This window comes from Nicotiana tomentosiformis, chromosome 2 (genome assembly GCF_000390325.3).
Source record: "Nicotiana tomentosiformis chromosome 2, ASM39032v3, whole genome shotgun sequence".
Classification (NCBI taxonomy): Eukaryota; Viridiplantae; Streptophyta; class Magnoliopsida; order Solanales; family Solanaceae; genus Nicotiana; species Nicotiana tomentosiformis.
This window is the reverse complement of record NC_090813.1, coordinates 95,865,091-95,937,179: the sequence shown is the minus strand read 5'-3', so window position 1 is coordinate 95,937,179 and position 72,089 is coordinate 95,865,091. Positions and strand designations below refer to the sequence as shown.

At 36.9% G+C, this 72,089-nt stretch overlaps 4 protein-coding genes across 4 annotated transcripts in view; 3 read left to right on the top strand and 1 right to left on the bottom strand.

Annotated features, from left to right (window-relative positions):
• Positions 1 to 134, top strand: part of LOC138906618 (KNR4/SMI1 homolog) — a 3,757-nt gene extending 3,623 nt beyond the window's left edge. The window contains exon 5 of the mRNA XM_070195797.1: positions 1 to 134. This exon is cut by the window's left edge and continues 546 nt beyond it. Within this exon, the coding sequence (XP_070051898.1) occupies positions 1 to 66 (66 nt within the window). The 3' untranslated portion in view covers positions 67 to 134.
• A 12,984-nt stretch (positions 135 to 13,118) lies between these two features.
• Positions 13,119 to 25,324, bottom strand: LOC104107755 (polyribonucleotide nucleotidyltransferase 2, mitochondrial). Its single transcript, XM_009616637.4, has 16 exons — positions 24,853 to 25,324; positions 23,742 to 23,897; positions 23,476 to 23,646; positions 21,383 to 21,508; positions 21,146 to 21,307; positions 20,890 to 21,009; positions 20,079 to 20,216; positions 19,800 to 19,962; positions 18,142 to 18,267; positions 17,822 to 17,952; positions 16,674 to 16,893; positions 16,482 to 16,565; positions 15,930 to 16,009; positions 15,509 to 15,652; positions 14,057 to 14,737; positions 13,119 to 13,755 (listed from the first exon to the last, which is right to left on the bottom strand). Exons 1-16 carry the CDS (start codon positions 25,189 to 25,191, stop codon positions 13,651 to 13,653), a joined length of 2,946 nt encoding a protein of 981 aa, XP_009614932.1. The 5' UTR covers positions 25,192 to 25,324; the 3' UTR covers positions 13,119 to 13,650.
• A 31,212-nt stretch (positions 25,325 to 56,536) lies between these two features.
• Positions 56,537 to 61,908, top strand: LOC104116313 (isocitrate dehydrogenase [NADP]). Its single transcript, XM_009627137.4, has 15 exons — positions 56,537 to 56,958; positions 57,041 to 57,084; positions 57,279 to 57,388; positions 57,717 to 57,754; positions 58,030 to 58,107; positions 58,688 to 58,741; positions 58,821 to 58,922; positions 59,036 to 59,124; positions 59,233 to 59,336; positions 59,493 to 59,561; positions 59,652 to 59,767; positions 59,909 to 59,943; positions 60,030 to 60,172; positions 61,044 to 61,166; positions 61,610 to 61,908. The coding sequence occupies exons 1-15, from the start codon at positions 56,709 to 56,711 to the stop codon at positions 61,701 to 61,703; spliced, it is 1,449 nt and encodes a 482-aa protein (XP_009625432.1). The 5' UTR covers positions 56,537 to 56,708; the 3' UTR covers positions 61,704 to 61,908.
• Positions 61,909 to 63,652: 1,744 nt separating this feature from the next.
• LOC104116312 (glutaredoxin) lies at positions 63,653 to 65,607 on the top strand. The gene is made up of 4 exons (XM_009627136.4): positions 63,653 to 63,820; positions 63,918 to 64,006; positions 65,136 to 65,234; positions 65,382 to 65,607. Exons 1-4 carry the CDS (start codon positions 63,765 to 63,767, stop codon positions 65,462 to 65,464), a joined length of 327 nt encoding a protein of 108 aa, XP_009625431.1. The 5' UTR covers positions 63,653 to 63,764; the 3' UTR covers positions 65,465 to 65,607.
• The last annotated feature ends 6,482 nt before the right edge of the window (positions 65,608 to 72,089 follow it).

Here is a 72,089-nt window from a genome sequence, read left to right as displayed (position 1 = left end):
GAAGATAGGGGGATCCCGGTGGAGAAGAGACAGCTCTCGATGATAACCCAGAAGCTTAGCCCTTAGCTTCTTCTATGTTGCATTCATTTATGTAAACCACCCTTGTATATCTATACAAATATCTTTTTCTTTTACTGCCTTGCTTCGTGACGATTTCATTTATGCCTTGCGGATGTTTTTATGAGGATTTAGGTGATTTCATCGAATTCGGCCTTTGTAGCCTTTAATTTGACTGAGTGATTGTTTTGAACTCGAACTCAGAATATCTTATCCCGTGGGCCTTTTATGACCGAGTGAGTGATTGCTCAAACTCGAAGTAAGATAGCCCTTAGGCTTTAATTTGAGTGAGTGATTGTTTCGAACTCGAACTCAGAATATCTTAGCCCATAGGCTTTTAATAATTGAGCGAGTGATTGTTTCGAACTCGAAGTAAGATAGCCCTTAGGCTTTTAATAATTGAGCGAGTGATTGTTTCGAACTCGAACTCAGAATATCTTAGCCCGTAGGCTTTTTATGACCGAGTGAGTGATTGCTCGAATTCGAAGTAAGATAGCCCTTAGGCTTTAATTTGAGTGAGTGATTGTTTCGAACTCGAACTCAGAATATCTTAGCCCGTAGGCCTTTTATGACCGAGTGAGTGATTGCTCGAACTCGAAGTAAGATAGCCCTTAGACTTTGATTTGAGTGAGTGATTGTTTTGAACTCAAACTCAGAATATCTTAGCCCGTAGGCTTATAATAATTGAGCGAGTGATTGTTTTGAACTCGAACTCAGAATATCTTAGCTCGTAGGCTTTTTATGACCGAGTGAGTGATTGCTCGAACTCGAAGTAAGATAGCCCTTAGGCTTTAATTTGAATGAGTGATTGTTTCAAACTCGAACTCAGAATATCTTAGCCCGTAGGCTTTTTATGACCAAGTGAGTGATTGCTCGAACTCGAAGTAAGATAGCCCTTAGGTTTTAATTTGAGTGAGTGATTGATTCAAACTAAAACTCAGAATATCTTAGCCCGTAGGCCTTTTATGACCGAGTGAGTGATTGCTCGAGCTCGAAGTAAGATAGCCCTTAGGCTTTGATTTGAGTGAGTGATTATTTCAAACTCGAACTCAGAATATCTTAGCCCGTAGGCTTTTAATAATTGAGCGAGTGATTGTTTTGAACTCGAACTCAGAATATCTTAGCCTGTAGGCTTTTTATGACCGCTATCAAAAATCCCTTTGATGGTGGTTGGCTTTTAAGCCCGTTTGAATCATAAAGCAGGAAAATCTTTTCAAAGTGTGAGATATCTGAAAAAGAAGTTCTCCTTTATAAGTCATTACACATGTGTTTGTATCTTGTGCCAAAGTCCGAGCGAAACTACGCGGGCATGGTTCGTTTTGACCATTTGGCCCTTACACTTTTCTCTATCGAGACCATGTTTGTCATGAATTTGATATGGAATAACTTTCTTGTGTCGAACTTGATTTATTCGCTTAGTAGCCCCCCAGTATTCAAGGTTGATTATGAAGGAGCCTCGGATACTATTGATTTGTCCCCTGGTAGCACATAGTTGTTGTCTCGTTAATAACCTTGTCGGAAAAACCCATTTGGGATAAAACCCGAACTTGAGGGAAAAAGAGTACAACGCGTGCTTTGAAAGCAGAGGTCTTGATGTTTTTCGTCGAATTCCTGCAATGAGTTAGTTTCGAATGTACGTATATAGACGATAGAGGAGAAAATCATACCTTAACAGTAATATCGTTTGAGAAGCGATATGTTCCAATTGTTTGGTAACCGTTTTCCATCCGTTGCTCCAAGTTTATAAGACCCTTTCCCGACTATATCGAGGACTTGATAGGGTCCTTCCCAATTTGGGTCGAGCTTTCCTTCATTAGGATCTCGAGTGTTAACGGTGACCTTCCTTAGGACCAAGTCCCCGGCCTTGAAATGGCGGAGTTTGGTTCTTATGTTGTAGTACCTTTCGATTTGTTGTTTTTGTTCAGCCATTCGAACCAATGTTGCCTCTCATTTTTCATCTAATAATTCGAGGCTAGTATTCATTGCCTCGTAGTTCGATTCTTTCGATGTATGTCGTAACCTTGCGCTTGGTTCCCCGACTTCGACCGAAATTAGGGCTTCGAATCCATACACTAGGGAAAATGGGGTTGCTCCCGTACTGGATTTAGATGTTGTCTGATATGCCCAAAGGACTTCGCAAAAATTCTCTCCACTTTCCTTTAGCTTCATTCAATATTTTCTTTATGTTTTGGGTGATAATCTTGTTCGTTGATTCGGCCTGTCCGTTCCCGCTATGATGATATGGTGTAGACAGTATTCTTTTTATTTTATGGTCTTCGAAGAATTTCGTCACTCTGCCGCCGATAAATTGTCTACCATTGTCGCATGTAATTTCTGCTGGTATCCTAAATCGACACACGATGTAGTCCCAGATGAAATCTATAACCTCTTTTTCTCTCACCTTTTTCGAACGCCTGTGCTTCAAACCATTTAGAGAAATAGTCAGTCATAAATAGAATGAATTTAGCTTTACTTGGGGCCGATGGTAGAGGGCCGACGATATCCATTCCCCATTTCATGAATGTCCATGGAGAAATGACCGAATGAAGCTGCTCTCCGGGTTGGTGGATCATCGGTGCAAATGACATTTATCACATTTTCGGATGAACTCCTTAGTGTCCTTCTCCATGCTATCCAAGTAGTACCCTGCTCTGATGATTTTTGCGAATTAATGGTTCGGCGCCGTAGTGGTTTCCACAAGTGCCTTTATGAACCTCTCGTAAAACATAATCGGTGTCTCCTGGTCCCAAACATACCGCCAGTGGTCCGTCGAACATCATTCTGTATAATGTTCCATCTTCAACCAGCGTGAATCGAGCAGCCTTGGTTCGTAGAACCCTCGATTCTTTAGGGTTCGATAGGAGTTTTCCGTTCTTTAAATATTCAATATACTTATTCCTCCAATCCCAAGTTAAGCTCGTGGAATTTATTTCGGCATTTCCATCCTCGATTACAGATCTTGAGATTTGAACGACCGTCCCCGAGTCGATCTTATCTTCCTCGATCGATGACCCCAAATTTACGAGTGCGTCGGCCTCACAGTTTTGTTCTCGAGGCACATGTTGTAGGGTTCATTCTTTGAAACGGTGTAGAGTTACCTGTAATTTGTCCAAATACCTTTGCATCCTATCTTCTCGAACCTCGAAAGTTTTGTTTACTTGGTTCACCACTAGTAAAGAGTCACATTTGGCTTCAATGACTTCTACTCCCAGGCTTGTAGCAAGCTCGAGACCTGCAATCATGGCCTCGTACTCGGCCTCATTGTTAGTTAATCTAGTGGTTTTGATGGATTGTCTAATAATGCCACCTGTGGGAGGTTTCAGTACGATGCCAAGCCCGGACCTCTTCAAATTTAAAGCACCATCAGTGTAGAGGGTCCAAACCCCCGACGACGTACCCGATTTTAACAAGAGTTCTTTTTCAACTTCGGGTACGAGGGTTGGCGTGAAATCGTCCACGAAGTTCGCTAAAATTTGGGACTTGATGGTCGTACGAGGTTGATATTCGATATCGTACCCACTGAGTTCGACGGCCCATTTGGACAATCGACCCGATAGTTCGGGCTTGTACAAAATATTGCTAAGTGGGTAAGTGGTCAAAACGCATATGGGGTGACATTGAAAGTATGGTATTAACTTTCTAGAGGCGCTTATTAGTGCAAGTGTTAATTTCTCTAAGTGAGGGTATCTAGCCTCTGCTTCCCCTAAGGTCCGACTTACATAATCAACAGGAAATTGTGTACCTTGCTCTTCTCGAATTAGGACCCCACTTAGCGCGATTTCCGATACCGCCAAGTATAAGTACAGCTTCTCATCTGTCCTCGGAGTGTGAAGTAGTGGTGGGTTCGATAGGTACCGCTTCAATTGTTCTAGTGCTTGTGGGCATTCCGGGGTCCAGGCGAAATCGTTCTTCCTTTTGAGTACGGAGAAGAATTTGTGGCTTCGATCTGATGACCTCGAAATGAATCGGCCTAAGGCAGCTATCTGCCCGGTCAGCCTTTGCACTGCTTTCATGCTATCCACGATGGTGATGTATTCGATGGCCTTAATTTTGTCGGGGTTGATCTCGATTCCTTGATTCGATACCATGAAACCAAGAAACTTGCCCGACCTAACCCCGAAAGCACATTTCTCGGGGTTGAGCTTCATGTTGTATTTCCTTAAGATCTTGAACGTTTCCTGCAAATGAGTCAAATGGTCCTCTGCGCGTAGGGACTTAACTAGCATGTCATCAATGTAAACTTCCATCGACTTACCTATTTGTTCTTCGAACATTTTATTCACTAGGCGTTGGTAAGTAGCTCCTGCGGTTTTTAGCCCGAATGGCATTACATTATAGCAATAGGTTCCGTACTTGTTGATAAATGAAGTCTTTTCCTGGTCCTCCAGGTTCATTCAAATTTGATTGTACCCGGGTCTCGGAGTAGGCATTGAGAAAAGTAAGGATCTTGTGGCCGGTTGTGGCATCGATCATGCAGTCAATGCTATGCAGTGGAAAAGAATATTTAGGGCATACTTTGTTTAGATCTTTATAATCTATGCACATTCTAAGTTTGTTCCCCTTTTTAGGGACTACAACTACGTTGGCTAACCACTCGGGATATTTTACCTCCCGAATTGATCCTATTTTGAGAAGTTTAGTTACCTCATCCTTTACAAATACGTGTTTTACCTCGGACTGAGGCCTTCTTTTTTGCTTCACCGGTTTGAACCTAAGGTCCAAGCTCAGCTGGTGCGTTGTTATCGACGGTGGGATCCCAGCCATGTCTAAATGGGACCAAGAAAAACAGTCTATGTTATCAATAAAAATTAAATGAATTTTTCCCTGATTTCGGGGGTCAATCTCGTTCCCAGGTATACCTTTTTCTCGGGAAGATATTCGATTAATATAACCTGCTCCAGTTCTTCGATCGTCGATTTGGTGGCGTCGGAGTCGTCGGGGATGATGAAAGCTCGAGGTGTCATCCTCGTCATCCTCTATTTCCTGTTCTATCGGTTCGGTCGAGACTGGTGGTTGTGATTGCTATTTGGTTTCTCGTCTATTTTTAGTGCTCGATCTTTCCGAGACTGATAGCATTGGCATCGGTGTTACCTTATCGACCGCAAACATTTCCTTCGCAGCATGTTTCTCCCCGTATATTGTTTTCACGTCATCCGACGTAGGCACTGCCTTCATATTGTGGATCCAAGGTCTTCCGAGTAGGGCATTGTACCTCATATCCCCTTCGATTATGTGGAATTTTGTATTTTGGATGGTTCCAGCTACATTCACTGGTAGAGTAATCTCCCCTTTAGTCATTTCACTGGCCATAATGAAACCGTTCAAGACCCGAGCTGCGGGCACGACTTGATTTTGCAAACCGAGCTGCTTCACTACCCAAGATCGGATGATATTCGCAGAGCTACCTGCATTCACTAAAACACGCTTAACTTGAGCTTTATTTAATAGGATATAAATTACCAGAGCGTCGTTGTGAGGTTGAGAGATGCCCCCGGCTTCTTCAATTCCGAATGATAAAGTGCCCTCGGGTACATAACTTAGAGTTCATTTTTCCCCTATGGCCGGTATCTTTCCGTACTTGAGCACGTGTCCCTGCGGAGTATCGACCCCACCGACGATCATATGAATGATATGCAGAGGTTCCTCTTATTTATCCTTTTTGCTGGCGTCCCTTTCCCTGAAGTGATTCCTGGCTCAGTCATTGAGGAACTCTCGAAGGTGGCCCTCATCGAATAGGCGGGCTACCTCTTCTCTTAATTGTCTGCAATCCTCGGTCATGTGGCCATGCGTGTCATGATACTTGCACATCGAATTCGGGTTTCTTTGGGAAGGGTCGGTTTGCATGGGTCTGGGACACCTAGTATCTTTAATTCTTCCGATCGCCGATACAATGCCCGATGTGTCGACGCTGAAATTGTATTCCGGCAGCCGAGGTGCCTCTATAGGATCGCCATATTTATCGAAGCCACTCTTGCTCATAAGCCCCCGAGAATTTTGTCCTCGATCACTCCTTCGATTGTTCCGAGCTGAATTGCACGTTGAGCCATTGTTCATTCGATCTGCAACGTACGATTGATATCGGTCTCTGTTCGACCTTCGTTCTCTGTCGATATCCCTCCAGTTTTTAATAGCTGCCTTGTTCTGGTGCATGGATCCGGAAGGGGCTCCCAACTGGTCGTCTTCGACCCTGATTTTTGACTGATATCGGTTGTGTACATCCGCCCAAGTCATTGATGGATACTCGATCAAATTATGCTTCAGCCGACGTGATGCTATTGAACTTTGCTCGTTCAACCCTTGGGTGAAAGCTTGGACGGCCCAGTCGTCTGTGACCGGTGGCAATTCCATGTGTTCCATTTGAAATCGGGACACGAATTCCCTCAGTATTTCATTACCGCTTTGCTTTACTTTGAAGAGGTCTGATTTCCTTGTTGCAACCTTTATGGCACCAGCATGTGCCTTTACGAACGAATTCGCTAACATGAAAAAAGAATCGATGGAATTTGGGGGTAAATTATGATACCAAATCATCACTCCCTTCGAGAGGGTCTCTCCAAATTTCTTCAATAACACGGATTCGATCTCGTCGTCTTCCAAATCGTTACCCTTGATGGCACACGTGTAAGAGGTGATGTATTCGTTGGGATCGGTCGTACCATTATATTTGAGAATTCCGGGCATACAAAATTTTTTGGGGATTGGTTTTAGGGGTGCACTCGAGGGAAAAGGCTTTTGGATGAATTTCTTTGAATCCAGCCCTTTTATCATTGGTGGAGCTCTCGAGATCTGATCAACCCTGGAATTATATGTTTCTACTTTTTTATTGTTGGCTTCGACTCGTTTTGTGAGTTCCTCGAGCAATTTGGTAATTTCGGGAGTAGTCCCCGATTCTTGCTCGTTTGACTTCACTATGGCTGGCTCCGTTCTGTGGGTGATTTCCCGAAGCGGGTCGGGCTCCGGCCTACTTTGTACCTGAGTTTGGCTCTGCAACTGAGCTATCACTATTTGCTGGGCTTGTAACATCTCAAAGATCATCTGTAAGCTGACTCTGATCTCCTCCACGTTATGGGCGTCTCGAGCTACGGATCGAGTACCGCCCTGAATGCTTTTTTCTGGTTCGGAACGTTATTTCGCCTCAAGAGCCACTTGTGAATTGACATCTAGTGGTACTTCGACTCGAGCTTCAGTGACATCGTTAAGTGGCCTTCCGGCCCTGGGTATCAAGTTGTTGGTTTCATCCTGAAGGCCGGCTTCATGGTCGATAGGTAAAGCCATGAGTTGGGGGTTTGCCATTGCTGATTCAGAGTTGTAAACTGGTGCGTATTGCGGATTTGTATCAAACAACCACTGTTATCCTTAGCCTCACGGTGACCTCCAAACTGTTTACCCAAAAAATCGGATATAGTTGAATTTATAAGTAGTTCTAAGGATATGTGATATAGCCTGATATAAATGGTATGTAGAAGTGAAAATATTTGGATTCTTGGCTATAGAAATGAGATATAATTTATTGAACTAGAAGAATGAGTATGTTGAGTAAAAAATAAGTTTAAGAGATTTATTCTTCAATAAACATAAGTAGTCTTTTCTTACAATGTGTCCACCTGCTTGTGCTTACAAGGATTCCCCCTTTATAGTAGATGGATCTTACATTATTTATAATAAAAAAATAATATAGTGGAGAACCTATGATGAATTGTCTATTCCTCGATTCCTGCCAAGATTTTCTCCCCTAGTGCGGTTGCAACGGCTCCTGTCTGCGAACTCGATACTGGCTCGAGCTCGGTATTGGATCGAGCCCTCGGCCTTGAGTTCGAGTTCGACATTCGGGGTGAGTATCAATTGGTATGTGCATCTCCGACAACTTTCTTTTTACCTTGCGGTTCGATTTGGTCATGGGCTTGATAATGATATCGAGCTGCTTCCTCGATCGGTCTTCGAGGCTTGTATGTACTTTCCTCGGAACTCGTTTCGAGCTCTCACTTCTATGGCTTACCATTCGAACTCGATCAAACATATGGAGGTCAAAATCTATTTCGACCGTATACGAGGTTACTTTAACCTTTCTCGTACAAAACGTATCAATTAGACTAACACAAACAGATAAGTTCAAGGACGTAAATTACCAAATAAAACACTCAAAAAAACTGAAGAATTACAAAATATAGCTTAGCAGCTAATCTTCGGAATAACTCCATCTCTAAATCCTATATAAATCTGCAGTCTAAGCTCCTGAATTTAACAGTAGAAAACATAAGCTAAATATATATGCCAGAATTTCACCGTTGTTGTTGGGCTAAAACAACTCAAAGATACTCTTAACATAGTGTGATATTGTTCGTTTTGGGCCAAACCCGCACGGTTTTCCCCAAAAGGCCTCAAACCATTAAAAGTATCAAACTCCTTATAAATAGCTCACTTTTCTTTTCTACTTTCACGTGGGACTTTGTTCACATACAACCAACAATCTCTCCCTGAGCTAAGACTCATCATCGTTTATTGGCTAATTTGGAGATTATCTGTGTGGCACCCACATGATTCGAGTATTTACTGTCATTGAAGCCCAAGGAGAGATTGTGTATGCGTCTTTGAAGCTATTTTCGACAAATGTAATAAAGCGGTATATTTGTTTTCACATAAACATTATATCACTTATTCATGGCTAATTAGTATTACTACAATAAATTGATCTAATTTGGTATAAACAAAAGTGCAAATAAACCATTTCGCATGTTTAGGTATGTCGAATTTGCTTTTGCTTCTTTTTTTTTTTTAAATAAATAAAAACAATCCAGATAATACTTTAATTTAGTGGTGCTTGGAAATGGTTTTTCTTTTCACATAATTAATGAGGAAGTACAGAAGAATCAACTGGACAGTGATTGCAAAGCAATGACTTCTTAAATTTTAACTCATTGCTACTTGCTATGGTGATTAAAAAGTCGTCTCGAATAGGACCGGGAGCAGATGAAATGGACTTTTTGCTCACAAAAGAACGCTAGAGAAGAAAAAGGTACTTATATATTTTATATGTCACATGTAACATTAACAATGATATAAGTGAATTAGATGTATGAAATCTCCGCTCTTTAAGTGAAAATATTTGAGTTCTGAGTTAAAAATAAAAAAATATTGATAAGAAGTGCTTTACACGAGACGTGAATTCAAATTAGTCGGATCATTAAGTTTCAGATAACAATACATCGAGCGTAAAAGAACGAAACATATGACAAACATTGCACGGTATATAAAGATTTGATCGACATGTTTATTTTGAATTTTTCGAAGCAAAGTCAAAATAAGAATATTTTTGCAGTCACTTTCAGATAAATGGCACGCACACAACGAGTCTTTGACATGACGAGTAAACGCCAATCCCCAATATTGAAAAATGAAAATAAATCATTTTTTTGTGACTGCTTTTGAGTTCGTTGAAATCAATTTTTTTGACACGGTTTGCAACTTGGGATAAATAGTGGGATGCTTGAAAATATGGCAAATTTAAGAAAATATAGAAACCAAGTCTTGGATTGAGTTTTCTTCTTCTTTTTGGTGGGTTGGTAAAGATTCTGATTTATCAAAACACAACTAGTGGAATGACTTCAAAATTCAAAAACTTCGGCTGTTAGATTGGAATTAGTACTCCTACTTTTCGTCCTCTCTTTGTTTTTTTTTCTGCTTACGTTTCGATCGGTTTATGCGCACCTCGATTATTTTCAGTAATAAATATAAATAATAAAATACAAATTCAACCTCCCCCAATATTTATATATAGAGAGAGAAAGTGTACGTAAATAATAAAATACAAATTCAACCTCCCCCAACATTTTTATATATATATATATATATATATATATATATATATATATATATATAAAATTACTAAAATTTAAATAAATATTATATTTTGAATACACATTTTAGAGTTACAACGGGTCAAAGGTAAGAACATAATATTGAATCCATCAGATTTAAATTTCATTAGGTATTTGTTACCTACCATTCGTCCATACAGGCAGTGGCGGACTCACATGTGAAAAGCGGGTTCAACTGAACCCGTTTTATCAAAAAATAATACTGTGTATATGTATAAATTACGATTAAAGCTGCATAAATTTTGTATAAATATTTTATTTGAACCCACTTTACAACTACTATTTTACGACTAAAGTTATGTACTTTTACGATTGAATCCGCCTGTACAAAATACTGGATCCGTCACTGAGTACAAGTACTGAACAAGTTTTACATACCAGACTTAGATAGGTGAGAGGAAATTACCTAGTATTTTTGTAGCTAAAATTTGAACGATGTTCCATAGTTTTTATCTTAATTGACCACTAGGTCATGTTAAATTTAAAAAAAAAAAAAATAGAAGAAGTTTCTACATCTAATGAGCGACTTGCATAGAAATTATGATTTGGTCCAGAAAGACCGCAAAGACTCTTACTGTGTAACATTCTTAGTTTCTAAACTCTGAATTATGATTACTGACCAAGAATAAGAAGCTGCTCTGAAGACCCGCTTTGGAAAAAGAGAATGGAGAGTTTAGCCAAAATAAAATAAATATTAAAAAAAACACGATGCAAGAATATTTTGTCAGTCTGAGTTTTGGAGTACAGTAAACTAAATCTAGAATTTCGAATAGACGAGGAATAGTAGTAGACTATGGAAAAGGAAGAGAATTGATACTGTTCAAATATATATTAGTAGGATATTTCTCTTACATTAATTTGTTTACAATACTAAATATGTTTAGTCTTTATGTTTTAAGTTTTCATTATCCTAAAATAAATATAACTCACCTTCCAAAATGCAAAACTATTTGTCTACACTTATTAATACTTCTTCATTGTTCTATTGCAACAAAAATGACATCCACTTTTAATATTCACTTTCTTCTGAAAGTTACATTTATCTCCACTTTTGCCAAGTTTATATGAATGTTACAAAACTCTCGCTGTTATTTTAATAGTGAGCTTTAAACAAAACGGGTACACCCAAACAATAATGAGGTCGTTGCATCTCATGACTAATGACACCTAAATTGTGATTTGTGTCTTAATAAAAAATAAAAATAAAAAAGAGAAAAAATCTTTCCTTTTCAACATACATAATTTTCATTTCAAAACTTTGGTATGCAAATATTTTTTATTTTTTTTTTTAGTGATGGGAGTTATTTTTTTTCATTATTAACATTACTTTTTAACGGTGAAAAAAAATACAAAAGTAACAACATAAACCATGTTGACACAAGACAGGTGGCATAACCAATTTAAGTAAATCCAACACTAATAGCCAGGTGAGGAAAATTGATGTGAAAACTGAAAAGGTTAGAGTAATAATCATACTAAACTAATCAAACTTCCTTTTCCTCCCCCTAATTTCAACATACTTGAGCAAAACATGAACACGTTTCTCGTTTTTAAATCTCCAAAATTAGTGGGATTTGATTAGCAACATTTGTCAATATCAAAGGTTATTATTATGCCGTCAATATAAACGCAGCTGCCTTCCATAACTTTTCTTATTCAATTTCATACCATCCATAATTTGGAAAACTTTAAAAGAACCTATATTAAATCATTACTACTTTAGTTGAAGAGCCCATTTGGATTAGCTGATTTGAAATAGCTGATAAGCATTAGGTGCTGAAAAATATTTTTAAGTGCTGAAATTGATTTAATAAATAAGCAGTTACGTGTTTGGATACAAGTGCTGAAATTGATAATAAGCTGCTACAGTATTTGATAAAAAAAGTACTGATAAGCTCTTTTTTTGTTAAAATAATTTAAATAACCTTATAATTATTTACACTTATAAGGGCGTAATTTTTTTAAAATTTTCGATTCCAGATCGATTCAAATACAAAATATTCTATTTGTCATTTTATTTTAAATACAAATGTGCTGAGATAAGATAATTTTTATGATAAATATAATTTATTTTATGATAAACATATAATTATAAGTTATACGTAATAATTAATAAATTGACAAAGTTTCTCAGTAAAAAATAAACCTAAATAGGACAAAATATTTGAAGAGAAACAAACATTGTCTTCATCACCACCAGAGGCGGATGTAGAGTATACTAGACGGGTTCAATTGAACCCATAACTTTGGATACAGAGTAAAAATTTATATATAAAAATTTATTAAAATTACAAAAATAATAGATATGAACCCATAACTTTAAAAATATAATGGGTTCAATGCTAAAAAATTTAAAAGTTGAACCCATAGAGTTTAAGTTCTGGATCCGCCTCTGATCACCACTACACTTAGAAAACAATACACCAAAAATTTTGATATGTCCTCATTTATTACCTACGATTCAAAGATACACAACCACATAGTTACAAATATGCAAAGGAATTGAGAATTTGATTATCTTAAATAGTCAATGAGAATTCAAGACTTGAAGAGACGGGGTGTTTAGGTTGAAACAATACTTGAGGCAGTGAATATTGATGTAAGAGTTTTTTTTCTAAAAAAGAATATTTTAAGGATAAAATAGTAAAAAATTTGGTCAAATTTAAAGTTCTTATAAGCTAAAAATTCATAGGTTGGGGGTGACCAGCTTATGGCTTTTGGCTTATAAGCCGAAAAATGCTTATAAGCTAGTTTGACGAGCTTACAAGCTTAGTCAAACACCCTCGAAGAAGAGTGAGAATAACTCCATTTGAGAAGTGAAACAAATCTTTACTATGGCTGTTTAATTATTTATACCAACATATCAATTTACCATGATTAAGTGAATTAATAAGGTGCAAATGCATATTAATGAATCATGGTTAAACAAAATAAATTAAATTTGCAACTACATGTTCTGCATTTATTAATTTGGTGTAAACATCGAGAAACTAAAAAAGTTATCGCCACGCACACTTACACTTGAAAAATAAACGGAGATAGCTATGAGAGATCAAACCTTATATAGTAAACCTGACATTTACCTGATTAGTCATTTTCATTTTTGTTGATCAAAAAATTAATAAAATAAAGACTAAGAAGGAGAAGAAAGAATACTCATCAACTTCCCAATGCAAATTGACATACTTAGGCAGACGAAAACATACCATCTTTAGAAAATGAGACGAAGAACAGACGATCGAAGATCCCCAGTCTAAATTATTATATTGATACAAAAGCGTATCAGCAGCAGGAGGGGAAAAAAAACACATACAATAATGAGACCTAGCTATTACTAAACATTCCCCCACCCCCATTTGTTTGCATAGACAAACTTAATATAGAAAGAGCTATGAAAGAATGATTTACATTGACGTTCAATTCGCACCAACTAAACAATTTGAAACTATTTGTGACACAAAGTCACACGACTAAAGCCGATCAGAGGTGAAGGGATTGGAACAACCCTGTTCGGGAAACTACCGCGTTTTAGGAGGCTTTCTGTTTTGCTTATTCTTATGATCCAATCCGTCGCAACGACCTGCAACGTGCTCCGAGAAATGCAGGCTCTTGAAACAGAGTTCACAAACATCAATGTCTTGTGATTTCCTGTCTGTATGTTGTTAGTTGAGATTTTTACAGCCTGCAGTTTTATGCTTTACTTTGGAATAGCCTTAAATTACTCTTCTTTCACCAAAGACAATACTGGAACCCCTTTGGTTGAAAAACTTGAACACTTCACCCGCAGCTCATCACCCACCTCAAAGTCCCTCTTCGCACCAGGCTGCACCGCATATTCAGCAGTTAAAACAAGAAATATCTCATTGAACATCTAAAAGTGGTGGAATGCAAAATAAAACCTACTGGGACCATCCAAATATTTGCTACGGCTTTTGTGAATATCAGATGGCTAAACAAGGAAAAGAGGGGAAGGCAAGCAATGCTCACCAATAGAAACATAAAATTAAGAAAATATAGCAAATATTTTGACCCCAACTTGCAAATAAGGCATTTCACATAAAGCAGAGTTGCTGTAGAAAGTTCAAAACAATAGAGAAACTTTAAGACAGTAAGGTCAAACATACCTCAAAACGATACATTCCCCGAATTCCACCACCCAAATCAAGCACCAAACCGAGGGTACGAATTTGATGCACCTTTGCTGTTACTTTCATACCAAGCTTTAGTTTATTTGCAGTCATAGGGGTCTCAGTCGTCGCATCATTCTTATCTGACCCAGTTTTAGAATGCAGGCCTACTTCAGAAGTATGTTTCTGCTCACTTTCATCATCACTTAGTAGGTCAAGAATGGCATCCTTGCCTCTTTTGGACTTGGCATTTCTTGAAGAAAAACCAGATTCTGAAAATGACGACGACATCCTTGTTTTCTGATCAGATTTAGACGCACTTTTAAATCCATTATAACCTTTTGAATTTAGACCAGCACTTTTTTCCTCCTCATCACACTCGGCAGCACTTCGGATTAGAACTGCTGGTGTAGCTGACTTTAAAGTTGATTCACTAGTTTCAGATCCCGCATCAGCAACTTCTTTTTCTTGCTCATTGGATACATCCTCAATGGCAGCCCAAACGTTAACCTCTGGACTAGCAGGAGCAACAGGTTCATCAACAGCAATGTCTGTCTTGGATGTAGGTCTAGGCAGAGTAGCTTTTAGTGATAACTTAATATTACCGCGGACGTCCTGCCCTATACACATTAAAGAAAGTTGCTTTCCCACAGATACCACATCTGAAACTCGGGAAACCTAATAGTAAAGAGAGACAAATTAATCACAAAACAATAACATGACAGGAGTGGTCAATCTAGCCTAAACCTTCATGCCTATGACCTTGTTTCTCAAGTACAACAGGGACAGTAGAAACTATTAAACTTATGTTTTTACCACAGCTTTACAAACTATAATTATGCATGACTTACACAATTTTTACATATATAGACATTACATTTGCTGAATGAAACAATTTGTGAGGAACCGCGGCAGACTGCAAGCATTATATATTTTAGTTAATTTCAAATTTCCAGAGAAAAATTATAAACTTGTGCTTGAAAGCAATGATATACTATCTCAGACGAAGGTCATGATTATTTTCTGCAAATAGTCTCAATCTCTATTTGCATAGTAGGAGTGAGCTACTAGTGCGGTAATATCGACTTTTGTAGAGTGGGCACTACGATTGAGCAAGATCAAAAAAGCATTAACTTTTAAACTGCTAAGATACCTTTTTTTTTCCTACTGCTAAGATACTTGACATTACAAAATTTTGATCCATTACCCTAAAAGAGTAGTCATCACCCAAAATCAAAAGAAATATAGGCTCACTATGGTCCTTCCAAAATAAATCTAATATTTTGCAGGCTACTAGATTACCAGTACAAAGTGTTAATTTCAACCCAAAAATCTGTAAACCAACAGGACTGAACTTGTGTAACTCATCCTTAACCCTAGCGCACATACAAGAGAGAGAGAGAGAGAGAGAGAGAGAGAGAGAGAGAGAGAGAGAGAGAGAGAGCCTACAGGTTCGTGTGACAATTCTGAAATATGTAACAGGCCTTGTTGTCCACCATTGAACTCCACAAAGGCACCGTATTCTTTAACAGATGTAACAATACCTTTATATATGCCTCCAATCTCAATTTCACGCCCAATAATAAAATCAACCTGTCAGAAATAAATTACAAAGGATGAAATTAGTTGGCCAAGAAACTTTTCAAGGATTGTGAAGCCAAAGGAAAGTGAAAAACAAGGTTTTGAAACATCTATAGGACATGGGAAACTTTCACGACAAACCTTTCTATGACTAATTCACCCATTCTGTCTTAGCTGTTCTACTTACTTCAGTTACAAGATTGTGCTCAATCTCTAAGTAACAAATAGCATGCTAAAACAAGAGGCAGTTTATTCTCTAAATGAACATGCAGTGGGCCAAACAAATTACCTTCTCCTGTACTTTCTCCATCACTAACTGATTTTTTGCAACTATGGTAAGTGTTCCATCACTAACCGAGATCCGTGCACCTACATTATGAATCAGCAAGGAGAAATCAATACAAATCTTAAAAGTGATACAGGAATCAGCTGGAAAAGTTAACAATGAAGGCTGCAGCTTGGAAAGAACACCATCACAGAGTGTTTGCATATGCAAATGAAATGTCGTAAGACATGCATTATATGTCTCTGCGTGTGTGTCTTTGTGTGTATCCATTGACACTTAACAAGGCAAAGTGATAATGTGGTTAAGCAATATTAAGTAAAGAAAAACTAGTTCACATTCAGTTCGTTAAAGCCAAAATTAATATTTCCGAAGGGAAGAAAAATTCTACTTAAAAAGTCAAGCACACTATTAACAATAGAACTATATAAATGTTCATAAGCAAGAGAGGCACGAGGAAATATATTATTAGCCAAGTCCTCATGTCAAAGATCACCCAAAAATCAAAATAACCAGGTAAAGATAACAGATAACTCTAATGCAAACTGTTGACTGCACCTGTTTCTTCTTCAATTTTCCTCTTCAAAGCACCAACAGGACCAATCAAGCGACGAAGGGCGTCATTGCTGTATTTTAAAGTAACTGTATTGAAGCAGTTATCAAAATATTAGCAAAAGAGACATGTTAAATGAAGTGGAAACAAAGAGTTTAGAGAAATCCAGAAACAATGATGGGGGAGAAGCTACTTACCTAGCCGAGGAGAATACCTGTCATCCTGAATACGTGGAGCACTTATCTCGCGCTCCATATGCTCAAGGATTTGAAGCCTCCCTTTAAGTGCAGGATCTAGACACTCGCATACGATATCCAAAGGAATTCCAGCAGGTTTTATATCTAATTGTATTGCGGTTATTCCATTATGGGTGCCAGCAATTTTAAAATCTATATCACCCAGATGATCTTCCAGACCCTGGAAAGTTACTTAATCAAGTAAGTAAAACTCACATCAAACTCAAGAGAAAGATGGAGACCAGCCTTAGCCAAAAGAAAAGTAGGAGTCAACTTAAACCAATAAGTCAGAGGAAGAGCAGTAATGTAAACTACATAAGTGGTGATCAGATAAGTAAAGCTTTGAAGCCGATAACTCTGGCTACAAGAGTTGCAGTTTCCATGACCTCAAGGTTTTATGAGCATATATATAGCGCTGGTATGAAGTAAAATCTAATCACAGTGCAAGTAGTGCATTGGTAGAAAGACAAGATACAGACTGGGAGCTTCAGCAAGTCAAAGGGTTGCATAAACACACAAGACCAAGCTAGAACACGAAACAAATGGAGAACGCAACAGTGCACTCCACAATCTGCATTTCTACCAAAAGAAAGAAGAGCAGCACTTCTCCTAAGAATTTGGTGAACTCCAAGAGGGAATAAAAGGTCACAATAAAAAGTCCAGAGTTTCATATTACAAGCATTAAGCATGACACATCTTAAAACCTTGTCCTTCAGTGACTGGATGATTTCACAACTTTAAAGCACATACCCACAGTGACCAAATAAATTGGTCTTACTCCAGCGGCCGATATTTGAAATGGAGCAATGTGGAGTTACTATTTGAATTGCAGGTTACTATCTTGACAAAAAGATCCTAAATCCTGTAACATATATTTTGACTAGTAAACAAGGTAAATTTTACCATCTAGCTTACAGGATATTTACCAAATCCTATTTGTTTGTTTCTTTGTCCCTTTGAGGATATTCACTAAAAAGTGTATGTTTCTTTAACAAGTTGTTAGAAGTCTCACTATTTAATAAATGCTTCCTTTTCCTTCTGTTTGTCCCCTTCACTAAACTTCACAGAGCTAAGGCAAACATGCAAAAAGATTGAAACACGGTCCTCACCAGAATATCAGTTAATATACGATAGTCCTTGATTTCACCAGTTGATGGGTCAACTTCACTAACAAGCCCCACCGATAAACCTGCTACATGCTCTCTTAGTGGAATGCCAGAATCCATCAAAGCCATGCTGCCTGCATCAGCCAAACAAACAGCAATCATGACATTTGCATTCTGAACTATAACTTAAAAGACATCTTTAGATCAGAGAATCAGAGAATTCTGCTGAGTATTTGTCCACTCAGAATTTCATCATCAATATTGCACAATGGAAGTGTGAAAACATCTGATTAACATTGAGATCAAGCAAATTGAAAAATTACCTCCACACACAGTTGCCATAGATGTTGAGCCATCAGATGCCATGACTTCAGAATTGATACGGACTGTGTATGGAAAATCATCTTCAGGAGGCAATACGGCAAGAAGAGCCTTTTCAGCAAGAGTGCCTGCAGAAGATTAAACATCCAATATCAAGAAAATGATTGTCACAAATTACCTTGGTGATGCCATCATAATAGAAAAAAGTAACATGAACATAAATTTGATGAAGAGAAGATTTATCATCAAATGGCTGCCCAACTTGAAAAGCCGATTAAATTGGGTGATTATGAACAAAATCAGAATTCTAACTACTGGTTCTTGACCATGCGCATGTCTATAAGCTAGCTGTGTGACAAGGCACATCACAAACGAGGCCACAAGAATTTGTGACCAAAGAGTTAGATCAGTGTTGTAAAAAGCGGTCGCTTCCTCGCTTAAAGCGAGAAGCGAAGCGAACCGACCCTTTACCCGATTCTGCCATGTGAAGCGACTCAGGTAGAAAAAAGCGAGCGCTTCCCACTAAAAAGCGAGAAGCGACCAAGCGAAGCGATGCAAGCGAGCGCTTCTTTGTTTTAAACAACTGCCAGGCTATTTAATTAAAAAAGAAGGGCTTTCAGTGTTCTTTTATTAAACACGACCAGCAGAGCATCTGAGAGTCTAAAGAGGCGACTAGGGTTCTTCAACTTCAAGTCTTCAACAGAAATTCAACAGCAACGAGTATGTGATGATTTTCCTTCTTCTTCTTCTTCTTCTTCTTTTTCTTTTTCTTTCACTGTTTCAACGTCAAAATAGCAGCGAAATGCTGGCAAATTTTTTTTTTACCTTCGGTTCTTCTTTCTCAGTCTTCTCCTCTTCGTTGAAATGCTGCCCAGTTTTTCTTTCATTGTTTTTATGCTGCCCAGTTTTTAACAGAACCATACTGCCCTTCCTCTTATTTTTCAAGTTCACAGAGGACGGGAAAAGCTACTTTGTCCCTAGTTGATGAAGAAGAAGAAGTTGAAGAAGACGACGAGCAATATAATAATGATAGTGGAATACAAGAATTTGACAATCTTGTAGAAGAATAGGATGCTCATTTTGTGCTTTAATTGATGCTACTCTTTAGTTTTTACATTGAAGTATTGAACATTTGCTTACAATTACATGTGTTGTCTATGCAGTATTTATTTTTAAAAAAAAAATTAAAATTCCGCTTCACTTCAAAAAAGCGAGCGCTTAGCTTCTCGCTTCTCGCTTTAAGTGAAATGGGGGTTGTCGCTTTTCCTCGCTTCACGCTCTTCACAACACTGAGTTAGATCGCCTTTCGAGTTAAGCATCATCAAGCATCATTTCTGAAAGGAGCAAGGTAGGTAAGTCTGGTCTTCAACAATTGCGCTTTCACCTTTTATACTTTTTGGAGTTCGTAGAAAATGAACAGAAAAATCAAGAAACCCAAAAGATGATCAAGTGGAGAGAAATTCCAAAGCTAAAACAAGTTATACCAGATATTATAAATATTTATTCCACATATTGAGGTTGATTGTAGCTGCAAATTGACATTCTAGTATTAAGGTCCATCTACAGCTTTCACTAACCTCAGGAGCAGAACATATTATAAACCTGAGAACCAAATAGCTTACCATGACCATATAATAGACCTGAGAACCAAATAGCTTACCATGACCAACTTCACGCCTATTCAGGCCAGCTCGCTTGCCAACTTCATTCGTACAAAACGGTGGAAAACTATAATGAAGCATGAATCGCTTGCTTGAAGGACCGACCAGCGAATCCAGACGTTGAGCATCCCCAGGGGCTCCAAGGGTAACAGTGCAAAGGACCTGTATAAACATCCCATAAGGGAAAATGAATGGCAACAAGATTGCATATTTGCATGTGACAATAACCCTAAATCATAGTACATCCTATGTTTTTGGTGAAAAATGAACATACTAACCTGAGTATCCCCTCTTGAAAAGAGTGCAGACCCATGAAGTACAGGTAAATTACCAGCTTCACAGTACAAAGGCCGAACTTCGTCAAGACGCCTTCCATCCACTCTAAGCCCTTCTGAAATGATCCTTCTGCGAACAACCTGATGTTGTCAGAAACTTGAGGATGTTACCGCCACGGAGTGATAATAAAGTCAGAACTTAAGAAGAAGTAAGATGTACAAAGAAGCCCAAACATGCAGTTTGGTTCAAGGGATTAGGTTGTTATCCCGGTATAAATTTTGGGATTAAATTTATCCCGTCTTTGGTTGAAGGTATTAGCTAAAATCAGTATTATTTTTCTACCAAAATCTTGGTATAAATTATCCCATATAGAAGGTGGGATTGATTAAAGGGCAGCCCGGTGCACTAAGCTCCCGCTATGCGCGGGGTCCGGAGAAGGGCCGGACCACAAGGGTCTATTGTAGAAGGTGGGATTGATTATCCAGGATAATCCTGGGATATGCTGGTGTTAAACCAAACGATCCTAACTGAAGTATTCAAGTCTTTATTTAAAATATGACCATGTTTGCTAATGGACTTATAATCCAAAATACATGCAACCTACTATCAACCTATTATTAGGGAAATACACATTATTTTGAAAAAGATCAAATGCATGAGGAAATAACCTAGAAGGCCAATCATTGAACATGTGTTCCTCTGTAATCAACAACAGAAAAAGAAGAAACAAAATTCTGCTGTCCATTGAAGATGTACAAATAAAACCTCACAATTGGAAGCAGAAAAGATAAACTTCAGCCTCTACAAGCATACCTGCTTCCTCACTGTATCAACTGTCTTTGGTAGAATTTTTAAGCCTTCTTCATCACCTTCTTCCTCAAGGGCTCTTTTAACATCCTGTGTTATTTTTTCTAAAGCTTCTCCACGCTCAAACTGAATAACAATGGGAAACATAATATTTAATGAGATGGAAATAAGGTCCCTGCTGTCATTACCAATAGATATATAGCATGAATAGCGAAAAACAGTGAAGTCCCCAAAATTCATCTTGTAGTAAGAAAATACGAACCTTTCCGTAAGTAGGGTCTGTAAAAACAGCTTCTATAGGTTCTTTGGCCAAATTCTCAATTTTCTCAAATGTTCTTTCAGATACCATAGACAGCTTATACTCTTTCTTCTGCTTACCAGCTTTAGCTGCGAGTCTAATTTGAGGGTCAAGATACTTAACAGCCTGAATATTCAAAAATCAGCATTACTGGTTTGGAGTAATGGTGCAATAACAAATTGATAGCCAGCAATATCTCACCTCTGGATGAGCAAGTCTCAAAGCAGCTTCCAAATCCTTCTCAGAAATTTCACGAGCTTGGACATCTATCATCAAAGTTTTATCCCTCGTACATGCATATACCAAGTTAAGATCACTGATGCTAAGCTGCATGACATCCAATATGAAGACTTCAACAAAGGGGCAGGACTGCAACTACTGGTGAACATAATTGGCATCAGGTACAGCAACTGCCATAAGGCAAATTGGTAGTTGGAGTTGCCAAGTGGCTTTTCGTTTTATTCTCTTACTATGTCATTCTTCTTCATATTAAGGAAAAGATGTACTATGCCTAGTATGCAAATTCTAGGAAAAAGCTAAGTTACTCCACTATTGACAGTTTGACACCCAGCGGTGGCTACGTAATCGAGTAGCTACAACCTCTGCACGAGATCCCAAAGCTCCAAATTTTTACACTTAATGTAACCATATGCCATTAGAGTGTAAGTGTAACTGTAATATGGCCAAATTTTCATGACATTTGCCATGACATAATATCCATTATAACAAATTTGTGGTTCATGACATTTGCCATGACATAATATCCATTATAACAAATTTGTGGATCATGACATTTGCCATGACATAATATCCATTATTAGGCTAAGGATTTCTTGCTATAAATAGAGGAGTTTCTCCTCATTTGTAGATACACCAACAAGACTTGCCTTCAATTCTTGTTTCTTCCTTTCTTCCTTTATTAAGAGTGTTTTGTATGAGAGTTAAGTGTTGGGAAGCACTTGTGTGAACCCTTTCTTTGAAGTGATCTTGTGAGGTTATTCTCTTAGGGTATTTGGGATTAATTAGAGTGTTTACTCTAATTTTGTACTCTTATTGTTATAGTAAATTGCTCCTCTCCGCTTGTGGACGTAGGTCACTTTGACCGAACCACGTTAAATTTGTGTCTTCTTTATCTACTTTAATTGTCGTTGTTATCAACTTCCATTGTCTTTGTTATTGTCATTATACCGTTGTTTGGTTATATTCCGCACTACCCGGGTTCCCGATCCTAACAGTAACTGGGTATGGCACCCAAGGATTTGGCTTAACTATCAATGAAGTTGGAATAGATTATGAGACCAGGGTTCAAACCCTAATAGAGGTAAAAAAAAAATGCTATGTGATTTTTTTCAATCTGTTGAAGCAGTTGTGTCAACCTTTTTGATAAGTTACCTGGTACCTATGATGGGAGGTAATAGATACTGGTGACTTAGTCAAGGCGCATGTAAGTCGACCTAGACAACACCAATATATATATTTTTTAAAGCTTATGTGTGTTATCACGCTTGTTTTTTTTTTATTATTATTATGTCTGTTACCATGCTTGTTCCCTATGACAAACATGTGATATCACATGAGGCACCACATATGAGAGTCGTCCTCTTTTCTCCATTTCAATGACTTTAAGAATCATGTTACTTCTTTCTTTTTTTACGACCGACATATCTGTCTAGGCCAACCCTTAGGACCAACTGCACCCTTCAAAACTCGAGGATAATGGGCCCTCCTTCTACCCTTCCCTACTTAAATACCAGACTTAGTTCGCATTGCACGAGACTCAAACCTACGACCTAACTCACAAGTCCCTCAACCTTTGCCACTTGAACTAAGGCCTAAGCCCTGAGAGCCAAAAATCATGTTACTTCTCTTACAAGGACAAGGACAAGGAAAAAGTGAATCCAGAAAATCCCTGGTTTTCCACTTGGTTTTGCTGCTGAAAGTTAACACTATATCCATGTGTATGCATCTAAGTATCTGAGATCTTCTCATCTAAAGTTATAAAGAGATCGGTTTAAACTATGTTACACACCAGGATAACAAGGTTAACTGAAGGTAAAACATAATTTCTACTCCTGATACAAACTGTTTTGAAAATCTCAAATAACTTGGCCCTGTTTCTAATAGTATAATTGCAGACTTCCCTAAAAGAAACATTCATGCTAAAGTTGAACCCTTAAGTTCTCAAGATGTCAAAGTCGTAACCGCCACCAGAATGAAAGTCGACTTGCTGAAATCGAAAAAGTCTTAAAAATAATAAATTTATTCTAATGACGACATCTAATATACAATATTACCTCATCCATGCTTGGATTTACAACAAATTGACCAGAAATCCTTCCAATACGTATTACTCCAATTGGCCCACCCCAAGGAATATCCGATAACATTAGAGCAGCAGATGATGCATTAGCTGCCATTACATCTGGATCTTGTTTCCCATCTGACGAAAGAACACTTGCCATTACCTGGGAGAAAAAAAGTAATGTGAGTCAGAGAAGGTTATAGACTTCAATGAACAATTATAATCAAGTTCATTGCAATCAGAAGATGACAGCTTTACCTGCACTTCATGGTAAAATCCAGATGGAAAAAGTGGTCTTATGGGTCGATCAATAAGACGACCACATAAAAGTTCACGTTCTTTTGGAGCACCCTCTCTCCTCATATATGTTGTAGGAATAACACCTTGAGCAAATTGTTTCTCTTGGTAATCAACCTAACAGAAGCAAACAATATCAGCACTCACAACCACATAATGAACAACGGTTCAGAATACTTATTTGCAAGTATCAATCAATAGGAAAATAGAGAAGGTACAAACTGCATGGAAGAGAGGGAAAACAAGAAAAAGGGAAACACGCTTAATCTGCCCTTAGATGTTGAAGCCATAAGTACTATATAATAAGCAACGCCAATTACTATCAAACCATAAGCCACTCTATTGTAGTTTGGCCTCCTATTTCCATCATTTTCGCAGTATCCACATATCACCAGAGTAGTCAAAAGCGAAAAAATAATGCTAAAGTCTATTGGAGTTTTAAGCACAATTAAAGCATGAGCTTTAGCAAAAGAAAAAACAAAAAATAAACTACACTTAAAGCTATATGTGTTGTTGTGCCCTTTAAGACAGAACCCATGAGTGAAGGCGCACATGCTTTAGCACCTTGACGGCTAAACTAAAGCACCATTAAGTGATGCAAAGCCAACAACCTAGGGTTCACCGAGTTTCAGGGCTTAAGTGCTTTTTAAGCAAGCCTTTAACACACTGGTATCACAGATATGCCTTGTTGCAGCTCAATTTCTAGAATGCAATGCTACATAGTTCACTTCTCCAACATTACATGCAAGCAGCAGAAATTCCTACAAGTCTTTCTGTCTATACTTTGGCATCAAAAGGTTTCAATTACAACCATAAAGTTTGCTTCTTTAACTTTCATCAGGTGAAACGCCAAAATGTTACCTCCCAAAATTGTAATCAGAAAATGCTGGATATCCTGCCCTACATGTATGAGTATGCACATTTAAAATTTTGAGTGTATCTTTGGCTTTTCCAAATAAAAAAAGGTCTGTCTTTTCCATTTATATGATTTTGCACATTTTCAGTGCCTTCAAGTTACACAATATAAAGAATAATAAGGTTTTATTTTAATGCAGAAATGTGGTGAACATACTGTAAGAGGCAAAAAGTCACGAGCTGCATCGCCTTTAGATGAAGCGACAGTTGAGAGGACCTTAGTCTCATCCATGGCTAAAACTACAGAACCATTAGCAAACCTCGCAATTTTTCCAGTTTCTAGAGTAATTTTGCGTGATCCAATCTCGAATTCTTCGGCGAATGTTTCCAGAACCTTCTTGCCAGCGACAGGAGGAGTATCTGCATCGGCGAATGATGGTGACGTGGACGGCGCGAAGCCAATACGACCGCTGCAAATTGTACGGAAGCCGAATCTTCGCCATGTGAGGACGTACGGTATCAGAAGTGGGTTTACTTTGTTTCTTACAGACGCCATTAGAGAGTGAAAGGGACTAATGGGAATTGAACAAAGGGAAAAGATGCCTTTGTAGGGTTTAAGGTTTTCTCACTGTAGGAGGCTGAGGGGTTTAGGAAACACCAAAGACAGGGGGCTGGTACTTTCCTGCGTTTGTTTGCAAAAAAATGGAAAAGGACTTCTCAGTCGGTTTTTCGAGATTCTTTTTTTAAATTCTAGTTGAAAATTAAAAACAATTAACTGAAAATAATTTACCCAAAGTATCAAACTCAGAATGACTAATAAGTAATACCTGTTATAAAATAAATATTATAGAGTAGATAAACTGAAAACAAGTATAGAGAGAAACTGATATATTATTCAACTTTAAATTCATGTACATAATGAACTGAAAACTCCTTTATTTATAGAAGAAATGAAGCAGCTGCGAGGCTTTTCGGAAGCAGCTGCAAGGCTTTTCTTTAGCTGCTTGTAAGTTGTCTTCATGAGCTACTTGCAACCTGCCTGTTTAATAAGAAGTTGTTGCAAATCATTTCATTGAACTGTTTGTAGATAAACTTCAATAGAGTACTAAATGGATAATCTTCTTCATGAAGATTATCTATAGCAGAGTAATAAATGAACATCCACAATATAATTATTTTCATAACACTCCCCCTTAGTTGTTCATTAAAAGATAATGTGCCTCATTAAAACCTTACTAGGAAAAAAACCTGTGGAAAAAATCCTAGTCAAGAAAAAAGAGTACACATATTTAGTAATACGCATTGCTAGCTGCCTCATTAAAAACCTTATAAGGAAAACCTTGTGGGAAAAAACCTTAGTAAGGAAAAAAGAGTATATCGCGTATTTTACTCCCCCTGATGAAAACCTTGTTTCAAATATTTAAGTTTCCGCATTCCAATCTTGTATACCATCTTCTCAAAAGTTAAAGTTGGTAAAGATTTAGTGAATAAATCTGTCGGATTGTCACTTGAACGGATTTGTTGCACATCAATATCACCATTTTCTGAAGATCGTGTGTGTAGAATAATTTTGGTGAAATGTATTTCGTTCTATCTCCTTTTATAAATTCTCTCTTCAATTGGGCTATGCATGCAGCATTGTCTTCGTATAAAATTATGGGTCTTTTATCACATTCCAACCCACATTTTTCTCGAATAAAATGAATCATTGATCTCAACCATATGCATTCCCTACTTGCTTCATGAATAACTATTATCTCAGCATGATTTGAAAAAGTAGCAGGAATAGATTGCTTTGTGAAGCGCCATGATATGACAATACCTCCATATGTAAACACATACCCGATTTGAGATCGAACTTTATGGGGATCGGATAAATAACCTACATCTGCATAACCAACAAGATCTGCACTACTTTTGTTAGCATAAAACAAACTCATATCAAGAGTTCCCTTTAAATATCGCAATATATGCTTAATCCCATTCCAATGTCTCAGTGTAGGAGAAGAGCTATATCTTGCTAGTAAATTAACAGAAAATGCTATGTCAGGCCATGTAGCATTAGCAAGATACATAAGTGCACCAATTGCACTGAGATAGGGTGTTTCAGGACCAAGGAGTTCCTCATCCTCTTCTGGAGGTTGGAACGGGTCCTTATTCACTTCAAGTGATCGAACAATCATTGGTGTACTCAATGAGTGCGTTTTATCCATGTAAAAGCGTTTTAAGACCCTTTATGTATAGGCAGATTGATGGATAAAGATCATGTCTGCTAAATGTTGAATTTGCAGACCAAGACAAAGTTTGTCTTTCCAGGATCTTTCATCTCAAATTCTTTCTTAATATATTCAATTGCCTTTTGGAGCTCTTCTGGAATTCCAACAAGATTTATGTCACCAATATAAACAGCAAATAAAACAAATTTTGATGCCATTTTCTTTATAAAAATATATGGACAAATAACACCATTTATGTAACCTTCTTTCAACAAATATTCACTAAAGCGATTATATCGCATGCGCCCAGATTGCTTTAAACCGTACAAAGATCTTTGTAATCTAATTGAATACATTTCCCAAAATTTTGAATTTGCTTCAGGCATTTTAAATCCTTCAGGGATATTTATATAGAATTAATCAAATGAGTCATATTTAAATGGCATGACATCTTCAGGTGTCTGGACTACAGGTCTGATGCTCACAATCTTTTACAATATTGTGCACTATATTGTATCAAATATATCGTCGACGATCATTTCGTATTAGTTCGTAAGCGACATAACTTGTTGAGATCTCATCACTTTCTTTATTTTCATGTACATGAACTTCTTCCGGAATTTCATGAAATGTTATATCGTGGGCTCTTCCAGAGCTTATTTCCTCCTTATTATGATCATTTGCTCCTATTCTTTTCAAGGATTGTTACCTTTGGAACCGATTGGTCTGCCACGCTTCATGCGTACAGTAAACTCTATCCTTTAGGGACTTTAATTTTAATAGGAGCATTTGCAGCTGAAATATGATATTTAATTTTGGATCAGCAAATGCTTCTGGCATTTGACTTGAATTATCTTCTAAGCGAGGATCATATTAATGATAATTCGATTCATATAGCATATTTTTTAACTGTTTTATTCCATCCCCCAAATGTTAGAAAAACTAACATATATCCCAAATCTTTTTTGGAAAACATATCTTTGTGCATTGTGGTAGAGAAATTAATCATATACCACACATCAAAAGTTATTAGATAGTAAAAATATTTGGTTTCTGATCCTAAACCAATTGTGATGGGATGACTTATCATATTTTGTTGGTCTGATGCATACAAGTGCTATTGTATGCAATTTAGAAAATCTTAGACCAACACACGAGGCTTTGTTCTCATAAGCAATAGTTTAGCCATTAATATGAGGTATTCAATGCTAAACTTGCTTGGATATAAACTAGCATCATCAAGATGAATTATCTTGATTTCATAATCTGAAAATTATGCTCTTAATTGAGAAAGACAATTTCAAATGTCAAACTGCAGGTTGGCAATAAACATACATGTAACCATCTTATATATGCATCTATAAGTGGTTCACATGATAGGTGAATGGGCTCATATTCACCTTTTATATATTTCAGAATTCGAAAATTTTAGTCCCAATTTTAGTTGGTATAATCAAGTTATTATGAGAACAAGCAACACAAGAGAATTCTTGAAGAATCTTCTAGTTCTTCAGTATATACTTATCTGAATTCTCAAATAACTCATTTAAAAATGGCAAATGAAAACTTAAAGTTTATCATGGCATGTGCTATCTCTAAATAAACTTCTGGTTTACTATGGCATAAACTTTTACATCAGTAAACTTCTGATTTACTGTGGCTACTTTTGTATCAGTAAATTTTTTATTTACTGTGGGTGCTTTTGCATTAGTAAACTTCTGGTATACTGTGATACATGATGTAGTACAAATTTGAAGAATAAGGCGGGTAACTTCTCACATAGATATTTACCCCATATGATTGTGGAACCATGAAGATTTTCAATTTTTCAATCATTTGTAGTCTCAATATGATAGCCATTTGTATCAGTAAACTTCGGGTTTACTACATCATATGTTTTGACCATAATCATATAATAAGAATGACATATTTGTATTTAAGCTCTCCGAGAGCCTTCGTTTATTATCCACAATCTAATATTTATCGGACACTACTGGTGTCATGTGTCTTCTAGACAAGCATCTAGCTCTTCAGGAGTTGTTGATATATTTTGTACTATCAAATATTGCTCTGACACTTCTGGTATCATGAGAGAAAACCATAATCAAATAAACTATATAAAGACAATTCTAAATTTATAAATGTAAGAAATCAAGAATTTCAATATTTTTTTACCACCAACTTTATATCTCCTTCAGGGAGAAACGCCATTAACATATGAATATTTTATATCAAAGCGGCAACCACATAGTCATTACATCCTTCAGGGAAATGAGTTGTTATTTTTTTTGGGGTAATTAATAACAACTAACCATAAGATATCAATGTAGTTGTAGTAGAAAGTATTCTACAAGAATGATTTTGCCTTAGAATGATACTTAATAAAAGTATCCAAGATGTTTTACGTACAACAGGTACGTGCGACAATATTTTTTATACCACAAAAATAATATTTATATCATATGTTATTCTAGCTCTTCCGGAGGTGAGTTATGGTATTTCTTCATTCACTACAAGGAATGAAAATGTGCTTCAAAAATAACTTTGAATAGCTCATTATTTTATTTACGCATAGAAAGATACAGTTTCATAATATTTTCCTGCTTCGGGAGAAAATTTCAATTGTGTTACTTCTTCATGAGCAAATTGAAATACGAAAAATTGAGTATATATTCTCTCAATCATATTACCTCTTCTGGAGGTGAATTGTAATATATTTACATCAAGAGCATGTTCATATTTACGACTTTATTAATATTATCACATTCATTTCAGGGAATGGATTAATATTTATCAGAAATTCTCATCCTTCAGGAAATCGAATATAATTATCTGAACGCGCATTAATCACATCAATTGTGATGCTTCAACCTCTTTTAAAATATTTATTACTTCAGGAGCAAATCGATGTGTGCATGTAATATGGAAAATATTTCTCTAGCTTATCTTTAATTGTAACCATAGAAAGCCTAAATTATCACTTCTGGTGGTCATAGGCATATACCACTTCCGGTGGTTAACAAAATTTAGTTACAATGAGATATACGAAACATAACCACTTCTGGTGGTTGTATATTTTTTGCAAACTCTGCTGGAGTTTAAGTGGATCTAACAATGTTATCCACTTTGTTATCCTTTATTAAGATAATTAGGATGAAAATAAATACCAAAATAGGTACTATATACGTAACATATAACCAAGCAAGCGATGATAATGATATTAAAATATAAGCAAAAGGCTCAAATTAAATTATGCAAATTTGGCCACACAAGATATAAGTGATATCTATATCACTACTGCCAAGAAGAAAAACTCACCACCTCAAGGATATAATCTGCCTTATGATGCTCGTTATGAACAAGATCTAACCACGGACATAAGAGTGTCGCCTTACATCGGAGACGAACACTGAAATAAAAATTACATTCGAAGTAAGTGCTCAAAATGGCAGAGTCTCGTGCTGATAACGTGTTATAAAATAAATACTATAAAGTAGATAAACTGAAGACAAGTATAGAGAGAAACTAATATATTATTCAACTTCAAATTCATGTACATAATGAACTGAAAACTCCTCTATTTATAGAAGAAAGGAAGCATCTGCGAGGCTTTTCAAGAAGCAGCTGCAAGACTTTTCTTTAGTTGCTTGTAAGCTGTCTGCATGGGCTGTTTGCAACCTGCATGTTTAATAAGAAGCTGATGCAAATCATTTCATTGAGCTGCTTGCAACCTGCATGCATCAGCTGCTTGTAGATAAGTTTCAACAGAGTACTAAATGGATAATCTTCTTCAGGAAGATTATCTATAGCGGAGTAATAAATGAACATCCACAAATATAATTATTTTCATAATAATACCTGCATAGTGAAGTTTCAAACAATATTGGTTTTCTGCAATTGAGACCGAATATCCATCCGTCTTGGTGATTTGTACCTCGAAACACACCTTAGAAAAGAAAATTGAAGTTTCATTGAAAATAATAATGTGAATAAGAGTATGATACTAGACGACCGAAAGAAGTTGCATACTAGTATATGTTATTTATTGCAACATAAAATATGAAAAAATTCATATATCAGTGATACATGAAAACCATACCCTTGAATTTAGGGATGTAGTTTTTGTAGATAAATGCATCTTTTCTAGTCTCCACTCTCAAACATGAAAATTAAATGTTTTCCTCTTTGTGTTGTTTTAATTTTTTTTTGCTTTTACGGGGTGTCTTTCGAGTAGTTTAACATCATATGAAATAATATAAGGAATATACAGTCAGACCTTTCTATAGTAGCATCTAGGGGTGCACATGGGTCGGATTGGTTTGAATTTTTTAATTACCAAACCAAATTAATTGTATCGGGTTATTAAATCTATATATCAAACCAAACCAATAAAAGTCGGGTTTTTTAATTTCGATTTTTCTCGAATTTTTCGGGGGGGGGGGAGGGGGAGGAGTCGGTTTCTTTTCATAAAGTCTTCATAGTACAATATAAGGTGTTTTCCAATCATAAATATGAGATGAGCCATGACATTGTACTAAAATATTCAACAATAAAGATAATAAAATCACATAAAATAAATATTATTAATAAGCCATAATGAAAACAAACATAATTTAAAATTATGACTAATAAGTACTATTATTTACATGACTAACCATTAAAAGAAAAATAAGTTATACATTTGGTCTAACCCATGGAAAAACTAAAAAATAGATATCCAACATTATTTTCATTCATAGTACAATTGAATTGAATGTCTTATATTAGTATTGGTATTGATTTGATTTTGGTTTAGGAGCATCCAAAAATTATAAGCTCATGTTTGAAATAATACGTTAAAAGATAAAATTATGAAAAAACTTAAGAAATATTTATAAACTACACCACCATAAATATTTTTATGTATTAAATATATTTAAAACTTCTATACATATAATGTCGGGTTGGTTTAGTTTCAGTTTGATTTTTTTAGTTAAAACCAAACCAAACCAAATATGGTCCGACTTTTTTTCCAACACCAAACTAAATCAAAACAAATCATAGTCGAATTTTTTTCTCGGTTTGACTCGGATTATCTGGTTGGTGCGGTTTGACGGTTTCATTTGTACACCCTAGTAGCATCCTTATATAATAGTCATTCACTATAAAAATCAAGTTTTTCTCAAAACCGATCCGATTTTTATGTTATGTTATAATATATGTCTTCTATAACAATACTTCACTATAGCAGCCAAAAAATATCATTACAAATGAGATTCTTATAGAGATGTTTAACTGTATTGCCATTCTTTAAATATCAAAATTATCAAATTTGACTTTCAAATAAAAAATATATAGACTCAACTCGAATAAATTTTAGAAAAAATTAATATATCAAGAGAAGATAGTTAATTTCATAATAGATCCTGTATCTGTTATTTTGGAACAATAAACCAAATTATTAACTCGAGTTGGCAGCTAAATTTAATTTTTCAGATCTTTTTACATACGATAGGGGCAACTTTCTTGTGATAGTAATTGTGACATTATCTGTGCATATTAATCCAAACTTCATAACTCCTGATTTTTTACAACTCTTTAGTCTATGTTCTTCAACTTTGCGGTAATGAATTTACCAACGAACCAAAATGAAGTTTAAATTTGAAAAGATCCTTACTTATTTTCAAACCAAAAATATGAAAGAATGAATTCATAAAAAAGAACTAAATCATTTGATTTATAAATTAATTATAATATCATATATATATATATATATATATATATAATATTTTATGTTAAATATTGAACGACTAAAATATCCCTAAATTATTGATCGACTTTTATGCCCTTAAATATTTGTATAATTTAGGGATATAATTATAACTAAGCCAAGAGTAGAATTCTTTTCGATTTGAATTACACACAAGTCGATCCTACAAAGTTGTTATTTGGTAGGACTCTTTTCGGATTTAATTTTTTGAACTGCTACTGCTTACTTTTTGGACAGACTTTTATGCTTTCTTTATATTATTCTTATTCTTAATATAAATTTGCAAGCTATTTTAGAAGAAATGAATATAACAAGAGTTCCACTGAAATACTACTTCTGATGAAATAGATTTCTTATTGGAAATTAGTTTGGCCGTGATTTGGATCTTTTGGGGTAAGTTTTCTTTAGTTTATCTTAGGTTTTCTTGAATTTATTATATTTTTACTGTTTTACAAAACAGATAATGATCTGATAAATAAATTAACAAATAATCAAAAAAATATATACTAAAGTAAAATAAGATATTAATCCTATCAAGTCAAATTTAACCGACTAATTTTATATTATTCGAGAGCTGAATTATTTTATATAAATAGTTTGATGTTAGATAAAATTGTAATATTTAAAGCATAAGTCAACTAATAATATAGTTTTTAAAAATCTATAATGGAATTTGAAGTTCGAATAACATTTCCACCTAGACAATAACACTACACAACAAAAGTTGAAGTTGTATTCTATTATGTTACTTATTCCAGTCCAGTAAACCCCTAACTTCCACCAAAGATGGCATTAATTTAAGATGACGAGTTAGATGATCAACTTCTGAAAAAAAAAAAGGTTGAAAACATTTCAGCTGGAAAGATTTGAGTTTGTGGCAAAAAGTAAACCAGCTGGTATTGGTTCCAATTTTGTGTTATGAATGTTCTCACACTTCAGTTCATATATATACTTCAGGCTAATTAGGTAAAAGAGTTTGTTAAGTTTTATTTATTAAATAATTTTTCTCTAATTTTTTTATGATAACTTTCAACTCCTGAGGATTACACTGGCTCCAAAATTTAACCTTGCTGCGAAGGTGGCGCAACTCCTATGAGCTATGCGGTGATAATTGGCAAAAAGTCCATGTTTTTGGGTGTGTTTATATCCCAAGTCTATCATGACTCTTAGATTTAATTTTTCTTTTGACTTCTTTATGATGGACATTTACTTTGAAGGCAGCTATGGGTGAAAGGAAAGTTTTATTACTCACAAAAAATTTGGATCAAAATAATAAAATCTATATGCAGTGCATGTGATAGGTTTCTAAATTTCTTTTCCTTGTGTTTGTTTTTTGGTGTTGGTGTAGATCCTTAGATATTGAGAATATATACCCAGCTTGAAGAGCAAAGCAAAATGAGGAAAGTTCGTTCGTAGGTAATAGAGATGGCTTATCTTTAAAGTAGGTGTTCTTCGTGAAAATCTTGCATTCATTTAAATGTCCATGTTTAGGAAAAATTACATTGGGTTTAAAGACTTTGTGCAACTTCCAGCACCAAGCTCATGTGGAAAGGCAACTTCTAGAATCTCACACATTTTTTACTATCTTACAAACCATGTGATACATGACCTAAGATACTCGTGCAAAACACGAACATAAAGAATAGTACTATATTAAAAAGCACGAAATCCTTATCGAAATATTGTTTGTCTTTTTTACCTCTCGTAACTAAATTTTAGGCTGAATACATACACATCCCCTCAAACTTGTCTCATATTTCCACCTAGACACTTATATTGAGACTTGTACCTATTAGGCACTTGGTCTCTATTAAAACTGTACCTATTAAACACCTTACGAACAATAAACTGAAGATATAAAATGCGTGGATTACACGGTGCTGATGTGGAGAAAATCACCAATCACAGAAGGACACATCAGAAGGAAAAAAAGGAAAAAAGGAAAAAAAGAAAAGAAAAACATGGAGACCACCGTCTCCTTCACGCCACCGAACTCCTTCATTGTAGTCACCCACTGAACTTCACCTTCAAAATCCACACAACACCATCAAATTTCTCTATCTTCCATTTTCAAATATCATAACAAGAAAGGGTACACGATTATTTTTGGTAGCTTTCCTTCCGTTAATCTTGTTTAAGTCATGGTTCCAAGTTTGATTTTAAGCCTCTGATTACCGGTTAACTAGAAAATTGATTTGAAACGTTACTAAGATAGAATTTCGATTTGTAACACTGTGGTTACGAATTTGGAGGTGAAAATTTTCAAGGAAAAAAAACCTTGAGTGTTGGGAATTTGAGTTGAAGATTCGAATGGTGGAAATTCATTCAGAAATTAAATTGAAGCTGGAAAAATTAATTGGAGCTTTTTCTTGCCTGGAAATCAAGATATGTGCTGATTTTGGAAGGCTTGGGACCTATATATTCGGAAAAATTTCATTGTTCATATCGAGCTGTAGTCAGCTATTGTCGGTATTTAGCGATGGCTTCGGTAAAGGTTCTCTTGTAGTGCTTTTGTGCTGCCACTGCATTCGTCTGCTCAGACAGAGAGGATAGAAATTAAGGTAGAAGGGTTAGGGTAGTGTTTGATATGGTGTGAAGGTAGTGGTGCTAATGGTATGTGATGATGGCGGTGGTGTGTTGGTGGCAAAGGGAGAGGTGGGGAAAAAAAAAATTATGGCATTCCACGCTCCAAAAATCTGTGTTATGCACGTTATTTGCCACCTCAGCAAATTATGCCTAATAAGGCAATTTTAATAGAGATTAAGTGTCTAATTGATACAAGCTTTAGTTTAAGTGTCTAGTTGAAAATATGAGACAAGTTTGAGGGGCTGCATATATGTTCAGCCTAAATTTTACGTTGGAAAAAATTATAATTTCAAACAATAATAAACAAAATTTGAGAGAAAAATAAAAAAAGTGCCGTTTTATTGCTTTTTTTTTTGTTGTTGTTGAGTGCAACTTTTTTTATTACTAAAGTTTAAGATTCTGCAACTAATGGGGATTCATTATAGGTTTAGAATTTGTTGGCAATTAGTAGATTGTATTGCCGTGTCTTTTGTTTTGGTTTAGTTCTTTTCTATGTTTAGATTTAGGGTTCAGTAATTGTTTTTAAGGGGAAAGACCATAAAACTCTTTTTAGGGTTATTTACGTTGCCGAAAAAGTCAACGTGACACATTCTTTTCATAAACTCTTGAGCCTGTCAAGGTGTGCGAAGGTAAACTTACTTGTAATTTAAGTTATACTTTCTAACTTTTAGTCTGTTCTTGGAGTTGTGTAATACTCCAATAGACCTTCATCTTGATAGACAATGTTTCATATAAATTGTCAATTCAAAATTAATTATTCAGAAAATAGGTTAGGCATTTTAACTCATATCAATTAAAACTCTTATTAATTCAAGATTACTTTTGCCTATATTTTATAAGGAAAATTACTAATAGTTATGCCTACTCAAGTTGTTCATATATATTATGTAAGATAAAATAAATTCGATCAACCCAATTCAAGTACAATTAGTACAAAAAAAGGTGAACGATATAGAGAAATTATTTTTTCCTTTCGTTATTAGAACTATTTTATAAAATATTTACGATTTACGTTCTATCATCAACTAATTTTATTTTACCTCTACATAAAATACAGATAATGTTTATATGAAATATTTTCCCTTCTAAAATACAGACGATACACATAAAAAAAAGTGCAAATACAAGATAGTAACCTATACTACTCTGCTTTACCACCATTAACAATGGAGTTATTGAAATAAAAATATTTTTATGTCCTCCAATCATATTAGGTACTCTCTACTGATTCTAATTAATTGAATCTGCACATCACCGACTGTGTTCTATTAAATTTTACTATATATCATCAGAAACATGTATTACATGACTTGATATCACGAAGCATCTTGCCGAGCTGTCGTTCGTCTTTTCCCCCTTTAAAATTAGGTTTCACATTCGATATAGTAATTGAATTATTTTTCTAATATTTATGATTTTGAAATCTATTAAACTTTTATTTTTAAATCTTTCCTTATTTGAAATACATAAAAATCTTAATATTTAGAATTTTAAAATTGATTGTTATTTGACCTTATATAAATCTTTTTCGTATTTTAACTATGTAACAACTTTTCATGTTAACTTTTCTAATATTTAGTACTTTGATATCTAACTTTTTTTATAAATGTAGATTTATTAGTTTTGAAACTTAGAAACAATTAAATTGTATCCGACATTAAGAAGAAAAATTCTTAGAATCCTAGGTATATACAGAAAAGGTAAGAAATGTATATATTCCTAAAATTTAGACGTAAATAAAAAGGAAGCCAGCTAATAATAGAATTCTATATTCTAATGCAAAAAAGACACTCTTCAATTGGAATTCTCTTGCTCACCATGATATTATTCACAATATATTCTTCCAACTCCTTACAAATCGTGTTCCTTCCACAATAACAAAAATTGATGATCTGGAAGGGGATATTACGTTTCACATATATTACCCTTTTAAATAACTCTCGCGATAAATTGAGATGGGAAGAACAAGACAATTTTGGTTTCTGAGAATTTGAGCATAGCCAACAAATGAAGAAGCTAGGTATTTTGACAAATATTTTGTGAATTCTTATGAGGTATATATGTTCCTCTAATATTTTTGTTTGTTTCGTTGTTTGTGCTATTGAATCTCTTCCATTGCTTATTGTATACATATACATCATGATACATAATATATATGGTACTCTTCCGGGAGCTGAGTAAATTTTAATCTCAATCAAATACTTAAAATTTAAGAAATGCTTGATTTAATGATATCCGAATTTCAATAATAATGTTTACTTTACTAATACTTGAAATGCTTATGTGATACTCATTTGGAATGGACATATATTTTCGGAACTTCAGTTTAATATAAAAAATAATTGTCTTTTACGAAATACATATTTTGTTCTTTCTTAAGTTTGTATGAAATGCTAACGATTGACGGTTTCAACTGTAATTTTCTGTTTCTTTCAGAACGTTTTAGAACAAAATATTTTTAGTGATATAACTTTTTGTGTACAAAGTAATGCAAATATCTAGGTGATATGAAACACTTGCCATTTATACGTGAAAAAAAAAAAAAGTAAAAAAAACCTAGGCTATGATGGATAGAAAACCATATATATATATATATATGTGTCACGACTCACAATCCTAATCTGTTGTGATGGCGCCTATTTCGATACTAGGCAAGCCGACAATCTCAGTAAATCATAATTTCTTAAAGTTTGAAAAACATAATAATTTGAGTTTAATAAAAGGCCTCACAATTTCCGATACAAACACTCCCAAAACCTGGTGTCACTCAATATATGAGCATCTAATATGAATACAAGTCTGGAAATACTAAGAAAAGAGAGACAAGGTCTGCGAAACACGGCAGCTACCTCTGAATCTCCGTAAAATCAATTGTGCGAGAGAATCAACACCCGATATGCCCGGAAACACCTGGATCTGCACACGAAGTGCAGGGTGTAGCATGAGTACAACCAACTAGCAAGTAACGATAATAAATAATGAAGTAAAGATAATGACGAGCTACACAGTTACAGTTCATTTCCATTAATTCCAACAGAGAGTAGGCATGCTTTCAATTCCAAAAGTTTAAGCCAAACCAGTTTTATACAGTTCAAGTTCAGGTAATCCGGATATAAAATTCTTCAGAAAATTTCACAACAATGACACATAGCAACTAAGTGAAACAACAAATGAAAAGCAAGTACAACCTTTCAGGACAACAATCACTCACTGGGCTCCCAGCCCTCAACACTTACACTCAATGGGTACCCGCGCTCACTGGGGGATGTACAGACTCCGGAGGGGATCCTACCGCCCAAGAGCTATAATCTGCACGACCAACTCACGTGTTGCACGGACAACTCACGTGCCATAGTATCAATATCTGGATCTGTACGACCAACTCACGTGTTGCAGGGACAACTCACGTGCTATAGTATCAATATCTAGATACGCACGGCCAACTCACGTGCTATAGTATCAATATCTCACAATCAGGCCCTCGGCCTCACTTAGTCATAAATCTCTCAAGTCTCTCGGGCTCTCAATAATCATGAAATCAGCCCAAACAACAATGATATGATACATCAATAGTGAACAATAGAGACTGAGATAAAATAAACAAGTAAACTGTGACTGAGTACCAAACAACAATTTAGCAGATAATTCAACATGTACACGACCTCTGTGGGTCCAAACAATACCAACATATAGCCTAAACATAGTTTCTAACATGCCTTACAGCCAAATTTCCGCAACACATAGAGAGCATATAGCTAACAACAAGTTATTCAACTTTACGGTCTCACGGGACGGACCAAGTCACAATCCCCTCGGTGCACGCCCACACGTCCGTCACCTAGCATGTGCGTCACCTCCAAAGTAATCACATGATACAAAAATTCAGGGGTTCATACCCTCAGGACCATATTTAAAACTGTTACTTACCTCAACACGTGCAATTCTTTATTCCGTTATTCCCTTGCCACGAGAATTGGTCTCTAAAAGCCTCGTATCTAGCCACAATTAATTCGATTCAGTCAATATAAATTATTGTAATTAATTCCATAAGGAAATACTAATTTCTACCAAAATTCGACACCAACTCGACCCTCAAATCTTCAATTAAAGTCTATGAAGATTTCTACCATTTTAACCCAATCCTTACCCATTTGAACTTAACAATTTTTCCACAACCTTATTGGTATATATACATAATACTCTTACACCCAAGAATCATACTATTAATCACCTATTTTTACTCCGAACCCGAAATTGAAGAATTGAGGAAAGGAATTCTTACCTCTTTGAAATCCTAGCAAGATCCTTGTGAAATCTTCAAACCTTGAACAAGAATTGATGGATAAATGACTAAGTCTTCACTTTATCTCTCTAAAATACTCTCACCTCTCTCTGAAATATCAGATGAAACCCTTCAAAATGACCCCCAATAGTATTTTATAAGAATGGAGTCGGGTTTATAAAACCAGAAAAATGAAGCTCCGAAACAGGTTGTGCGGTCGCATAGTGATCGCAAAACAGTTATGTGGTCGCATAATCGACCGCAGATTTCATCCAAACTAGCCCTCTTCTGCCTCACTTCTGCGGCCATTATGTGGTCCGCAGATTGACTATGCGGTCGTATAATGGATCGCAAAAACATATTTTTTCGCCAAAAAAATTTCTTTACTTCTCGGTGCATTGTTCAACAACCTTTGTACTAATTGATCTACCTCGACAGCACAAAACCTTAATTTCCTTAGCAAAAATTCTCCGGGTCACTACATATACGTCAACATCTGGTCAACCTTTTCAACTAAATTTTGAAACCTTGGAACTAGGTTTTTCAAATCATTCAAAAACCTCACCGGACCCGAACCAATTACCCCTGGCAAGTCACATAACAAATGTAAAGCATAAATTGAGCAGTAAATGGGAAAACATGGTTATAATACTCAAAACGACCAGCCGGATCGTTACATTCTCCCCATCTTAAACAAACGTTCGTCCTCGAACGGGTTTAGAATAATACATGGAGTCTCAAATAAGTATGGGTATTTACTCCGCATCTCCTACTCAATCTCCCAAGTAGCTTCTCCGACTGGTTGGCCTCTCCAATGCACCTTCATTGATGATATGTTCTTGGACCTCAGTTTTCGAACCTGCCAGTCTAAAATAGTTATCGGCTCCACATCACAAGTAAAATTACCGTCCAGCTGCACTGCACTGAAATCCACAATATGAGACGATCCACGACATACTTTCGAAACATGGATATATGGAACACTGGATGAACACATGATATACTAGGTGGCAAAGCAAGTTCACAAGCCACATCTCCAATTTTCTTAAGTATCTCAAAAGGCCCAATATACTAATGGCTCAACTTTTCCTTCTTCTCGAACCTCAACACACCCTTCATTGGTGAAATTTTGAGCACAACCTTCTCCCCAACCATGTAAGCAACATCACAAACCTTCTTGTCGGCATAACTCTTCTATCTAGACTGAGCTGTGCGAAGCCGCTCCTGAATCACTTTAACCTTCTCCAAAGCATCCTGAACCAAGTCAGTACCTAATAGCCTAGCCTCACCCGGCTCAAACCAACCAACTGGAGATCGACACCATCTCTCATATAATGCCTCATACGGAGCCATATGTATACTCGACTGGTAGCTGTTATTGTAAGCAAACTCCGCAAGTGGCAGAAAGTTATCCCAAGAACCTCCAAAATCAATGACACAAGCGTGTAGCATATCCTCCAATATTTGAATAGTGCGCTCGGACTGTCCGTCTGTCTGAGGGTGAAATAATGTACTCAATTGAACCTGTGTGCCCAGTTCTCACGGCACTGATCTCCAAAATTGTGATGTAAAATGCGTGCCCCAATCTGAAATGATAGACACCGGCACACCGTGCAGGCGAACCATCTCGCGGATATAAATCTCAGCCAACCGCTCCGAAGGATAATTAGTACCAACTGGAATAAAATGCGCGGATTTGGTCAACCGATCTACAATCACCCAAACCACATCAAACTTCCTCAATGTCCGTGGAAGCCCAACTACGAAGTCCATGGTAATACGCTCTCATTTCCACTCCAGAATTTCAAGTCCTGAAGTAATCCTCCCGGTCTCTGATGCTCGTACTTTACCTGTTGACAATTTAAACACCGAGCTACAAACCCAACTATATCTTTCTTCATTCGCCTCCACCAATAGTGCTGCCTCAAATCCTGATACATCTTCGTGGCCCCTAGATGAATAGAGTACTGCGAACCGTGAGCTTCCTAGAGAATCAGCTCGCGTAAACCATCTACATTAGGCACACATAGCCTGCCCTGCATCTGTAATACATCATCATCTACAATAGTGACTTCCTTGGCATCACCGTGCTGAACCGTTTCCTTAAGGACAAACAGATGTGGATCATCATACTGGCGCTCTCTCATGCGATCATATAAAGAAGATCGAGAAACCGCACAAGCCAAAACTCGATTCGGCTCGAAAACATCCAATCTAACAAACTGGTTGGCCAAGGCCTGGACATCCAAGACTAAAGGCCTCTCTGTTACCGGTAAGTATGCTAAGCTGCCCAAACTCTCCGCCTTACGACTCAAGGCATCAGCCACCATATTGCCCTTTCTGGGATGATAAAGAATGGTGATATCATAATATTTAAGTAACTCCAACCACCTTCCTTACCGCAAATTAAGATCTTTCTGTTTAAACAGATGTTGTAGACTCCAGTGATCAGTATAAACCTCACAATGGACAACGTACAAGTAATGCCGCCAAATTTTTAAGGCATGAACAATAGCTGCTAACTCAAGGTCGTGGACTGGATAATTCTTCTCATATACCTTTAAATGTCTGGACGCATAGGCAATAACCCTACCGTCTTGCATCAATACTGCGCCGAGATCAATATGCGATGCATCATAATACATAGTATAAGACCCTGAACCTGTAGGCAACACCAATACTGGAGTTGTAGTCAAAACTGTCTTGAGCTTCTGAAAGCTCTCTTTACATTCATCCGAACACCTAAACAGAGCACCTTTCTGGGTCAATTTAGTTATAGGCGATGCAATAGACGAGAAATCCTCCATGAAACGACGATAATAACCGGCCAAGCAGAGAAAACTCCGAATCTCAATAACTGAAGATGGCCTGGGCCAACTCTAAACTGCCTCTATTTTCTTCGAATCCACCTTAATCCTTTCACTGGACACTATGTGTCCCAAGAATGCTACCGAACTAAGCCAGAACTCACACTTAGAGAATTTGGCATAAAGTTTCTCCTCTCTCAGCCTATGTAGTACAATACTCAAGTGTCGTACATGCTCCTCCTAGCTACGTGAGTACACCAGGATATCATCAATAAATACTACGACAAATGAGTCAAGGTATGATTGGGATACACTGTTCATCAAGTGCATGAATGATGTCGGGGCATTTTTTAGCCCAAATGACATTACAAGAAATTCATAGTGGCCATAACGAGTTCTGAATGCCGTCTTTAGAATATTCGGATCCTGAATTTTCAACTGGTGATACCCTGATCTCAAATCAATTTTGGAGAACACCTTCTCTCCCTGAAGCTGGTCAAATAAGTCATCAATACGCGGCAAAGGATATTTATTCTTGATTGTAACCTTGTTCAACTGCCTATAATCAATGCACATCCGCATAGTACCATATTTCTTCTTCACAAACAGAACCCGTGCACCCCAAGGTGGCACACTGGGCCTAATAAACCCCTTTTCAAGGAGTTCCTGGAGTTGATCTTTCAATTCTTTTAACTCAGCTGGTGCCATACGATACGGAGGAATAAAAATGGGCTGAGTGCCCTGCACCAAGTAATACCCAAATCAATATCCCTGTCAGGTGGCATACCCGACATGTCTGTAGGAAATACATCCGAAAAATCTCGCACAACCGGTACTGAATCAATAATAGGAGCATCTGCATCAACATCTCTCACAAAGGCCAAATATGACAAACATCCCTTTCCAACCATACGTTGGGCCTTCAAATAAGAAAATTACCTTGCTAGGAACAAACTCTAGAGTACCCCTCCATTCAACCTTCAGCAACCCCGGCATCGTCAATGTCACGGTTTTTGCTTGACAGTCCAGAATAGCATGACGTAGATACAACCAATCCATACCCAGGATTACATCGAAACCAATCATACCGAGTAATAAAAGATCAACCCTAGTCTCTAGTTCCCCAATAATTACCACACACGACCGATACACACGGTCCACAGTAATAATATCGTCCACCGGTGTAGATACACTAATATGTGAAACTAAGGACTCACAAGGCATATCCAGATAATGAGCAAAATACGATGATACATATTAATAACTGGAACAAGGTCAAATAATATAGAAGCCTCTCTGTAGCACACTGAAACAATACCTGTGATCACTGCATCTGAAGCAACAACATCTGGCATGGCAGGAAAAGCATAGAATCGGGCATGAGCGCCACCTGATCGGCCTCCCCCTCTTGGGCGACCCCTAGCTGCCTGACCCCCACCCTGAGCTGGCTGGGCGGGTGGTGGAACTGTTGGTGCTGGTGCTGTCAGTCGAGGACTCTGCTGGGGAGCCCCACTCAATAGCCTAGGAAACTCTCTCTTGAAATGACCAAATTCCCCGCACTCGAAATAACCCCTCATCTGACAAAACTGTTGCTCCTGATATCCCGAGGAATTACTTGCAGAAGCCTGAGCGGACGAGGCATGATGAGAACTCTACGCTAGTAGTGCACTGAATAAAGACTAGCCTGAGTGTGTACTATAAGAACTGTGGCTAGCTGATGCACCACAATGAGCTTGACGACCCGTCTGAGCGTGTCTGTAAGAACAACCCCTACCGCGGTAAAACTGACCCCCTGAAGGAACACCACTGTAATCACCTGGACCACGAGGCCTCTTAGCCTCCCTCTCTCCACGTTCCTAGCTACGAACCATCTCTATCTGCCGAGCAATGTCAACTACCTCATCAAAAGTAGCACCAGACACCCTCTCCCTAGTCATAAGTAACCGCAGCTGATATGTGAGGACATCAATGAACCTCATAATCCTCTCCCTATCAGTGGGAACCAACCAGATTGCGTGACGAGCCAACTCAGAAAATATCATCTCATACTGTGTCACAAATATTCTATCCTGACGTAACTGCTCAAACTATTTGCACAGCTCCTCTGTGTGAGACTATGACACGAACTTCTCCAAAAAGAGAACGGAGAATTCCTGCCATGTAAGTGGTACTGCACCAACTGGCATGCGCCTCTCATAAGACTCCCACCATCTGAAGGTAGCCCCAGAAAACTGAAAAGTAGTGAAAGTGAGACCCTACTGGTCTCCAGAATACCCGTTGTCCGAAGCATCCGCTGACACCTATCCAGAAAACCCTGAGCATCATCTGACTCGGTACCGCTAAATGGTGGAGGTCAAAGCCTCTCAAATCTCTCAAGTCTCCTCTGCTCGTCATCTGCCATAACAGGAACTATCGGGGCCTGAGCAGCTACATCCGGCTGTTGCTGGTAGCGCCCCGGTATCTGAAGTTCTTGTACTACATGGTCTGAAGTACGGAAAACAGGGGTATAAGTACCTCCCCTGGCCTGAGAAGTGGCAGGTGCGGCCTGAGTCGAAACCACCTGAGCAAGACTAGTGCAAGCTGCCAATATCTGGGCCAAAGTCTCTAGAAGGCCTGGAATCTCAATGGGCACAACTGGTGCTTGAGTTAGTCATGTCGGCTCATCTATATCTGGAATCTGCTCCTGACCTGGAGCAATTGGTGGTACTACAAGTGCGGGTCCAACGGGGGTACGAGCTATACCTCAACCTCTACCTTAGCCCCGACCTCTACCACGACCCCGACCTCGCGCGATCCTAACCGGTGGTACTGGTGGCTGACCATTCGATACGTGTTCTCACCATCTATGAGAGATAGAATAACAAAAATTTAGTTTCCGGAATCAACAATTTCGCATGACAGAATACATGAAAGTGAAATTTTCCTAAGGGTTATGCAGCCTCTCGAAGATAAGTACAGACGTTTCAGTACCGATCCGCAAGACTCTACTAAACCTGCTCATGACTCGTGAGACCTATGTAACCTAGGCTCTGACACCAACTTGTTACGACCCAAAATCCTAACCTATCATGATGGAGCCTATCTCGATACTACGCAAGCTAACAATCTCAATAAATCACAAATTCTTAAAGTTTGAAAAACATAATAATTTGAGTTTAATAAAAGGCCTCACAATTTTCGATACAAACACTTCCAAAACCTGGTGTCACTGAGTACATGAGCATCTAATATGAATACAAGTCTGGAAATATGGTTTATAATAGTCTAAGACCAAATACAGTAAACAAGGAGATATGGAAAGAGAGACAAGGTCTGAAAATACGACAGCTACCTCTGAATCTCCGGAAAATCAACCGTGCGAGAGAATCAACACCCGATATGTCCAGGAATACCTGGATATGCACACGAAGTGCAGGGTGTAGTATGAGTACAACCAACTCAGCAAGTAACGATAATAAATAAAGAACTGAAGATAACGACGAGATACATAGTTACAATTCATTTTTAGTAATTCCAACAGAGAGTAGGCATGCTTTCAATTCCAAAAGTTTAAGCCAAATCAGTTTTATACAATTCAAGTTTAGGTAATCCGGATATAAAATCCTTCAAAAAATTTCACAGTAATGACAGATAGCAACTAAGTACAACAACAAATGAAAAACAAGTACAGCCTCTCAGGACAACAATCACTCACTTGGCTCCCAACCCTCAACACTCACACTCGATGGGTACCCACGCTCACTAGCGGTGTACAGACTCCGGAGGGGATCCTAAAGCCCAAACGCTATAATCTGCACGGCCAACTCACGTGCTGCACGGATAATTCACGTGCCATAGTATCAATATCTGGATCTGCATGGCCAACTCACGTGTTGCACGGACAACTCACGTGCTATAGTATCAATATCTGGATCCGCACGGCCAACTCACGTGCTATAGTATCAATATCTCACAATCAGGCCCTCGACCTCACTCAGTCATAAATCTCTCAAGTCTCTCGGGCACTCAATAATCATAAATCAGCCCAAACAACAATGATATGATGCATCAATAATGAACAATAGAGACTGAGATAAAATAAACAAGTAAACTGTGACTGAGTACCAAATAACAATTTAGCAGATAATTCAACATGTACACGATCTCCGTGGGTCCCAACAGTACCAATATATAGCCAAAACATGGTTTCTAACATGCCTTACAACCAAATTTCCACAACACATAGAGAGCATATAGCTAACAACAAGTTATTCAACTTTGCAGTCTCACGGAACGGACCAAGTCATAATTCCCTTGGTGCACTGATGTTTGGTATATTTCGATATGTGTTGATATTACTTTACCCATGTTTTAACTGCTTCTTGATGTTATTTGATCTTTAAAATGCCCAACATGGTTTAATTATTGGTTTTATGACTAATTGAGTTGTGTTTGGTGAATTAGGGTGTTTGGAGTGCAAAAATATGAAGAAAAGGTGCTCTAGGTAGAGGAAGAGAGATTGGATGTGTCGCATCCAATCTAGAAAAAGATCAGATTTCGTGCACCCTTAGCAGTGAAGTCGGCCCATAGCATCCACCATAGCATCCGCACCTGGGCAAAGCTGAGAAGTGGAGGATGAGGTGGATGCGAAGCATCCACCCTAGCATGCGAAGCTGAGAAGTGGAGGATGAGGTGGATGCGAAGCATCCACCCTAGCATACGAAGCTGAGAAGTGGAGGACGAGGTGGATGCGAAGCATCCACCCTAGCATGCGAAGCTGAGAAGTGGAGGACGAGGTGGATGCGACGCATCCACCATAGCATCAATCCCTGAAGCTGATTTGGATTAGAAATAGGAGAACTTTGGCCCATGACTTTTGTACACAATATATAAGCCAAAAATGCCTTTTTTAGGTGATCGAACATATTGGAAAAGGGGAAAAAGCCACGACAAAGCTGTGGAGGCCGGAATTCATCAAGTTCCATCTTTCTCCCACCAAACTTAGTAATTTTTATGTTTCTTTGTATGATTTGTTGTTTGGCTACCATGTCTATGTGGAGCTAAACTTCACGTTCTAGGGTTGTGGTTCTTTCATGACTATTGTTATTCGGATATTGATTTTGACTTTTTGATTTATCATATTAGTTTATTTATTCAATCTTGCGCTTAATTATTTAATTGCTTGATCACCAATTGAATATTATCTACGAATCTAGAATTGAACTCGAAAGTGGGAATTCTAGATTGCATATAGGATTGAGTAGAGCAAGTTCTTGAACTCGGGCATCGGGGAACGGATTCGTGGTTAGGATAGACATATACCTAATTGCCTTGCTTGGTTGATTTACAGGAATTATAAATGCGTTCTTGTTGATTCTAACTCCATAGACATATAGGCGTTAGGTTAGCTTGAATAGGCGAGTAAGAACTCGACAGATTCTTATGAGCAATATTAACCCTGTCAACCAATAAGCTAGATAAATTAGTCGGTCAATTCAATTGAAGAATACAATAGGATTGTTAGATAGCCCATAACCCTAGATCGTTTTCATTACATTGATATCATAAAAATCTGCTCTTTCTCTGTTCAAAGTTCATTATTTATATTTTTTTATTTAATTAGTTTAGAATAAAATATTTTGAGATTTAATTCTTGTTTAGATAATTAGGACAGTCTAATTTAGTTAATAGTTAATCATAAGTCCTTGTGGGTTCGACATCCGACTTTTAGTCACTTTATTACTTGACGACCGCATATACTTGCGTGTGCGTTTGGTCCCAACAAGTTTTTGGCGCCGTTGCCGGGGACTTAGAAATTAGCTATTTTTCTAGATTAGACATTTTTTTTTGTTTAGTTAGTATTTGTTATTTAATTTAACATGGCATCTTGGAATGAAAATTATTCGAATGATGGTTATTCTTATTTTGATGATCCTTGTCCATATTGTAGAGGACCCCACTGGTGGAAAAATTGTCAGAATATTCCCGGGATCGATTTGTGCGCACAATCTCAATCCTTTGAGTGGAATATCTGTAATATGTGTGGTGGTCAAGATGGCCATTGGGATGGTTGTCCTAATCCTGTTCATCCTTCTGTGAGCCCTTATTACGATCTTTCTAATGATGTTTCTGAGTTTGATAGGGGCAATGAAATGCAGGATATGGAACCTGATGCATATATTAGGGATATTCTGAGGCAAGTAGCAGAGCAACAGGATGAACTCAAAAAAGATATGAAAAGAATGAGGGCAGCAATCACAAGAATAAAGGCCAATATGGAAGAATTGAATGAAGAGAGTAAGTACCGGCAAGAAGATAATTTTGAAAAAGTGGAGATTTTGAGCCATATGTCGCTGGTGGAACAATCCGAAAGATTAGAAATATATGAGGCTCAACGTGAGGAAATTACAAATAAGATGAGATACTTTATAGAAGGAAGAGCCGAATTGGGACAAGAGATCGATAAATTTGGTACTACTATTCACAACTTAGAGGCTCAATTGAATACAAAGGTTGATGCGTCTAACGCCCAACAAAACAGTAATGAGCTGTGTAAAGCTGAAAATGAGCTTATACGCCAAATTGAGGAGCTAAAAGTGGAGAGCCAATCACTCAAGCATATTTTTATTGATGATGCCCATGTCGAGAAAAGTACACTAGAGCCATGTGAGGAAGTAGATAATGTTATATTTGAAGATTCTTGTGTATGTAAATATGAGGATGTAAAGAGTAATACAATTCTAGAGTTAGGGCGTATTGGTCCTCATTCCAATTATTTTTCCATATTGTGTTTAAATAGTAAGATAGTAATCGAGCCATCTGAACCTATGGGGGAGTCAAAGGGTGAGGATGAGAATTTCTATATTCTTGAATTTGTCATGCCAGAGAGAAAAAATTACATTCCTCATATAAAGGCGAAGAAGTATAGAGTCAAAAATATATTACTTGGCCTGGTTATCTTTGTAGCCCCACCACTGGAGCATAGCCGCAGACCGGATGCCATGTTAGGGGCTCAATTCATAAGTTCGAGGTGGAGGCAAAAAGCTGTTCACGTCGTGCCGCGACGTTAAATCAGGCGCTTGTTGGGAGGCAACCCAGCTTTACTGCTTTTTTTTTTGTTTACTTTCTATTTTATTTTATTTTATTTTTATTATTTTATAGTATTTATTTTTATTTTGTAGGATTATGAGCTTAGGAAGCAAAGCCATTAGAAGAGTGCAAAAGCGAGCTAGATGGTGAGGACTAAGTGTGGGGTTCCCACACAAAGGACGATGCCTAGAAAAAATCTGAGTACCTCATGAGCCGCTATTGCTTCGGCCTTTGGCCTACCAGGGAGTCTCGTTTACCCTCTTATTATTTATAGTGTGCATTGAGGACATTGCAAAATTTTAAGTGTGGGGTGAGGAGATCGTTTGGATGAGTTTCTGTGCTATTTTAGCTTAGTTGTAGTACTCATTCTTAAGTGTAGTAGCTTTTGTGGAAAAAAAAATAAAAAAGTAGAAAAATTGGACTTTTCCCGACGATTGATCTCCTAGACAGTTTTCTTGAGGGATTAAAGTCTAAAAAAAAAAAATCCAAAAATATATCTTTTAGCTTTCTTTAGGTAGTAATAATCCCCTATGGTTTTTCTTTGTGCCTCGGTTCTTTTTCATGGGATGTAGTTTGAACCGGGTAGTTTTTTTTCTTTCCGAGTAGATTAGAAATTTAGGAAATAAAAGGAGGAAGAATGATGAACCTAAGCGCCCTTGACTTGTTTCATAGTAGAATATTTATGCTTTGGCATGTGTAGTATCTCCCCTGTATTTTGATATTAATCTTGATGCCTTTATATATTGGATAACATGTTTTGTGACGACTATTTCTCGTTTTCTTGACTTGTGTTCACTTTGCGCTTAATGCTCAATATCTCGTGGCTCCGTGAATATTTACATCAATTGAGAGTTGGAATGGGGCCATCCTTAGTGAGTCATGTGCCATGTGTGGTGAGATTTTTGTGTAGTCTATGTTTTTGTACTTGTGTCTAGAACTTGCCCGATATGTGAGTTGAAGCGAAATTTTAGGTGATGCTCGGTTTGAAAAATAATTTTAGGCTTTCTTTGATCTTTTTGAGCTTAGTACTTATCATAAATAAAATTTATCCCTAGTTAACCAATTTGAGCCTATTGACTTTTATTTGGTACCCACATTACAAGCCTATACCCTTTTTATTCTTAATTGATATTTTTTTATCCTTTTACCTCTTAAGACACTTTAATTGTGAAATGAGCGCTAAAAGAAGTAAGAAGGGACTAAGTATGGGGTGGCTTTTGAGTGGAACCAATGAAAGGAAGAAAGGTGCATTTGTTTTGTAAAATAATATACTACTAGCGAAAATTGAAAAAAATAGTTGGAAAAAAAAAATAGAATAAATATAGATGAATAAATTGTTGTCTTGTTCTTGCTAGTGGGTATGAATCAAAGTAGTGCTTAAAGAAAGAGGAAATATTGTTGGGGGTGATATTATTTGTGAAATTGAAGTGGTGTTGAAGAATTTGCACTTAAGTTATTTGATGATGTGTTAAAGTGCTTAGGAGGTTGAGTCACTATTCCTTAAATATATCCTACCCGTCCCTTAGCCCACAGTACAACCATGAAAAAGTTCTAATTGATTCTAGATCGAGCGAGCTTATATTAGTAGAGATTTACATTAAGGGCAAGCCTATGGTACCAATTGCATGCATGTGACTTCTTTGTGAGAGTGAGCGATTTTCTTTGATATATGTGAGTCATTAAAATATATTTGATCATGAGATTCGAATGTGTGGATTGAACTCGCTCTCTTGTTCTTGTTGTGAGGGCACATGGTTTCACGAGGGATAGGTAACGTTATTAGACTTCTCTATGATGTTGGGTGTTCAAGCCATGAGTGCATAGTGACATTGAGTCGGTTTTTGAGGTTAGGGTTGTTGTGAGCATGTTGTCTTTGTTTAAATATTTTCAAAGAATGACATAAGTAAAGGGAAGTGTATATGATGCATATTCTAGAGCCTAATTGTTGCAAATAACCATGGTCATAGGTGCAGTGTGCTTTGAATGATAAGAGCTTAATTTTATTTCGTCTACTATAGGATGGTTTGTTCGAGGACGAACAAAGGTTTAAGTGTGGGGTAGTGATGTTTGGCATATTTCGATATGTGTTGATGTTACTTTACCCATGTTTTAACTGCTTCTTGATGTTATTTGATCTTTAAAATGTCCAACATGGTTTAATTATTGGTTTTATGACTAATTGAGTTGTGTGTGGTGAATTAGGGTGTTTGGAGTGCAAAAATATGAAGAAAAGGTGCTCTAGGTAGAGGAAGAGAGATTGGATGCGTCGCATCCAATCTAGAAAAAGATCAGATTTCGTGCACCCTTAGCAGTGAAGTCGGCCCATAGCATCCGCCATAGCATCCGCACCTGGGCAAAGCTGAGAAGTGGAGGATGAGGTGGATGCGAAGCATCCACCCTAGCATGCGAAGCTGAGAAGTGGAGGATGAGGTGGATGCTGAGAAGTGGAGGACGAGGTGGATGCGACGCATCCACCCTAGCATCAATCCCTGAAGCTGATTTGGATTAGAAATAGGAGAACTTTGGCCCACGACTTTTGTACACAATACATAAGCCAAAAATGCCTTTTTTAGGTGATCGAACATATTGGAAAAGGGGAAAAAGCCACGACAAAGCTGTGGAGGCCGGAATTCATCAAGTTCCATCTTTCTCCCACCAAACTTAGTAATTTTTATGTTTCTTTGTATGATTTGTTGTTTGGCTACCATGTCTATGTGGAGCTAAACTTCACGTTCTAGGGTTGTGGTTCTTTCATGACTATTGTTATTCGGATATTGATTTTGACTTCTTGATTTATCATATTAGTTTATTTATTCAATCTTGCGCTTAATTATTTAATTGCTTGATCACCAATTGAATATTATCTACGAATCTAGAATTGAACTCGAAAGTGGGAATTCTATATTGCATATAGGATTGAGTAGAGCAAGTTCTTGAACTCGGGCATCGGGGAACAGATTCGTGGTTAGGATAGACATATACCTAATTGCCTTGCTTGGTTGATTTACAGGAATTATAAATGCGTTCTTGTTGATTCTAACTCCATAGACATATAGGCGTTGGGTTAGCTTCAATAGACGAGTAAGAACTTGACAGATTCTTATGAGCAATATTAACCCTATCAACCAATAAGCTAGATAAATTAGTCGGTCAATTCAATTTAAGAATACAATATGATTGTTAGATAGCCCATAACCCTAGATCGTTTTCATTACATTGATATCATAAAAAAAATCTGCTCTTTCTCTGTTCAAAGTTCATTATTTATATTTTTTTATTTAATTAGTTTAGAATAAAATATTTTGAGGTTTAATTCTTGTTTAGATAATTAGGACAGTCTAATTTAGTTAATAGTTAATCATAAGTCCTTGTGGGTTCGACATCCGACTTTTAGTCACTTTATTACTTGACGACCGCGTATACTTGCGTGTGCGTTTGGTCCCAACATGCACGCCCACATGCCCGTCACCTAGTATGTACGTCACCTCCAAAGTAATCACATGATACAAAAATTCAGTGTTTCATACCCTGAGGACCATATTTAAAACTGTTACTTACCTCAACACGTGTAATTCTTTATTCCGCTATGCCCTTGCCACGAGAATTGGTCTTTGAAAGCCTCATATCTAGCCACAATTAATTCGATTTAGTCAATATAAATTATTATAATTAATTCCATAAGGAAATACTAATTTCCAATAAAATCCGAAATTAACTCAAAAATTGCCCGTTGGGCTCAGATATCGGAACCCGATAAAAGTTACTGAATATGAACGCCTATCCAACCACGAGTCCAACCATACAAATTTCACCAAAATCCGATAGCAACTCGACCTTCAAATCTTCAATGAAAGTCTATGAAGATTTCTACCATTTTCAAATTTCAACCCAATCCTTACCCTTTTGAACTTAACAATCTTTCCACAACCTTATTGGTATATATACATAATACTCTTACACCCAAGAATCATACTATTAATCACCCATTTTTACTCTGAACCCGAAATTAAAGAATAGAGAAAAAAAATTCTTACCTCTTTGAAGCCCTAGCAAAATCCTTGTGAAATCTTCAAACCTTGAACAAGAATTGATGGATAAATGACTAAGTCTTCACTTTCTCTCTCTAAAATGCTCTCACCTCTCTCTGAAATATCAGATGAAACCCTTCAAAATGACCTCCAATAGTGTTTTATAAGAATAAAATCGGGTTTATAAAACTAAAAAAATGAAGCTGCGGAACAGGTTCTGCGGTCGCATATGCGACCGCATAATGGTTATGCGGACCACATATCGGTCGTATAATCGGTGTCCAATATTGGCAAATATCTATTTGTGTATGCGGCATAATCGGCCGCAGATTTCATCCCAACTGGCCCTCTTCTGCCTCACTTCTACGGCCATTATGCGCCCCGCATAGTGATTATACGGTCGCATAATGGACCGCAGAAACGTATTTTTTCGCCAAAAAATTTTTTTTACTTTCCGGTGCATTGTTCTACAATCTTTGTACTAATTGATCTACCTCGACACCACAAAACCTTAATTTCCTTAGCAAAAATTCTCCGAATCACTACATATACATCAACATCTGGTCAACCTTTTCAACTAAATTTCGAAACCTTGGAACTAGGTGTTCCAAATAATTCAAAAACCTCACGGGACCCGAACCAATTACCTTGACAAGTCACATAACAAATGTAAAGCATAAATTGAGCAGTAAATGGGGAAACGGGATTATAATACTCAAAATGACCGGCCGAGTCGTTACAACATGTATTTTGTGAAGGTAAAATATAAATAAAACATAATGGAAAAATTGGTAAAAACTTTTTTCATAAGAAAACAAACAAGCAAAAGTATTTTAATAGAATATTTATGTAATTTTTTTAATTTTTTTATTCATTGGGACGGTGTACATGCGCAACGCGCGTTCCCAAAGAGTAGTATGTATATATATATATATATATATATATATATATATATATATATATATATTATAAGCATGAACATTTTTAGGAGAAGTTATTTTACAAAAATATCCTTCAAAAGTTGAATGACCAAATTATCCTATATCTAATAATAAAATTACCTCCCATTAAATAAAAAAGTAAAATTAAAACACCACCCATTAAATGGTTTATTTGAACTAAATAACAGCATAGGCTTATTGCTATTTTGGTTTTGCCGGATTAATGACCTCAAAATATTAAATTAGGATCCTATTAAATATAAAAACATTAAAGAAATAACATTTTCTACGTCTCCACTTACCTATCATTATTGTATTATTTGAAGCACTTAAATTGTAGAGTTAATCTCCGTAAATACAATAATGTCATATGAATGTGAGCAATATGAAAAGACCAACTAAATAATATCTCATTTGGTGTTATTCTAATGGATATATGTAAAGACTTGACATTTTTTGAGTTAACTATTTATTTCGATAGTTTGACTGTTTAAATTCCTAAATGTTTAGAAATATTACATGCATAAGACCCTATGGTCTCTATTAGAACGTGCAATGTCAAAAGAGATATCCCTGCATAAGTAGTTTCTTGCTTACTATTATCTGCTAAATCTTAGTTATGTTGGATAAAAATTAATTGGAAGCAGAGATATTTTTCTCATGTTTCATCACAAAAAAAGGTACAATATTTAGTGTGCATATGAAAGTTATTTCATGCAGATAAAGAAGCATATACATGATTTGACACTTGCTCGCTCCTCTTCATCCCAGGTTTATGTACTGGACACGATTCCAGATTTTGTATATAATGAAAAACTTATGTCTTTGGCTTCTATTATCTCCTGATAATAGAAATTTATTTCTAATTTTTATATATCAGATTTTGGTTTGGATCCAGGATACATACCGTTCAAATTAGGTGTCATTCTTCATATTTTTTATATTTTCTTTATCTTTTCTTTTGAAAAGATATACTCATTTTTCCCTTTAACTAATTTTATAGTATCTATCATTTGCGTTACTTTGGAATCAAAGTACATTGCTATACTTATAATTTAGGCATGTACGATCAACTTTATATTCTTTTATTTCTTGAATTATTTTTCACATTGATTTTAAATCATAACCAACAGTTTAATAATTGCATATCCTTATTATTAGAAAAAAAAAACTTAGCCTTACATTCAAATTTATTTATATATTTTTTGTTTATTTTCTCCAATGGCAAGTTTTATTTTCTTTGATCTTAGAAGAAATTACTTTAATTACATTACAAAAGTGGAAGCTGAAACCTTTTGTCGTTATTGCTAAACATTGATCATTGCGATCGTACAAGCCTTGTTTGTTAACTTTTAATGTGTTTAATTTATGTTTCCTGCAAAGTTTATTTTTGATTGAAATGAAAAAAGTTTATTTTTTCTTGATGAGTAAAAAGGAGTCCTCTTCAAAAGAAGAATTCAGACATAATTAGTAAACGAGATACTATGTGAAAGTTTAACCTTTTATGGTAAGAGGAGTAGACTGAAGTATCCTATATATATTTAGTTAAATTTTCTCTCATTGCTTTTGGTCATCTTTATAGTATTGCATTTGTTTGTTTGCAAAGTAATTTGGACACTCTCTTTCAGCTTAAATAGTTTGTATAATTTGGATCAATATGATAAAATTAAAATTTAAAATTGTATCTAATAACATTAAAAATGAGTACATTGTACATCGTACTCACCTAACTAAATGCACTCGTATAACCGATATCCAATTATTTGTATTTGACAACCAAATCAGTCAAATATGTTCATCATTTATCAGTTTACGCTTATATTTATTCACTTCAAAATTATTTTTTTGTGTTACTCATCACACATGTATTTTAATGTTACTTATATTATTTTATAGTACATATTAATATGGTTTACACGTACAACGTACATATCCAGAAACTAGTACAAAAATAAGAATACAAGCATAGTTACACCTAAATCAATAAAAAGAATATAACTAATACTGATATTAGTTACTCCCTTCATACTATATATAGTATGAGATACACTTAGGATTTGAGATATTAGTAATTTATGTACTAGTTACGTCGATGATGAAAATGGCAAAAAAGAAACCAAACTAAATAAAGTATAAACATTGTAATGGAGACTTTTCAATAATCCCTCCACCAAAAGTATGGTAGGCAGTGATTAAGAGAAAAAAAGTAAACACATTAAGATAAGATTTTTTTAAAAAAAAAGTGAACACAAAAGAAGATGATTATGTTTATAGAAAACTCCGAAGGAGTAGCGAAGCCTCGAGTCGAGGCCCAATCTGTGCACGGCGGACAAAGACAATAGAGAGTTGCTCAGAGCAGCAAAAACCGGCAACTGATTAAAGCCTACAAAAGTGTTATGCTCACCGCCCGACTCAGACTCCGGTGTTCCGCCATGGCTGGTGTTGCTTCTTTTATCTCATCTTCATCGGCTTCAACATCATCCGCAGTTGCCAAAAACCTTTCTTTTTCAACCACTTCCAATCGGCAGCTGTTCAATATCAGGGTTTATCTCCCCCACCGAATCCCCAATGCTTCAATTCGATGCTTCGCTTCCACTACAGCTTCGTCTAAAATCCGCGTTGAAAATCCTATTGTCGAAATGGACGGTAAATTTACTGCTTTTAACACTGTAAATGCCCGAGGTTTAGTTATTCATTCACCAATTTTGTTACTGCTTTTGTATTTTAGGTGATGAAATGACGAGGGTTATATGGACAATGATCAAAGACAAGGTATACTTGATGTTAGCTCTTTGAATATATCTTTTAATTTTGTTTTTGGCCAATTTTGCTTTCTCTTTCTTATTCTGCTTCTTAGGTTTATCGTTTGAATATATATATATATATATATATATATATATATATATATATATATATATATATATATTAGTATATATTTTCATCCGGCGTGTTCACTTTGGTGGCAGCTAATATATCCTTATCTAGAGTTGGATACGAAGTATTACGATTTGGGGATATTGAACCGTGATGCCACTGACGATCAAGTTACTGTTGAAAGTGCTGAGGCTGCTCTTAAGTAAGTTGAATTAATTGTTGTTCTACCTTCATTTATTCCTTCATTCCCTCGTATTGTATTGAGGAGTTCACTGCTTTAGGCAATCTAATGTTGTTGTTTTTTTCCATTACAATTGATGACAGCTTATAATTTATAAAACCATCACTGAACTGAAGTAGATTAATGTACTAGTTTGAGAAGTTAGCTACTGTTTTTTTTTTTTTTTTTTTTTTTTTTGCAAATGCTTCCGTATTTCACATCAAAGATTGTTGTAGGGAAATTGGAGTTAATTTCTCAAGTAGATTCTAGTTCCAATACAGAATTGGGTTTATAGTCTTTTATTGTGCAGGTATAATGTTGCTGTGAAATGCGCTACTATAACACCTGGTCAGTTATCATTTTCATTTGTTTTTTTTTTTTTGGTTTAGAAAAGTATCTGAGGAAGTTTAAAGTAGAGGAAATTTCTGATTCTGTGTAATATTTAAATAAAAAAAGCTCATGCTTTATTCCAAGTGTTTCATTGGAGTGGTAGTTATCTAATTTCACTTATGGCTCTCTCATATTTTAGGTATGAGCGTTTGAATTTCTGAGAGTACATGAAATTATCTAGGAAGTTGGCAAACTGCACACGCTTTCTTATTTACCTATTTTTGATGTTTCAGATGAGACCAGAGTTAAGGAATTTGGGCTGAAGTCTATGTGGAGAAGTCCCAATGGCACAATCAGAAACATTTTAAATGGTTTGCATTCAATTCAGTTTGTTTCTATTGCAATGATGAGGCCATGTTATTCTTATGTATGATGTGCATCCATCATAATATGATAGTGTTTGGCTCTTAACGGGCATTTTACTGATGTAGCAGGGAAACTTTCCTCTTCTATATATGTCATTATTTTAATCTCATGAAACACCAAAGATGGTAGATACAAGTGGCTATTGATTGAATTCATAAGTTACCATATGCTATTATTTTACATGGAGTGACAGTACAAACACATTTCCAGTGGCATTATATATAATTTACACTGAACGAATCATTGCATGTAAAGGAAATAAGTAACTATAGCAGGCTTTGTACTAGAGCTGTTGGGACACGAGCTCTACAATATTTTGGGCTTGTGCTATGAGTTAAGTGAACAGATTATACCCTGTTTTCTTATATGTTATTTCAGAAGTACCTGGTTTCTATTTGAGCTTTCGGCTTGTCCAAAAGAAAAAGTTCAGTTAATAGATAATTAAATGGATAATTAAAGAATGTATGTGATACTTTCTAAATTCATTTCCCGTAATTGCTAGAAAGTGATAGATTCTGCCCTCAGGTACTGTTTTCCGGGAGCCTATACTATGCAAGAACGTCCCCAGAATTGTTCCTGGTAACATTTTCTTGAACCACTTCTTGGTATAAGTCTAATATCATCAGTCTCGTCAGTGCTTAACCTCTGAGATCTGCAGGTTGGAAGAAACCCATTTGTATTGGTAGGCATGCTTTTGGTGACCAGTATCGTGCCACAGATGCAGTTATTAATGGACCAGGAAAGCTCAAAATGGTTTTTGGTGAGCTAATTGATTTCTGTCCATGAATTTTATGAGGCAAAACATACAGATACAAACATATTCATGTTAATAGATATGCTCATTTTTTTTATTTTTAATTTTTTTTGTTTCAGAGCCAGAAAATGGGGAAGCCCCTACGGAACTGGATGTTTATGATTTTAAAGGTCCAGGTGTTGCACTTGCCATGTACAATGTTGACCAGGTTTTCTTTTTTCACTATGCTTTAATAAACGATTTTGCTGATTCATTTTCATGCCCTTTTCCTCTCTCTCTTGTATCCTTATTTGTTTGCTTTGGTGAAATTTGCTAGTCAATTCGAGCGTTTGCTGAATCATCAATGTCAATGGCATTTTCGAAGAAATGGCCTCTTTATTTGAGTACAAAAAATACAATACTAAAGAAATACGATGGCAGGTATCCTTCAATTTATGCTGGTCTCATGGTTTCCCTTCCAGTCCTTGCAAAATTTCCCTCTCTTCCAATTTTAATAGGATTGCTTCTTGGAATCTCCATATTTTATTTTTTGAAGAGTTTAGATGAATTATCCACTGTCAAACTTAATTATGCCAGGTTTAAGGACATTTTTGAAGAGGTATATGAAGAGAAGTGGAAGCAACAGTTTGAGGAACACTCGATATGGTTGGTTTTCTATGAGATTAATAAGGGTTTTTTTGTAGCTTATTTCTGGAATTGTTGCAATACCGGTTGAAAGCTGTCACTGGCATATAGGTATGAGCATAGATTGATAGATGACATGGTAGCTTATGCATTAAAAAGCGAGGGTGGATATGTTTGGGCATGCAAGAACTATGATGGAGATGTCCAGAGTGATCTGCTCGCTCAAGGTGATTCACATGACTGTACTTTGTGACTTCATTATATTCTTTTGAAATTCATGTCTTAGTTGAAGATTTTAATTTGGTACAGCAACACAGTTGCTACATCAACTATGTCCAGTCTGACTGAGTCTGTTTTTGATTATGTAGGATTTGGTTCTCTGGGCCTCATGACCTCTGTATTGGTCAGTATCTTCCTATCGAGCTTTCATTGTATTGGCATGTCAGACACATTGCTCTGCCTTGTAACATCAGGTATCTACTTTTGCAGTTATCTTCTGATGGCAAGACATTAGAAGCTGAAGCAGCTCATGGCACAGTAACCAGACATTTTCGGCTGCATCAAAAGGGTCAAGAAACTAGTACAAATAGTGTTGCTTCTATTTTTGCATGGGCAAGGGGACTTGGACATAGGTGAGTTCTGCTTCAATACTCTTTAACACATTTGTTGCTTTTACTGATTGGGGTAAGATTTTGTTCGTCGATACTTGGGACATTTAGTTGCAATATTATTCACCGATTAATCCCTCTCTCTCTCTCTCTCTCTCTCTCTCTCTCCACACACACACACACGCGCACATGTCTACCGTTGCTATAAAACTTCTGTTTGCCCCATTATATGAATCAATTCTTCTGTCTTGGTGCTTCTAAGACTATTACCAAGAGTAGGATGAATGTTGAACTTATTGACTGCTTGATCTCATGTTGGCCCTATAATTAGGATGGAGAAACAGAAAAAGGAAGGAGTAGTATAAATGTATAATTGTAAAGATGGAATCTATAGAAATGTTGTATCACTCTTGTGTCCCATATTGTGGGTCATGTTTACTTCTTCACACATTCAAAGAATATTAGAAGTTTTTCCTGCTTTTTCATTTTTGCCCTTCTATAGACGAAAGAACTCTCTATAGAGCAAGAACTAAGAAGTATTCCGGAGAAGCTAATGTGTTTAAGAGAAGTGAAATGAAAAAGCCTTTTTTGTTATGGTTTGGGGCACCCCAAAAGCTAAATACTGGTTATATTTCTTTTCCGTTCTATTTTCCTTTTCGGGAAGTGGTCATTATCTGATCTGGAAGAAAAACTAAAGGACCCTTCTATATGGGAAAAAAACATGTATATCTCTCACCAGGATTCAAGAAGTTGGGAGCTTTGCTGTTGCTTAGCAACGATTCTCAGCTTTAGATGCACCATTCAATTATATTATCCTTGTTAATGTTTATGATTATCCTGATTTCGATGAATCTGTCTCTCAAAGCCTAAAGGATACGCACTGATCTATCTGCAGGGCCCAGCTTGATGGGAACCAAAAGTTATCTGAATTTGTTCACTCCCTGGAAGCTGCTTGCGTTGGCACAATAGAGTCCGGGAAGATGACTAAGGATTTAGCTATATTGGTTCATGGACCCAAGTAAGTTGTGGTTTACTCTTTTCAGTATCAAATCTACAGCCTGTATACTCCTGCTCTATTTCCTTCCTCCACACTTAGAATTACTAGTATCTCCTCTAATTGAAGGCAACTCCTCACCCTACTCCTGGGTCACAAAAAGGAGGGGGAGGTCCTTTTTTTGTATTTGGTACACATTTTATGAAAATGAGATTATTCTGGCAAAGGACATATAATGTGAACAATAAATTCCATAGCTTAGGTCACTTTGAACAATACAACGAAGAATGTTCTTACCTTCTTACCACTCAATTTTTTAATGATATTTTTTTTAACTAAGAGCTGATTCAGTTAGCAAGCTAAACCAAACGCAGAGGTGTAAACATGAATAGGCTGTGCCTGTTTCCCCCTCCCCCCGCACCTCAAATTTTTTGAAGCTCAATTTGTGAGTGATTATACTTGTGCAGGGTATCAAGGGAACACTACTTGAATACTGAAGAATTTATTGATGCTGTAGCACAGAAACTTCAAGAGAAGCTTGGTGCCTGCGCAGTTGTATGAGCTGAAGCAGATCATGAGCAGCAAGTCATCACATATTTTTCGCTTCCTACTCATACCCTTCACAGTGAACATAAATCTATATGCTGCCAATGGAGATTCGTTTAGACAAGTTTCTGTAATCGCATAGATAGGAGATAACATCTCTTTGAGTGGTTCATGCTCGTGCGACTTAAGATCCTCAAATAAAAATGCCATTTCTCGCCCATTTGTCAATTTTATGTCATTGCGAGGTGTTCTAGCTAATGTTTTCGTGTACTATAACCGAAACAAGTCAAGTCTCAACAAGAAGGAATGACTCTTTTAAACAGAAGCATGTGATTTCTTCATGGGTCGACCTCTCGACTCTGGTAATATATAGCTCTGTGGGTAGTGCTACACATTCTAAGTTGGGTTTTTGTTGTTGTTACTTCTCCGTTGCAAATTCAACTTTTAGTTGTCCTTTTTATTTAAGTCACCCTCCACCAAAAAAAAAAAGAGGAGGAATTTTATAGGACTTAAGGAACACATGTATTAATGCCTCAACTAGTATAATTATTTATTTAATATAAACATATTAATGCCCCAAACAGATAAAAAAGATAGCCTTCTAAATGAGAAACATAAAATTTCAGACAAACGTAAAATTTAAACGGTTGAGTTCAAATAAACTAATAAAGTCCAAGGTCAATGCAGAAATTTCTTCGATTCGAAACTGAACAACTAAAAGTTCGAAGCACCAAGGCGTACCAAATGTAGAGGTGGTCTGTGACTTCTACATTACCAAAAGACAACTAAAATACAACCAGTTGCATTTTGTTCAAAATAAAATCACGAGTTTCCTTCTCTATCCTCATAAAAATAGCAGTAAGCAACGGTCCTTAGCTTCGATCTCACGCGCCACCCACGACCATACCTGCCGACCTCGAATCGGCGCGTATGGAACACAAAAATGATCCCCCAACTTGGGCGATCACGAGCATACCCACAAATGATGCAACAAAATCTCTTATGTGAATGCTAGGAAGAACTTACTAAGATTGAGAGCTACCCTGAAGACAGATAGCAATCAACTTACTAAGTTCAGAATTAAGCCTAGGAAGAACCACTTTGTGGTATAGCTTCATAGTTTACTTTTCAGCTTGTTGCTTATTAATCTTTCTGTATAAGGCCTGCTCTATGGTGCCCATTACTGGCCTTCTTTTGTAAAGGATGCGGACAGTTACATGTCCTACTCCGACCAGATTTTTGCCTACCCGTTATAATACACAGCTCGAGGACAAGCCTTAACCTCCCACCACAATGGTGGCATTAACATAAAAAAAATAATTAAAATACAACTACGTTCGTATTTTTGTTGGAAAGTGAATGAAATTTACACAATATACTATAGCAACCGAATATCACCACCATTTTGAGACTTAAAAATTTGGAACAAACTGGTTATTCAACTGTCGTAAACAATTAAAATAAAAGCATAGTCATTTACATAAGTAATAACGACAATTGAATATCGTGTATTAGTTGATAAATTTACATAGTAAGTAGAAACGAGCCAGCCATTAATCCTCTCAAGGCTTTGACCCTACAGTATTGGGCGAAGTGTATCAGTAGGCACTTATAAGCCTCCTGTATAAAATATATTTAAAAATTAGTTAACTTTACTCAAATTTTAGAATTAAGTATTCTGAATTTTTGAGATGCTAATTTGAAATTAAATTGCTAATTTAACATTCAGGATATAAGTTTTAAATTTCTGAAAATAATTTTAAAATTTTAAAACACAATGCTACGAAGTTTGAGCGAATTAACTAATATTTAAATATATTATATACCGTAAATGATACCGGTGTCATTTCCACTACAGTATTCTGGAGTCGTTAATGGGCCGGCCTCGGTCTAATAAAATCTTGTGGGCCCAGAATGTTTTGGGACAAATTTGTCTTTTTATTTCTTTCTTTTTCGGCAAGGCCATTACCAGTCGTGTCAAATTCTATAAATTGAGCTTCAGGAAAGCATTCTTTATCCAAAAGTAGGAATTCTTCAGTATAATCTAGGGTTTTTTGAAAAGCAAATTGATTGAAAATGGCACTTGCCAAGGCTAAGGAAATTGTTTCTGCTAATCCTGTCGTGGTCTTCAGGTCACCTCTCTCTATATGTTTAATTGTGTATTTTGTAAAAATCTGAAATGTTATTAATGCTTGTTTGATCTGAAATGGCTGTCAATTGAATTCGCAGCAAGACGTACTGTCCGTTCTGCGTTAGCGTCAAGGATTTGTTGAGTAAGCTCGGTGCCTCGTTCAATGCCGTTGAGTTAGATACTGAAAGTAAGGCCTCTGCTTCTGATTTGCAATTTCGATTATCAATCGTTTTGTATTTTATTTTTTTGTGAAAGCAAATTTAGTATTCTTTTTCTTTTGCTAGATAATAAATCGTGTAGCCATCATTCTAACAATCGAAGTTTTTCTACAATTCGAACTTTGTATAGTCCCGAGGGGGTAGTCGAGTGGCCTAGAGATAACGAGAGAGAAACCTACTTTCCCTCTGTTGCTTATGATAGACCTAAGAGAGACTCTAATAGAGTATAGCAAGTTGACGAGGTGATTTCGCCCCATCTGCATATGCCTTGTTGACAGAGTTACCCGACATTTGTGCTGATGGGAGTTTGCAGGTATCCCATGTAATAGTCGAGGTGCGCAAGCCGGTCTGGGTACCACCGTTATAAAAAGAAACTAAAATAAGAGTATAGCAAGCTGTTTGTAAGACAATAGTAATAACTTGCTTGCAATTTACCAACAAGTAGGCAAGTAGCTACAATACCACATGATCAGACTCAGCTTACCTTACTGGGGAAGCTAGTTATATAGCTTGCTTAGCACAAAGTTTGGCTAGCTTGCTCAGTAAACTTAAACTACTTGTAGCAACACATACCTCTTTTTCATTTCCAGTACTATGCAATTCTCACATACCTCTTGTCTATGTTGATAATGTGTACATTTGTCCTTGAAGGACTTTAGTGGTTGTCTAAAACTCAAATCTTAATATCACCACCAGATAAACTACTGTTCTATTGGACTTTCTGTGTTAACTATATGAAAGAATGTAGCCTATCATTTGTGTGTGGAGCGAAATTTGGTGCATATTGCTATAATTGTGTAGAAGTATCATTGATTTATTATACATCTTGCTAGCAATGCAAGGCAATTTGGAAACTCTAGTTAGTTAATAATGTTGTTTAAGCAATTTGCTCCGTCTAAAATGACCTCTTTAGTTGTAATTCTTCTGACGGATAAAGTTGCTGAGCATGTATTTCTTGTCCATAGTTTCAAACCAACACTATTCTTCAGTGTAATGTGAATTTATTCTCAGGACAGATAGCCAAGTGAGTAAATTGGTGCAATTTTCTTACTATTATTTCTTGTCTGTTGAATCCAATGATTCTATTTGATTATGTAGAGGATGGAAGTGAGATCCAGGCAGCACTGGCTGAGTGGACTGGTCAGCGCACTGTGCCAAACGTCTTCATTGGCGGGAAGCACATTGGTGGCTGCGACGGTATGATCTTCGCCTTTTGCTTTTTGCTTTTCCCATGGTTAAAAGTTCTAGTCATAATTATGAGAAAATAATCATAAAGGCACTTTGAAATCGATGTTTCTGAACTCATGCAGCAGTTGATTTTTTTTTTTTTTTTTCCATTTGCAGCCACAACTGCGTTGCACAGGGAAGGGAAGCTTGTTCCTCTGCTAACTGAGGCTGGAGCACTTGCTAAATCTTCTTCTGCTTAGAGGATCAAATAGTCAGTTGTTTTTTTTAGTAAATCAGTCTCGTGAACTTAACTCCATAAATAAAGTGCTTATCTGTTTTCTGTAGCTAAGTGGTTATGTGAATGCTATTGTTGCTTGGCTTCAAAGAAGAAAGTTTACTTGAATGAGTGTCGTGCATATGAACATTTTGCCTAATTCGTTATTGTGCCTTTTTGGATGTTCTGTGTTTTATGGTTAACAACTGCTGGGGAGTTGCCAGCAGTCGCAACAACTACTACTTTCAATCCCAAACTAGTTGGGGTTGACATAAAACTATCAATTCCCACCTGGAGCTGTTACATTAGGATATTCTATAATTTTGGAGGTCTCTAAATTTTGACCTGCATATACTTAAACAGACTAAAGAGACTGTTAACGACATGAGGACTTTGTCCCAGAAAAAAAATATAGAGAGAGACGGCACCTGAGGAGAACGCCATTGAGATGCACAGGAAATTCCTTATTTGTTGGCGAAGGATAACATCGTGATTTAAGCAGAGGTGACCACAATTACTTGATCTATAACATTTTTTTTTTTGGCGAAGAGATAGCATCGCTATGTTAATTTAAGCAAAGCTGATCAAAATTATTTGATCTAATCTGTTGATCGATGTAAATATCATAGGAACATGGTGACATTACAATGAAACAACATACCAACTGTGATTCCAGTCTTTATTTACTGGGATAAGAAGATTTGCCGAAAGAATTTAACTTTTGTGCACTAACAATGTATAACTTTTTACGCAATGATTAAACTAGGATAGGTATAAACTATGAGTCTAGGACCCTAATGAAAATTCAACTCTTCCATGCTCAAAGGGCAATAAATATAATCGAAAACAGATTAGTTTTTACTTTGGTTGTTAAATTATTCTACTAATCAGTTGGAGTTACATTTATTGCGATCCCAATGCAGATGATCATCTCGTGCAGTTATTTTCTTCTTGATATTTGATTTTTTGTTTCAAATTTTTGACTCGTTGATTGGGAAACTGATTATTTGACTCCATAAATTTTACTTGTGGCCTTTCGGATGCTCCTGAGGAGAAGAACACTATTGGGGTGTTTTAGCTTATTTGTACGCCAAACTCCAAAGTAATTGTAGCATTTTGTGTTCGAAGCAAAGCCAATTACTTTGGAGTTTGCGTACAAATGCTACAACTTCTGACTAATAAGCTACACCACAATTACTAGGGCTTCTAAGCTGTAGGCAATGCCATTCTTAAGGCTTCATCGCACTTGATTCAACTTCAGTCTTTCTGTTGAGTGTCAAGTCATTTTCCCGATCTCTTTGTTAAAATGGTGCTGACGCTTTCAGAGCGTCAATTTGCATGCCGCTGAATGCTGATCACTGCAAACAGTCGTCGCCTAAATCACATCTAGGCCTTGCGTGAAGGGACGCCGAAGCCTCAAGTGGTTTTCTTGCTAATTTATGGCAGTGAAGAGGAAGTTATATCATCCCCTCAACTATCAATTCATCAGAGTTGGTTTTCAAGGACATATTTTAAGTTAAACGAAAGTTAAGTCACCAAATGAACCTAAATTATTGGAATACATAGCATTCAATAATCGATCACGGAAAATATGATTTTGATGTAACTAGTGTTGCAACGAAAACTCGAGGAAACTAATCATAGTAACTAGCGGTAGGCGGTTCGTATTAGCTCGGGCTAGAATAACTAATGGGCAGCTAATGCTCATAATTTCGTTTCGGTCAAATGAGACAAGAGCCAAGGGGCTATGTATAAGTTGTTACACCCCATGTTTTTGTACGTGAAAGTACACCATAAGTAAATTGATGAAAGCTCGGAAATGAGATGTTACATTCCGCATTTTCGTACGTTAAAAGTTTCGTCGTAAGTTAATCGACGTAAATTCGGGAATGAGATTATTTTGAAATTATAAGCATTATGCTATTCCAAACAAGTGATAAATAAATTTGTGAAGGTGAAAGGGTAAGCGAATAGAAGAAATGAGTTTCGTCGAAGTTTGACATTTTGGGATAAAATACGGTCCAAGCTATAATACCCCGTATGTATGGACTAGTACCATACATGGTACCACATGACCATGATAGTAAGGTGTATAAGATATGTTAAAAGTGGGAAGTATTTTAAGTAATTTGAGAAAATTCTAAATTATATGGGTAATTTATTAATTATTGGTTAATGGGAGATTAACAAGTTAATCAAGTGATTAGTGGATAATTAATCCAAATATTTGGATAAGTATTACATCTCCAAACTTGGCAGCCCTTAAAAGCCAATTGATGACACTTTATAAGGTGTCACATTTAAGGCTAAGTCATCACCTTAGTGGGGCCCACACCCACTAAGGCCCCACTAAGGTATAAGACCTCTAAATTCACAAATAGAGGTGGATTAAATTAATAGAGGTGGCTAAGAATTCAGCAAGTAACTATCTCAATCAAAAAAAATTCATACGAAATTATATTGCGTAATAGCAACGGGATTTTGCGATTCTAAGAGAGCACGGTACAATCTTTCTCAAGAATATCATACGGATTTTTCCCTACTTCAATCCGCCGTTACGTGTTGTCGAAATTGACATGTGTTGGAAGGATTGTCAAGAGAATCGGCTCAAGTATGTTAAGGCTATCCCTTCTTTCCTTTTGGCATGATCTATACGACACGAACGAAACGAGCAAATGCACAATTTTCATAAATGACTATATTCATAAAAATACTAGGGGTGTCTATATTCTTGATTCCCCATGTGAATTATTATATCTTCTGTTCATGGGTCTCAGAAAAATACGTATTTGATAAAATTTATCCGACAGACATATTATTTTTATGACATTCCGAGAAAATCTTATTAACGTATTTTTTATGCATTTCATGCATTTATACATGTACATTGACCCATGACCAGATGGCGTTATATACGCGTATATTATATGTATATGGGATATGAGAAAAGGTTATGGCGTTATATACGCACCACCACCTGATCAGCTGGTATACGTTGATGATTTGCCCACAGTGGCCGAAATGATATGATGGGATGCCCTCAGAGGCTTGATGATGCTATGAACACATATACCTATGCATGGTATGACATTTATACGCATATGCATGACGTTATAAAAATGAAATGATTCACAGAGCTATGCAGACATACATGTCGAGTCTTTTACTCTATGTTTCTCTCATGTCTATTATTTACTGATTTTCATTCCTTACATACTCGGTGCATTATTTGTACTGACATCCCTTTTGCCTGGGGACGCTGCGTTTCATGCTCGCAGGTCCCGATAGACAGGTCGAGAGCCCTCCAAGTAGGCTATCAGCTCAGCGAAAGATGTTGGTGCACTCCATTTGCTTCAGAGTTGCTTGTTTGGTTAGTATGATTTAGACGTGTATTGTTTGGTATGTCGGGACTCTGTCCCGACCTTTATAAAAATTATGTATTCTTAGAGGCTTGTAGATAGATGTCATGTATGTAAAAGATTGTATGGCCTTGTCGGCCTATGTTCAGTGTACGAGTGATTATTTTGGTCTTATAGGCCCGTATGTCTTATCTATAAGTTGGTAATACATATTTTATTCTAGTTATCTCACGACAACTTTTCCGTCTCATTTTTCTATGATAGTATGATACGAAAAGATACGTTATGTTGGTACTCGGTTGAGTAAGGTACCGGGCGCCCGTCGCAGCCCATCGATTTGGGTCGTGACAAAAGTGATATCAAAGCAGTTCTGTCCTAGGGAGTCTGCAAGCCATGTCTAGTAGAGTCTTGTTTATGGGTGTGTTGTACACCACACTTATAAGCAGGATGATACAAGGCATTTGGGATTGTCACCCTTTCTTCTTACTCTAGATCGTATGGTAGAACTCAGTTGTAAGAACTCAACTTCCTAAACTCTATCTTATTGATAATACGATGATGCCTTCATCCAGAAAGACGGTTGGTAAAAGATGTAGCTGTGGAAGAGTTGAGTCAGCCATCATGCTTATGATTGATAAATATGAGGTATTCAACAGATCATGTGTGTACTAAGATGTGTAAACTTCCTGATAAGGATCCCTAAGACTAGAATGTCTATCCACTCTTACGGTAAAAAGGAATAAGAGAATCGGAAGGTACACACAAGTTTCAGCAAGTAAAAGAAGCAAGATGAAAAAGGGTACGAGGTACCCAGTTAATGAAGGTTAACAGTATTTACAATTCAAGCAAAGAAATATAAGCATTCTGAGTTACCTTCAATAGTAACAGAGATATATACAATTGATCACACCCATTTCAGTTATGCCCTCTAGGGGCTGACAAGTATAGTTTAAGAGGACGGGATATCAGGATCCGACTGGGGTTAGAGTAACCCAAAATGGTGAATGTATTGTTTGTGTTAGTTAACATTTCCGAAGGGTATTGCAAGTGTGGTAATAGATCTCCTTGTGAGACACCCAGATGGTGCACTCTAAAATAGTACAGCTAGATACTGAGGTACAAACTCTCTCAGGAACATCTCTGGAAAACTGAACCCATGTAAGTGAAGCTAACTCGGCTGGGCTACCCAACTCATATGCCCGCCACCACTGGTAAGCCGCTCCCCTGAGCTGGAACGTAGTAAAAGTAACCCCGCTCGTCTCTACAATACCCATAGTACGGAGAATGCGGTGACACTCTTCTAGAAAACCCTGTGCACTCTCTGAAGCCAAACCACTGAATGTAAGAGGGTCATATTTCTTGAACCTTGCAAGTCTAAGTTGCTCTTCCTCAGATGTTGCTGCCCTGACCACGGACTGAACTGGAACCACAAGCTGTGTCGCCATGACACCTGGAACCTGACCAACATAAACTCGCTACTCTGGGGTTTGGGCTGCGGGAGTCTGGGTTCCTCCCCTGGTCTGTGAAGTAGCTGGTGCAATCGGAATCAACCCCGCCTGAGCCAATGTACCAAACATGCTCAGGAACTGTGCTAAGGTCTCCTGAAGTCCGGGGGTAATAACAGGCGCCTCTGGTACCTGCTCATTAACTGGAACTACTGGCGGCCCCTCAACTGCTGCTCTGTTAGGTGCTCTGGCTGCGACACTTACTCTTCGTCGGCCTCTGCCTCTGCCTCTAGCGATACTTGCTTCGGGAGCAGCATCGTCTATAATTGTAGCTCGTGTCCTCACCATTTGTGAAAGAATGGAATTATAAAAGTTCAAACTCCGATATCAATAAGCTCGCACGATAGGAATGAAAGAAGTGAGATTGTCCTAATAGTTCTGTAGCCTCTCGAAGATAAGTACAGATGTCTCCGTACCGATCCGAAAGACTCTACTAAACTCGCTTATGACTCGTAGCACCTATGAACCTAGAGCTCTGATACCAACTTGTCACGATCCAATTTTTCCTCTGTTTGGGTATCGTGATGGCACCTAGTCTTAGGGACTAGGTAAGCCTAACAATAACTAAAACAACAATATTATTTATATAGAATCTCTTACAATTCCCAAAAACGGTAGTACAAGTCATAAGCTATACAGAGTGTTTGCTAGAAAACTTCTAAATACAACTGTCCAGAAAATAAGAATAAATAGTGCAAAACGAAAACTGGAAGGTGACTCAGAAGCCTGCGAACGCAGCAACAGGTTTACCTTGAGTCTCCACAGCAACAGTCCACACAGCTAGCTAACGAACAAGTACCTGGATCTGCACAAAAATGTGCAGAAGAGTAGCATGAGCACACCACAGCGGTGCCCAGTAAGTATCAAGACTAACCTCGGTGGAGTAGTGGCGAGGAACAGTCAGGACACCCACTGGTCTAATAAACTGAACACATATAAGTACATGAACAACAGAAGTATGATGTCACATAAAGATTATGCAATATGGCTCACAGTACAGTGATGGCAATAAGGAAAGAAACAACAAGTGTCAGCGGAATACCATGAGAATGACACGAAAAGGTGAATGGAACACAACCTAAATCCGGAATCACAAATACAGCAAGGACAAATAATAACTCAGCAACTACAACCGCTTTTACATCAGGTTCTAGTCAGCAACTCCACGAAGTACCGAACCTCGGACAAATCACAACTTACGGGTCTCAATACCTGAACTCTAACACTTGGCATCATGTGCCCTCATAACGTCTCATAACCGCACTGACGACTCACGTGCCAATAGAGTCATTCTCACATAGAAGGCAAGTAAACAAGGGTGAGCATCTATGCTCAACAATATCAAGAACACCTCTTATCCGATAAGAGTGTTTAACTACATGTATGCTTGTGCAAGTGTACTACCATAGTCCATATCAGTAATTAAGCATAAGGAAAAAGAACGGACATCACGTAGAATATTTTTCTCACAACTTTCACAAGATAAATCTCACACAGGTACGTATGCCACTATACAAATATCAACAACAAGAATTCCCCCAGGCCACAAATCATCACAAATCAACCCCTGACACAGTCCACCTTGTCTCGCCACGTGTGCAATAGTAACACAAATGCCCGCCTTGTCTCGCCACACGTGCATAATAATGCTCCCACCTTGTCTCGCTACATGCGCAACCCATATATATATCCCACCTTGTCACGCCGCATGTGCAAATATCAATAGTAACAATAGCACGACAGATAT

Bases quoted from the DNA above. Each gene is read 5' to 3' on its own strand.
- LOC104107755 (XM_009616637.4), bottom strand. From the start codon at position 25,191: ATGGCGTCTGTAAGAAACAAAGTAAACCCACTTCTGATACCGTACGTC. The intron at 23,898-24,852 runs GTATGTTCACCA...TGCTTCTGTTAG, and splicing joins GTGACTTTTTGCCTCTTACA to GTTGATTACCAAGAGAAACA. The intron at 16,894-17,821 runs GTGAGGACCGTG...GTAACTTTCCAG, and splicing joins GTATATTAACTGATATTCTG to GGTCTGGAAGATCATCTGGG.
- LOC104116312 (XM_009627136.4), top strand. From the start codon at position 63,765: ATGGCACTTGCCAAGGCTAAGGAAATTGTTTCTGCTAATCCTGTCGTG. The intron at 63,821-63,917 runs GTCACCTCTCTC...TTGAATTCGCAG, and splicing joins AATCCTGTCGTGGTCTTCAG to CAAGACGTACTGTCCGTTCT. The intron at 64,007-65,135 runs GTAAGGCCTCTG...TTGATTATGTAG, and splicing joins CGTTGAGTTAGATACTGAAA to AGGATGGAAGTGAGATCCAG.
- LOC104116313 (XM_009627137.4), top strand. From the start codon at position 56,709: ATGCTCACCGCCCGACTCAGACTCCGGTGTTCCGCCATGGCTGGTGTT. The intron at 59,125-59,232 runs GTTTTCTTTTTT...GAAATTTGCTAG, and splicing joins CCATGTACAATGTTGACCAG to TCAATTCGAGCGTTTGCTGA. The intron at 61,167-61,609 runs GTAAGTTGTGGT...ATACTTGTGCAG, and splicing joins ATATTGGTTCATGGACCCAA to GGTATCAAGGGAACACTACT.